General features: G+C 31.6%; 2 protein-coding genes across 4 annotated transcripts in view; one reads left to right on the forward strand and one right to left on the reverse strand.

The window, feature by feature from the left end:
- Positions 1-298: 298 nt before the first annotated feature.
- Positions 299-24,462, forward strand: LOC109808694 (phytyl ester synthase 2, chloroplastic). 3 transcript variants are annotated; one of them, XM_083072286.1, is made up of 14 exons: positions 300-688; positions 9,325-9,376; positions 9,715-9,770; positions 10,002-10,160; positions 10,820-10,924; positions 11,670-11,776; positions 12,123-12,244; positions 19,639-19,747; positions 19,908-20,038; positions 20,292-20,661; positions 22,345-22,458; positions 23,212-23,297; positions 23,838-23,947; positions 24,049-24,462. In XM_083072286.1, exons 1-14 carry the CDS (start codon positions 358-360, stop codon positions 24,237-24,239), a joined length of 2,043 nt encoding a protein of 680 aa, XP_082928412.1. In that variant the 5' UTR covers positions 300-357; the 3' UTR covers positions 24,240-24,462. The 3 variants fall into 3 exon arrangements, with proteins under 3 accessions (XP_082928413.1, XP_082928414.1, XP_082928412.1); XM_083072287.1 differs by lacking the exon at positions 10,002-10,160 and having other exon boundaries at positions 299-688; XM_083072288.1 differs by lacking the exons at positions 19,639-19,747; positions 19,908-20,038 and having other exon boundaries at positions 299-688.
- Positions 24,463-69,921: 45,459 nt separating this feature from the next.
- Positions 69,922-72,089, reverse strand: part of LOC109807640 (uncharacterized) — a 7,029-nt gene continuing 4,861 nt past the window's right edge. Inside the window, exons 5-6 of the mRNA XM_020370209.3 lie at positions 71,119-71,718; positions 69,922-70,204 (exon numbers count right to left, since the gene is read on the reverse strand). Coding sequence (XP_020225798.2) covers positions 70,151-70,204; positions 71,119-71,718 — 654 coding nt within the window. The 3' untranslated portion in view covers positions 69,922-70,150. The remainder of the gene's footprint in view (positions 70,205-71,118; positions 71,719-72,089) is intronic.

Here is a 72,089-nt window from a genome sequence, read left to right on the forward strand (position 1 = left end):
AGATATAATTGGTTGTCAATGTAAAAAAACTTTACACTAACATAACGGTATATAAGTGATTAACTCATAAAATATTAAAAAATAACTTTACCCGAGAAAAAAGCAAATATGTAGCAAGAACGTAGACATACCAATACGCAACAGAAACTGGATACACACATCTACCAGTTCCATCACCCATCACTATACAAAGCGTTGCTCATGTCGCATTTTCATTTTCTCACAGTTACGTGATATAAATATTTACTTAAAAAAATATTATTATTATATTAATTATATTATTATACATTTCCACAATAATCATTTCTGATTCACCTTTTATCTGCGTAACATTTGAATCTCCCGCCTCCAGGCTCCATGGCAGCCACCGGAACATGTCTCTTCCCCGCCGCGCTCTTCCGCCGCAAGCCGCCGTCGCAGAGCGAGAAAGCGAACTCCAACCGGTTCTCGACTACGACTCCGCGCCTTGCCATGGTGGCGGACCGGATTCCGGCGGCGGTGATGCGCGAAGACGTCGGAAGCGGTGCGATGGAGAAAGAGAAGGCGAAGCGACGTATGAACGGTTGGAAAGAATATTTGGAGCAATCAAAGGAGTTTATCAAAGCGGACGGTGGAACGCCGCGGTGGTTTTCGCCGTTGGAGTGCGCTTCGCGTATGGAAAATTCTCCGCTTCTGCTCTTTTTGCCTGGTTAGTATTCTTTTTTATAGTTTACTATTTGCTTGTTGGTTAAGATATTTTTAAAATTTTTTTTAATCCTTTTACAAGTTCTAGTTATTTACCGATTTCACGTACGGACGCCAATACAGATAAAATAAAAATATTGATCGAGTGTTATCATGTTCATTAATTTTAAAATTTTGATTTTGATAAAGAAAATATTATTATTTTTAATTTATTAAAATAAAAGAATATAATGGTTAACTAAATATAAATATTAAAGTAATTACTAAAAGAAGTATTTTATATATATATTAGTATAGATAATTAGTTCAATTATATTTTTAATTTTAAATTTTATTTATTAGATTTATTTTAATTTTTATTAATTAAAATATTTATTTTATCATTTATTTTTTTATATTTGAATAAATTTAAATTTTTCTAAAAAAATTAATTTTATAATTAAATTTTGAATAATTTTTAAATAATTTGAAACGTGAAACTTGCAATAATAAATTTAATTATATAAAAATTATAAAATTAAATTGACGTATGAATTTATGAAATAATAAAAATTATGTAAAAGATATATTTAATAAATAAATAAATATCATGAAATTATAGTTTTATATTTTAATTATCTTTTAGATTTATTTTTATATAATTTTTATTATGATTGTAATATTTTTTATTTGAACTTTAATTATATTTAATATTTTTTATATAAGTAAATTTAATGAAATAAATTTTAAATCTTGAATTAGTAAAAAAGAATTGAAAATCGTATCTTAAAATTAAAAATAATCATTATTTTATTAGAATGATTAAATTAATTCAAATTTTTAAAAAAATAAAAGATCATAATAAATATTTTAAAAGATAACCTTAAAAATATGACTTAATCTAAATTTGTGTTTACGAGAATCAGAGTCTGGTACTCTGGATTAACTACTAGTCTAATTTTGTTTTCGTTGATCACTTTTAAGAGCTCGTTTTGCCATGCAAGTATGGCACGTGACTGCGAATTTCCCAAAGAGGAGTGATATAAGTTTCTGAATAATGAAGGCAATTTTTTTAAAACATGAAAATTAATAATAATAATAATAATAATAATAATAATAATTTTAGAAAAGAATGAAATATAAAGGAAAATAAAAATATTTACTTGAATAGAGCACAAAATGCTAAATATGTTAGTTGGTAAAAGACAATTTTCCAACAAAATGATAAATTGGAATAACGGGATTTAAATATATAAAATAGGAGAACAAAATGAAAAGACCTTAAATATATATTTATAATTTTCTTAAACTGAAGCAGTACATTTTTATACGCTGAATTTAACCAGGAATCCCACGGTATATGGTGATATTTTTTTATTATACTCTTTTAAATATATTTTTATTTATTAGTAATTAAAAATTATAAAATTATTAATACAGTTAATTATAAATGCTTGATAAACAGAAATTACTTCATATAAACGCAGTGTTCTTAATTCGAACTCAGTTTTTTTTAATTCTTGTAAATAAAAAAGATAAAAATTTTATTTTATGTGTAAATTTTTAGTTGTCAGTTTTAAAATATTATATAAATTATGTGTAGAAAAAAATGAGAACTCATAGATTTTTTAAATTTTTAGTAAATTTTAATGAGGAGAGATTTGCTTACTCTAGACTTACTTCATTCAATAACTCATATTCTACATTAAATTTTAACAATCCAACTATTAAATTTAGAGTTCTTAATACATAGATCAAGTCTGCAAATTTTAGAAAATTTAAAAAGTCATTTGATATTTTATTTCATTAATATAAATTGATGGATAATCATAAAATTATTTTATACATTGATTTAAATTAATGAAACAAAGTATCAAATAATTTATAAATTTTTAAAAATTTATAAATTTGATTAATACATTAAGAACATTAAATTTAACAGTTAGATCGTTAAAATTTAATATAAAAACAAATTCTTCCTCAATTTTAATTATAATAATAATAACGATTTAAAAAATATATTAATAACATTTCACATGTCGTAGTATATGTCTTAAATCCATATTTAATTTCCTGAAGTTAAGTAAATTATTTCACACCTAACCGACTTTAGTGTTATCACAAATTACAACTAGATTAACCTTTTGTAACGACTCGCCTAGCCGTCACACAGTTCCAACACCACAACACCACACAGAAAAGAGCATGCATATATATATATATAAGCAGCTAAAATATATACACAAGGTCTAATCTGGGGCTTAAAATCAATATACAAAATATAGCCCAATTGCTACACTAAGTAGCTAAAACAACAAAATATCCAAACTACATCCATTGCATCTGTCAGCTACAGATCTACCTCTACACACCAACCTAACCCTGCTCTGCTCCCATACATAGTATGATCATTGTAGTTCAAACCACATGGAAACAACAAAGGGTAAGTTAGTGAAAAGAATCAACTTATACACATAATTACCAGAATTATATTCAGCTACAACTATCAGCATACAACTCATCTATCATGTACAACTCACATTATTCAACAAAACAGCAGTAAACACACAATGCGTCGTCACGCATATCAGCTCGGAGATCTTCTACAACAGCTCAGCCTTACGGCCTACAACAGCTCAACCTTACGGCCTACAACAACTCAGCCTTATCAACATTTCAGCTAAAATCAGCATATAACAGCATATAAGTGAACATCACATCCGCGTCCGGCGCACTCATGGTCGCGCCCGGCGTGGCCCAACCAGAGAGCATCAGGGCTCAAACACGCCCGGCACAATTCCAATTGCGCCCAGCATGCTAGGGGGCAGAGACCTTAGAAGGTCTCACACGCCCGATGTGCCAAACCCGCGCTCGGCATAGGGAAGGCAGAGACCTCCCTAAGGCCTTACGCCCGGCGCAATGCAAATTGCGCTCGGCGCCCCCTCTAGTAGAGACTCCCAAGGAGTCTCCACGCCTGGCGAGACGTAGTCATGCCCAGTGCCACACTAGAATCACAACAAAGTGGGTCACTGACTGATAACGCGCTCAGCGTGGTCCAACCACGCCCGGCGTGAGCCATCTAGGGGCATCCATCCTCCAGCTTGCCCGACGCACACCACTTGCGCCCGGTGGGCTCGACCAATGGAGCCCTCTGATGATCACCTGCCCGGCGCCAAGAACTGCGCCCGGCGTGATACCACGCAACATCTCTCCAAGTTCAAAAATTTCCATCAAAACCTGCACAAACAACCAGCAAATCCACATGCAAACCATCCAAAACTTCACATTTTCACCAAACAGCTCAAAAACACCATCTTTTTCAGCATGCAACCACAAACAAAGAAAATCCCCAAATTTTCATCACCACCCGAAACCCCGAAAACCCGTTTTCATCATTTTCAGCCAAAATCATCAAATCATCAAACCATTCATGAGTTACTAAACTCATTTTCGTATAGCCAGCATGAAATCCTAGCTTCCCTTACCTCGGTGAGACGATTCCGAGCTCTGGGGAGAAGAAAAAGCGTGAACGAGAGAAAACGGGATGACGAATGAAGAAGAAGAAGATGAGAAAGCTTGAGCCAACGAAGGAGGAGAAGAGAGAGCTCCGAACACTCAGCTAGAATTCCAAACACCTACTCAGCACCACCACCTAGAGACAACAAGGAATAGAGGAAAATGAACAATGGAGGCAAAGAGAGTGAATGAGGCAAAAAGGGAAGTGAGAGTGAAGGTGAGGAAGAAGATGCGGAAGGAATGAGGTCTCACACCTTCAGCCTGGTTAGAGCTTCGATATTTGAAAATCGAATAATTTACAATACATTTTGCTAACCAGTGTTCTCCTCTCATTAGATATGACATATACGCTTTTTTTATAAGCTAAACTAAAATAAAGTATAGAAATATATATATATATATATATATATATATATATATATATATAGAGAGAGAGAGAGAGAGAGAGAGAGAGAATTATAATAATACTGGTGTAATTTTTATTAAGTATTATACCACTCAATAACTTTATATCAAATGCGAATTTTGTAAATTCAACCGTTAGATTGAAAGTTCTTTACTTTTAGATTATATATACAAAATTTTATATTATATAATTTAAGATGATTTAATACTTCATTCTTATAAAACAAAATTGACATAATATATACATTTTAAAATATACTAAAATCTGAACACTTTGATTACCTTCCAGTTACTGTTCAATTTTAACAAAATTTGATATAAACATATAAAATGATATGAACTTTCAATCTAACGATTGGATTTACAAAATTCACATTTAATATAAAGTTATTGAATAGTGTAATACTTAGTAAAAGTTACATCAATGTTATTATAACATATATATATATATATATATATATATATGATATATGTACTTCTCTAAAGGTACACTAGTAATCTTCTCGTAATTCAAGGACCGAACGGGAGTTCCGAGTTGAGATACCAAGGGTGGAAGTACCTGCAAAAGGCACTTCGACGCTCAAGTCAAGGACAAACACAAATATCAATAATAATAAATGAACAGTAATTTTATCTCAAGATACAGACTATTTATATTGATATGAATGGGCCCAATTCTCAATAAGCCTTATGCTAGGATTGTCAAATTAGGTAATACGTCGATAATTGACTTAGTATCCATAATTAACCCTTCATCATTATTTAGTGGCGGTTAGTAGTTATCCTAAAAGATTATCTGTACCTTTTAACCCTTTCGGCCGCCGAGGGTGTTGAATGGTCTTCGGTTATCAAAGGTGTCGAATGAACTTCGATAGCCGAAGATGCCGAACGACCTTCAAGAGCTGACGGTGTCAAATGGAAGTGATGCATACCTCGACTGCCGAAGATGCCAAATTGTGAGCTGAGGTCTTTAATGCTGAGGGCGTTGAACAACTTTTGATGGCCGACAATGCCAAGTGAGTTTTTGAAATGTCGAGGAGTTTAGAATTACCTAGGTATTGGTGGCCGAATGGCCTACCCAGTACACATGCCCCTAGCCTTGGAGAAAGAAATCGAATCCAAGGGTAATTATGAGGAGAGAAAGGTGTCAGGTTCGTAACCGTTGCGTCAGTTTATTTGTCGAGGCCGTTGAAATGAAAAGTCACGCATTGTACACCATTAGATCATGTTGATCTAATAGTTGTGCTTTGAGGAGTTACATTTTTTCCCGCCATTTAAGTGTTATATATATGTATAAGTGGCGAAGTCCACCTTGCCATTTTGTTTGAGCCTGATTGAGTGATTTAGAGTAGTCGAGAGAGTGTTGTGAAGCCGATTGGTTTTCATGAATATTGTCAAGCAGTGTTCGCATTCCTATTAGTACGTACTACTTAAGCCAAAATGTTCGAGTATGCATCGGCCGATTAGTCTTTGGTAGGGTCATCCATATTGGGGTTGTCATTGTCGTCCAGTTCCTTTTCTTCGTCATCTGACATTTCATTGAACAGTCCAAGTGTGGAGATTGTCCCCCTATGTCGAGGTCGAAAGACCTCAAGGTAACGAAGGGGGCGATTCCGAAGAGGTATCTACTAGTGCCAACCCTGCAACTCGGTCTAAGTTAGGGCGAGTTTTGAGCCGAAAAAGGTATGAGCCATCTGAGGTGCCTAAATTTACCTAGGTGAACGGAGAAGTGTCCTCTTACTATTCTCGCTACCAAGACGTTCCAATGATTTCCAATTTGCTCGAGTACACCAAATGTCTGACGTTTGATGCCTCTGAAGATCCTTATCCGATTAGCGTTAAGGTGTGCTAAAATAATGCCTTTCTGAACCCAGATTATGTCTTCTTGGGCAAGCACGCATAGAATATGGACTCTTTTTATGTGTATGATTGTTTGTTTCGAGATCTGAAGGTGAAGTTGTGGTTTGATGACTTTACAATGGGGGTTTTGAGGGTCTTGAATGTGGCACCAACCCAATTACATCCTAACAGTTAGGCCCAAATGCAAGTCTTCAACCATCTTTGTTGATGCCTTAATATCATGCCTTCCCCTTGCCTATTCCTTCATTTCTATTATACTCGTTCGATTGATTTGGCTAAGTGGTTGTCATTGATTAGGGTATCCGAACGACAATTACTTGATAGTTTTACCTCATCTTACAAGAACTTCAAAGTCAGAGAGTAACCATTTGGCCAAACAATCGAAGGTTTTTTTGTGACGAGAATGACGAGATTTTATTTCTATTTTATTGAACGTGTGTATCTCGACCACACAACACCCTACTAAGAGAAGACTTGTCAGCCGAGGAGCAATCAAACCTTGATCTTCTTTTGAAACTTCCTCGACGCTTGTTGACGAGGCGTTTAATTAACTTGATTGAGTCGCTCCAATGTGTAAATCAAGATAAAAAAATTATAAATTAATCATATATGTATTTTAAGTAAAAAAAATCATATGTTATTATTAACCTCTTTTTGGATATTTTATATCTTTTTCTATTTTATTTTTACTTTTTCCAATTCTATTCATATTTTGAGATTCTCCTCTACCTCTAACATATTTTAAAGTGTAGAAGAGTGAAATTGAAAAGAAAAAAAAACAACTTCTTCCATCTCTACTCCTTCATGTTTCAATAGTTACACTATACATTTAAAGTGATCTTTGAGGTTAATGTATTTAAAATTTTTATTTTTATATTACTTTATTTGAATTATTTTTTTATTTTCAATGAGAAATTCAGTATTTTAATTTTTATTTACTCATTCTATTTTTATGTTTAGAAGAAACATTGTATGTTATGAACATTACATTAATTAAAATTATATTTTCAAGTTGAATTATTTTTTCAAGTGATTGATCAACAACTTCAAGAGTTAAACAATTGTTTCACTTAAGCAAATACTGAGTTGCTTCTTTGTGTAGCATGTTTAAATCTAAGAGATTCATTTTCTGCATTTGACAAGGAGAAGTTGATTCGTTTTGCTCAATTTTGTTCTTCTGAATTTTCTTCGGTTGAACTTTTGGCATTAGATAATCAACTTGAAAATTATTTCATATATGTATGTCTTGACAGTGCTTTTTCAAAATTAGAAGGGATTGGTGATCTTTCTATGAAGCTTGTGGAGACAAGAAAACATGTATATCCATTGGTGTATTTGCTTTTACAGCTAGCCTTGATACTACCAGTGGCAATCGCATCAGTTGAAAGAGTTTTTTTTGCTATGAATATCATCAAGAATTGGATACGAAATCGTATGAGAGATGAATGGTTAAATGATTGTTTAGTTATTTATATATAGAGAGAGGTTTTTGATAGTATTGAAAATGAACAAATCATTCAATGTTTTTAAACTATGAAAACTCGTAGAGAACAATAATGATATGTATTTATTTTTATAGAAATTTTATTTTATATTTTGACAAATTTATGTCTTTAAATATTGTCCCCACTACTTAAATTTTCTAGATCCGTTACTGATAATAATAATAATTTTTATTTTATTTTTATCTTTTAACCGGTGCACATACACTTATCAGTATTGTTTTAGAATATATATCATGAGATATGATTATTTTTTATTTTAAATTATTTATTACTTTAATTTTTTTTATTTATATTTTGAGTAATGATTGGTGGACAATATTACACTTCAAAAATTTGCTAACATCCATAGTTTTTTTTAATTTTTTTTATTACCATATTTATACTTATTGATTCAGAAAGTTCATCGATTATTTTTATACCAAATATATATATATATATATATATATATATTTTGAATTTAGTACTAAAGAGTTTGTAACGATTCATGCACTTGAATCAATTAATCCGACAAGACTTCCTTGATACAATTATATAAATATAATTATACAATCAAAGTCCTTTTATATGTGAATGAGAGAAATAAATATAAAATATGTAATTATATATACATGATTACAAATTTAAAAAGAAAAAAAGATAGATCACGTGATAACTTAAAAAAGTCACATGCCTTTTAAAAAAAAACTCACATTACATGGGTTTTTTTTTTGGTGAATACATTACACGGATTTTAATCTTAATAATTTATAATAACATTTATTATTTAATATTTATTTTTCTTACTCTAACATAAGTTGACTTTTCTAGCGGGATTGATACATCTAGTTAAATCTCATTCGATCAAACTAGTTGTAACTTAGGTTTACTTCTTATTTTTTTTTATATAGAAAATGTGCAATTTTTTCACTGTAGATTCTCGGCGCTGAGGTTAATGGTCATTTTTGTTCTTGCAAGGCGGCGTACATTCTTCTAATTTTAAACATTTTATAAAAAAAAATAATTTAAAAGAACTTTCTTATTTTATGACTCCTATATTACTCCGCCAAAAACATTTTATCAATGTTACTATGTTAGTAATAAGAACAATGAATAAAAGTTATTTTATTTTATTTGAATGATTGGATTAAAAATTAAATGCAAATAAATATTTTAAGATTAAATGTTGTTGTTGTTGTAGTACTTTACTTGAATGATAGGATTAAAAATTAATTGCAAATAAATATTTTAAGATTAAATTTTGTTGTTGTTGTTTGCTTTACTATTCCTGTCATGATTTATGATTCGTCCTAAGGTTATCTATTCTTCATGTCATGATTTCAAACATGGTTTGTTACTCATAAATTTGTCTGAATAATTGGCATTCCAAATTTTACAGGGATTGATGGCGTGGGACTTGGACTTATTTTACATCATCAGAAACTTGGAAGGCAAGTGCACTCACAATTTTTTTTTATAAGTATATCATTAGTATAAAATATCTATTGATTTTGACATGACTCCTCTATATTAAAAAATTTAACTAATTTTAGTATAATCTTTTTCTCTAATTCGATATTTTTTTACATAGAAAACTCGAATATAAAATCTTATTTAAAGAGATCAACTTCAATTCCATTCAAATTTATTGGTCACCAAATTGTCATTTTAGGAATGCATTTTTTAGGTGATGATATTAATGAAATGAATTTGAAGCCAAATTCGGTGTTGGTCTTGGGTTATTAACTTATGCGAGAAATGCTCTTTCTGTTCTTTTTTCTTAATGAAGGATTTTCGATATATGGTGCTTGCATATTCCAGTCGCAGATAGAACACCATTTACAGGTACTTTTTTTTTCCCCTGCATCTCATCTGCTCATCATACTATTTCGTGCTCATATTGAAATCTCAGCCACTAACCATTAGTCTAGTCTGTTGTTTTTGCTCTACTTTTTAAAAATGATTTAGAGCATGTTTATTGTGTTGAAAATGGGATCACATGTTTTTCTTCCTTGATGTCGTCTTTCAGTAGTGAGTTCCAACATTATTTATTGTACTGTATACTTCCTCTTGCAGACCTTGTGAAAATAGTTGAGACAACGGTCAAGTCAGAATATCAACGTTCACCAAACAGACCCATATATCTTGTTGGAGAATCTTTAGGAGCATGTCTTGCGCTGGCTGTGTCAGCACTTAACCCTGATATTGATCTTGTACTAATTTTGGCGAACCCAGGTAACCTTAGTAATGTAGATAAGATTTATTCTCTTGAATATTATTATAGTTCAAGAATCAAGGCCCACTAGAACCTTAAAAATGACTGAAAGAAAGAGTTTAACTTTAGAGAATCTCCAGTAGCCACGATGAACAACTAATTCACTGTTATATATGTACTCTGATCTGCACAATTTGGCAGTTAGTATTCTGACATATGAAAGCCGTAATGTTAAGAGTCATCCACACATGAGTGGATGCAAGACAATGTCCAAGAAGTAGATCAAACTTTGAATAGAAATTAAAATTTAGTATATATTCTTGGTTTGGCCTTGACTTAGGGTTTAAGTCTTGGGTCATGTTGGTGCTAACCCAAGCGTGTCATCCCAACAATGAAAGATTGGAGTTAGCTTAGTGATATTTTGATGGCAAGTATGATAATTAATGATACTGGAGTTTAGCCTGGACACCGATGTCTGATGTTGCTTACGAATACGGTGAGGATTAGTATTTTCTAAATAATGCCATTCATTGATATTTGACAATAGTGTAGCGAACATGAGTTCCTTAGCTAGAGCTTTGAATATTCCTATACAATATTCATGTTTGTTTCCTGTAACTGCTCTTCAATTAAAGATGGACAAAATACCTTATCTTACCTTCCCCACCCAATTTTGCAGCTACTTCGTTCAGCAGGTCAAACTTGCAACTTCTCACACCGTTATTAGATGCCTTGCCTGATCCACTCTCTCCTAGCCTGCCTAACATTCTCAAATTGACAGCAGGTTTGTGTATCTTGCTCTGAAGATTATGCCTTTTTCTTTTTTTCGGAACTATTCTAAAGATCCATGACAGATGTGTTTTGATCTAATTCCACCTTAAGAGATTATTTTGTCTTGAAATACTTTTGCATCATTATGCGAGCCTAAAAAAACTTTTTGTGCTTAGTTCAGTTTATTTAAAGAAAGTAAGATCTTACTGTAAAACATATTTGTACTAAAGTTTTGTCCTATCTTACTTTTTGCTGCTTCTTGAGAGAAATTTTGAAAAATAACTAAGCCATTATTTCCTCTGTAAAAAGCTTTGCTAAACATGCACTATATACAATATATTAAATCCTTTAAAAAAGGGAATACTCTTGAAACACTTAATCAGATGCTGGGGACCTATTGAAAGGCTCCATTTGTAGGAAGTTTATATTACAAGACAGTTGTCTCAGTTGTAGGTTGTTAATATTTACATGGTGACTAGTGAAACAAGATTTTCCTTTTGTTTTGTTGCTTTTTCTTATTTTTAACTAAATATTCATGAATTGTAGTTTTTTAGTTAATTAAAATATTAAATCGACAAGTACTTAACTTTCATGTCATGAGGAACTTATGATAAACTTCAAGATCCTTAAACACTAACTGTTATAAGGAAAACATCATTTATCATAAATTGGTCAAGGACCTATATACTGTCTTTATCTTTTTCCAAGTTGAATGATGCCCTTTTCCATTGAAGACTTCAACGTTTCTTGTACATTAGGTGAATCTCTGAGGACGGTGTTGGATAATGTGGTCCAAGGGCTTCCTTTGCAAAATATAGCTGGAGATCTAGCGAAGGATTTTACTACTTTTTCATTATCTCTGCCTGTAAGATTCAACTATTGGTTTTGTTCAAAAATTGAAGAAATTCCTATTAGAAGAGCAGTGCGTAACTTTTTCTTTATGCTTTGAAGATGGAAAGCATTTTGTATGAGAAGTAATGACAAAGCCTGGGGCATATTCCAGAAGAAATCTAAATTTAAAATTGGATAAATTATTTTCTTTGCTTTCTTTTAACCAAAACTTCATAAAAGTGGAATATATTGGACTTTGGAAGAACGTGGATTTACATAACTGAATGTTCTTTACTTTGGCTTCTTGGTGTTCAGTTTGAGTTTACCTTCATCTACTTTCAATAATGAAAATCTGTTGTTACTTGAACTCTGTCTCTCAGGTTCTTGCTGACATTTTACCAAAAGAAACACTTCTGTGGAAACTAAAGTTGCTTAAGTCAGCTTCTGCTTATGCCCATTCACGCCTTTATGCTATCAAAGCTCAGACTTTGATACTTTCCAGGTTCATTCTCTTTGAAATCGTACATCTTATATCTGTGACTGTCATAATACGGAATCATAAGTACTTTGTTAACTTTTCCTTCCTGCTGGTAGTGAAGTACATCTTAAAATTAGGCTTCAATGTAGGAATCTGTTGACTGAAGGATCTCATGATCTATTACCAGAATTTGATCAATTGCTATGAGTTAACATGGCCAACAAATAAAAGCTTAAATGGTAAAACTGATTTTTATCTGAAAAGAAGTTTACTTTATGATGAACTAAGTGGGATTTCACATTCCTGATTGCAATTCGATTTTATCTAATTTGTTACGCCAAGAATGAGATGATAAACACACACACGGGATTCACTCTCTGTTATATTCCTTTAAACAAGAAACAAGCAAGAAAATTAAGAGAACAAAGATAAGGAGAGAACACACAACACTTTTACGTGGTTCGACTTTGAGCAATGCACTCAACAGTCTACATCCACGGGGCAGCCACTGGGATTAAGTTTCTCTTAAGAAATAGATTAAAGTTTGTTCTCTCTGTCAGCGTTAGAAAACAGAGGCTGCACCTATGCCTTATATACTTATGAATAGAAGAACTATTCTACACATCAAATATCTAATATGGTTGAGAACCAATAGCCAACAATCTCCACCTTGGTTCAAAAACAGCAACAGAACAACAACAGAGAACAAACAGCAGCAGAACAGCTTCAAACATTCAATCACCATGCAGCTTAATCAAGTTTAGACAGTGATAAAACTTTGTGCTGGGAACCGTTTTCGTAATCATATCAGCAGGATTATGATCTGTTGATATCTTCTTCACTATCACAGCCCCCCTGTCAATGACTTCTCTGACAAAGTGCAGCTTGATGTCAATGTGTTTTGTCCTCTCATGGTGCAGAGAATTCTTGGACAAATGAATGGCACTCTGACTGTCACAGTGAACTGTGATCACCTTGTCTTGTAGCCTCAATTCTCTTGCAATGCCTTCAAGCCATATAGATTCCTTTACTGCCTCTGCAAGAGCTATGTACTCAGCCTCTGTGGTTGATAATGCTACTACCTTTTGAAGTGTAGCTTTCCAGCTTATTGCAGTACCAAAAACTGTAAATACAAAACCTGTAAGGGACTTTCTGGAATCAAGACAGCCAGCATAATCAGAGTCTACAAAACCTTCAATAGCCACTGCCTTTGTGCCATTTTTAGCTCCACCATAGACTAGAGCCCTTCCAATTGAACCCTTTATGTACCTCAATATCCATTTGACTGCCTGCCAGTGAGACTTGCCTGGATTTGCCATAAATCTACTCACAATGCTTATTGCATATGCTATATCAGGCCTAGTACAGACCATAGCATACATGAGAGATCCTACCACACTTGCATATGGAATGTTTTTCATGTAAACAACCTCTTCGTGAGTCTTTGGTGATTGGTTTGAGCTGAGTTTGAACTGATGTGACATAGGGGTGATTATAGGTTTAGAGTTAGACATTCCAAACTTCTCTAGAACCCTTTTGAGATAAGTTTCTTGAGACAGATGCAATAGATTCTTCCTCCTGTCTCTTTTGATTTCAATCCCCAGAATCTTCTTAGCAGGCCCCAAATCTTTCATTTCAAATTCCTTGCACAAGTCAGATTTTACTTTGATTAATTCATCCTTCTTGTTGCTTGCTATTAGGATATCATCAACGTAAAGCAAAAGAATAATCAGCACTGCATTATCAGGGAATTTAAAGTAGACACAATTATCATATTGACTTCTATTGAATCTAATCTTGGTCATAAATTCATCAAACCTCCTATTCCACTGCCTGGGGGATTGCTTTAATTCACAGAGTGATTTATTCAATTTGCAAACATGATCCTCTTTTCCCTTTTCTACAAAACCTTCAGGTTGCTGCATTAGGATTTCTTCATCTAGTTTCCCATATAGGAAGGCTGTTTTAACATCCATCTGTTCTAGCTCAAGGTCTAGAGTTGCCACCATAGACAATAAGATCCTTATGGACCTATGTTTCACAACAGGTGAGAACACTTCATTGAAGTCAACTCCCTCCTTTTGAGTGAATCCACGAGCTACAAGCCTGGCCTTGTATCTGGCTGGTTCAACACCTTGGATGCCTTCTTTCTTCTTGAACAACCACTTACAACTGACCACTCTAGACCCAATTGGCTTCTTAATCAGCTTCCATGTATGGTTGTCATGCATAGATTTCATCTCTTCTTTCATTGCATTCAGCCAACTCTGTTTCTCCTTACTAACAAGGACAGATTCTAGATCCATAGGGTCTCCCTCCAAAACCTCACTGGCAGTTATTAAAGCAAATGCAATCAAATCTGCATAGCCGTACCTTTCAGGTGGCTTGATTTGCCTCCTGGTTCTATCTCTAGCTAGTTGATAGCTTTGATCTTCTCTATGCTCAAATTCAGATTCATCCCCTTCTAAGGACGTAGCAATTTCTTGGGCTTTAAGAGTTTTCATCTCAGGCTCCACCTCAAAATCAAGATTTTCATGATCAATGACTTTATCCAGGTTAGTGTTTTCCATATCAGCGCCTTGATTTAGTTTGTAAGCCATTTCCGCTTCATTGAAAATAACATCACGACTCACAATGCATTTTCTAAATCCAGCTTCCAAACACCATAGCCTATAGCCTTTAACTCCTTCAGGGTAGCCTATAAAAATGCATTTAATTGCTCTAGGCTCCAACTTGTCTTGCTTAATGTGAGCATAGGCAACACAGCCAAACACTTTTAAGTGCTTAAGACTTGGTGTGTGACCAGACCAGACTTGTTCAGGTGTTTTTAGATTCAGGGCTGTTGAGGGGCACCTATTTATGAGATATGCAGCAGTCATGGTTGCCTCTGCCCAGAACACCTTTGGCAGGCCTGCACTAAGCAACATACACCTTACTCTCTCCAATATGGTTCTATTGAATCTTTCTACCAATCCATTTTGTTGCGGCGTACCAGCAACTGTTTTGTGTCTTGCAATTCCATTTTCTTTACAAAATTGATTAAAAGAATTTGAGCAAAACTCAAGACCATTGTCAGTTCTAAGACATTTGATTTTTCTGCCAGTTTGATTTTCAACCTGAATCTTCCGGCTCTTAAAGTTTTCAAGAGCTTCATCCTTGGTTTTCTGGATGATTATCCAAAGCTTCCTTGAGTAATCATCCACAATGCTCAAGAAGTATCAGGCACCAGAATGAGAAGCGGTTTTTGTTGGTCCCCATAAATCTGCATGAACATAATCCAAAATACCTTTTGTATTTTTCTGTCTAGTACTGAATTTTGTCCTACAGGATTTCCCATACACACAGTGTTCACAAAACTTCAGGTTCTCTACTTTGTCTCCACACAACAGGTCCTGTTTGGCTAGTTCAATTAATCCTTTCTCACTTACATGCCCCAATCTCTTATGCCATAATTCCGTCTTTGACAGGAGCTTTCTGGATGCAGTAGCAGCTGATCCAGTGATAACTTCACCATCAACAGAATACAAACCATTCTTCATGATTCCCCTCATAACAACAACAGAATTTTTTACAACATTAAGAATCCCCTCTTGGCCTTGGAACACATACCCCTTTTTATCAAATTCACCAAGAGAGATTAAATTTCTCTTAAGGTCAGGTACATATCGAACATCAGTGAGGACCCTTTCAATTCCATCATGAAACCTGAATCTAATGGATCCAATTCCCTTAATTTTGCAAGGCTTATTGTCTCCCAAGAGAACTAGACCATCTGCTTGATCAGAAAAATTCTCAAACCATGATCTATGTGGTGTCATATGCCATGAACACCCTGAATCCATTATCCACTCTAATTCTGAATTATCTTTAGACACAACCAGAGCTTCAGCTGATTCATAACCCTCATCTTGTACAGTAACAGCGTTTGCAGAATATTTTCCTCTTTCTTTATTTCCACCATTAACAAGCCTTTCAGGACATACCTTCCTTGTGTGCCCTCTTTCTTGCAATGATAACACCTGATTGTGAAGGTGGATTCTCCACCATCTTTCTGTTTTTCTGGCTTTGGTTTCTTCTTATCAGGTTTACTATATTTCTTGGAGGTCTTGCCCTTAGCTGTCAATCCTTGTTGGAATTCAAGAAGAATTAGAAGGCTTAAACTCATATATTTTATTCATACTTGTAACCTTTTAAATACATAATTGAAAGTTGATACAAATTCTGCTCATAAACATAAAATTAAATGACAAATATAAATACTCATAAAAGTGTAATAGCACCTATAATTCCTATAATTAAAAAATCATAACCGTAGGAATTCTAATAATGCTCCATTAATATGAAATAAACTCAAATAATAGATGCTGATTCAGATTCTCAACACTCCTCCTTGAATCAGTAGCTATTAACTCGAAGTTTCCCTCTCAAGTTCTCAAACTTTCCTTTTGGAAGTGCCTTTGTGAAGATGTCTGCCAATTGATCTTGTGTTATTCAATCTAACTCTTCCTGTCTTTGAATACCATTTATTGGAATTTGTCATATCAAATACATCTTGCTTAAAAATGTGACCAAATCTTTCATGCCAAACATTACTCTTATCAATTTTAGCAATAAAATCATGATCTTCAATCAAATCAAATTTCAAATAAAAATCGTTTTTGGTCATCTCAATCTTTGCAATCTCTAAACCATGTTCATTCATGATAAAACAATAATTCTCTTTAAAAGAGACTCCATAACCATTCCTTAGCATTTGTGGAACACTAAGAACATTTTGATCTAATTTTGGAATGTAGAGAACATCTTTAACAATTATCATACCTTTCTTGGTTGCAATAGAAATTGTACCTTTTCCATTGGCTTGTACAATTTCACCATTTCCCATCTTGACTTTTGGCTTAATTGATTTGTCAATGGAGGTAAAAAATGATAAATATTTAGTCATGTGACTAGTGCAACCACTGTCAATGAGCCAAGTATTCAATTCATGTGAATTGAATTCTTGAGATGCCATAAATAAATACTCATCTTCATCATCATTTTTTTCTTCAACCACATTTGCCTGTTTTTCTTCAGGCTGATTCTTCTTTAATCTGCAATACTTTTCATTGTGACCATTTTTATTGCAAAAATTACAGTGAAAAAGTGGTTTATCTTTAAACCAACAATCTTCTTTAGAATGGTTGGTTCTTTGACAATTAAAACAAGGCAAAAAATTTCCTTTTCTCGAAGAACCTTCATCTTTTCCTTTGTTCTTATTGAAAGTTCGTGACTTTCCAAAATTCCTTCCATTGTGCTTTGCTCGAAAGGCACCTTCAACAGCTTCATCACTTCTAATGGAGACTCTTTGCTCTTGTGCGTGAAGTTTGCTGGTCAATTCAGTAATTGTGAGAGTTTGCAAATCACAAGACTCTTCAATTGCAGAAATCTTGGCTTCAAATCTTTCAGGCACCGAAACCATGATTTTCTCGACAACCTTTTGATCTATAAATGATGTTTCACCAAGAAGTCGCATTTGGTTCACAACATCCATTAATCTGCCAGAATAATCTTTGACAGATTCATTATCCTTCATTTTCATCAATTCAAATTCTCTCTTCAATGTGAGAAGTCTAACAGATTTGACTCTGCTACTGCCTTCAAATTCATCTTGAATCTTGTCCCACACCTGTTTAGGTGTTTCCAAATTCATGATTTTAGTAAAAATATGATCTGCAAGTCCTGCATGTAGACAAGTGATGGCTTTATCTTTCTTCAGCTTCTCCTCCTCATAAGCTTTGATTTGTGCAATGGTTGGATTTTCTTTCAATGGTGGTGGATCAGCTTCAGAAATTACAACATTCCATAAGCCTTGAGATCTTAAAACAAATTTCATCTTGACGGCCCAAATATGATAATTTTCACCATTAAACATTGGAATTGCAGGTGAATTGGTGGAAGTAGACATCCTTGCACCAAAAATTGTTTAAACAATAAATCACTCAATTTTGTGTTTGCACTCAACCTCAATGTGTTTAGCGCTCAATAAACTTTTCCTCACAACCCGTAAGAAGCAAGCTCTTGATACCACTTGTTGGAATTCAAGAAGAATTAGAAGGCTTAAACTCATATATTTTATTCATACTTGTAACCTTTTAAATACATAATTCAAAGTTGATACAAATTCTGCTCATAAACATAAAATTAAATGACAAATATAAATACTCATAAAAGTGTAACAGCATCTATAATTCCTATAATTAAAAAATCATAACCGTAGGAATTCTAATAATGCTCCATTAATATGAAATAAACTCAAATAATAGATGCTGATTCAGATTCTCAACAATCCTTCACCATTTACTGTGGGTTTTTTCTCCTTCCTTTCATTCAACTCGTTTGAGTTAATGGCAGCTTGCACCTCATCAATTGATACCGAGTCTCTTCCAAATAACATGGTTTCTTTGAAGTGGGAATAGGCCCTAGGTAAAGAACACAACAATAACAAAGCTTGATCCTCATCGTATATGGTGACATCAATATTCTCAAGATCCAAAATCAACTTATTAAACTGGTCTAATTGTTCACCCACTGGTTTATCCTCATTCATCTTAAAAGAATACAAAGATTGCTTCAAGTAAAGTCTATTTACTAAAGATTTGGTCATATACAAACTTTCGAGTTTAGACCAAATCCCTGCAGCAGTCTTTTCCTTAGAGACTTGCCTAAGGACTTTATCACCAAGACTCAGGATAATAGCACTGTGGGCCTTTTCTTGCATTTTCTTCCTTTCCTCATCAACCGTAGCATTTTCGGCCTTGGCTTCACCAGCAAGAGCATCAACCAACCCTTGATGAACAAGGAGGGCTCTCATCTTTAATCGCCATAGACTAAAGTCGTTTTGACCAGTGAATTTTTCCACCTCATATTTGGCTGAACCCATAGCTTGACGATCCACGCTCACCGCACCACTTGTTACGCCAAGAATGAGATGATAAACACACACACGGGATTCACTCTCTGTTATATTCCTTTAAACAAGAAACAAGCAAGAAAATTAAGAGAACAAAGATAAGGAGAGAACACACAACACTTTTACGTGGTTCGACTTAGAGCAATGCACTCAACAGTCTACATCCACGGGGCAGCCATTGGGATTAAGTTTCTCTTAAGAAATTGATTACAAGTTTGTTCTCTCTGTCAGCGTTAGAAAACAGAGGCTGCACCTATGCCTTATATACTTATGAATAGAAGAACTATTCTACACATCAAATATCTAATATGGTTGAGAACCAATAGCCAACATAATTAGTGCATTAACTCAAATTGATTAATGAATTCCCAGGGTGGAGGGTAAATTAATCCCACCTAATTTCTCGTGTACACAGCATACTTTCAAGTGTATGAAGTGAAACTTATTTTGTCATTTGCCCTTCTAGTGGAAATGATCAGTTACTGCCTAGTCAACAGGAAGGAGAAAGACTACTTAAGTTACTGCCTAAATGTGAGCTTCGTAAATTTGATGACAGCGGCCATTTCCTATTCCTGGTATATATTTCCCCATTTCTACTTTTTCTGCATGCTTGCTTTTATTTATTAGGCATGCATCATGATCCTTTTCACCTGATAGAAGAAAAAATATCAAATATCAGTTAGAAGTTCAAACAAACACTGATATGGTGCCCGTGCCTCTGTCCATTGATGGTAGGAAGGCAGCATTGATTTGGTAACGATCATCAAGGGCACTTCATACTACCGTCGTGGCAAGTATCATGACTATGCATCAGATTTTTTACCGCCAACACCTGATGAAGCCAGAAAAATAATAGAATCATACAGGTAAAAACAACAGGATTAATTTGATCACATAAGCATCAGTTACAAACATTAGATTTCATAGTATATATTTTATAAAGGTAGTAGCTATTGCAAGGAGAGCTCAGCCTACTGGTTAGTGGTTACCATAAAGATTTGCTTATTCGATGTCTCAATAACTATATATCTGGCAATTTATCTCCAATTTTTCAATTAATTGATTGTTGTTAATCAAACTTATTATAACATTGAAACCTTTCAATTGTAATGCTTCCAGTTTGCTTAATCTTGTTACAAGTCCTGTAACGCTCTCGACATTGGAGGATGGGACGATGGTAAAAGGCCTTGCTGGAATTCCTTCAGATGGGCCTGTATTGTTTGTTGGGTACCACATGCTGATGGGATTAGAAAAAATTCACCTGTGCAGTCAAATATTTTTGGAAAGAAATATCCTTGTTAGAGCAATAGCACATCCCATGTTTTTTATGAGATCTAAAAATGGGAAATTTCCAGATATATCTTATTTTGACAGATACAGAAGTATGGGTGCTGTCCCTGTAACACCAATAAACCTCTTCAAGCTTTTCTCTTCCAAGTCTCATGTCTTATTATATCCTGGAGGGATACGCGAAGCTTTTCATAAGAAGGTAAATCCCAATAAGTAAACTTTTTCTACTACAAGTGAGTTTCCTCTTTTACATTGAACCATGAATTTACTCATTTGACTACTTCTAAGGTCTATAACTTGTGTATATCATCTTGGACATAAATGCAATAAATTGGGCTGTAAATTAATTTTCACTCGAGAAAAGAAAAAAGAGAAAAAGGAAATTGGATCAAATGTCATAGGTTGTAAATATGCTGGAGAACGAAATCATTACTTTCCCTGTACAACAACAACCAATCCATGTTTATAGATAATTGACCTTTAGATTATTCTTAATGGTTTCACACTGATTACTTCTTTCAGTTTTCCATTGCCTCTAGCTTTTATACTACACTCATCTTGATTTACACTCGCATAGTGGGGATTTTATATGACCTCTCCGCATGTGTACAGATCACCCAAAATAAGTTTCTACTTTCTACCATTAATTTATGATAGTTGGTCCTCAACTTTCTCTCCAATTTCATAAGCTTATCTTTTCTACTATGTTCACACATCTTATGCAATATTCCAGTCTTTTTACAGAGTTTATTCTTTTGTTAGCATTTCACCGTCCAACATTTTGTTCCATACTTGTAGCTGTTAGAGTTTAGACTAAAGAAAAGAGAACAAATTGAATTTTAATTAAATATAGAAACAATATGTTTTTTAGGCCAAAATTGAGTATAAACAAAGGGTTTCAGTGTTTCCCCCCAATACACACAAGATTTATCCCTAACAAAGAGTACTCCTTCAAAACACGGGGAATGACAATCCATCACCTTACTTCCTTTCATAAAACTACTACTGCCTAAATCAGATTTTGGCATATCAATAGCTGTGTGGTAAGTTTTCCTTTGAGCTTGAGCAGTACCTTTCTCTTATAGATAACACCTAAAGCACTTCCCCATTTCAACCATCTTATTCGAATTCTACTGTTTACATCTCTCCCTATTTCTCTGTCATTTTCTATGATGTGCCCAATATACTCAAACCTGTTGCTTGTCGTATGATATGGTCTCTCCAATTACTACTTCTAAGCAACAATTTATGCATTTCCTGCGAAACTTATATTCCATAATTCCATATTCTTTCTACTAAAACAAAAGCCATGTGCTTCTAATTATTACTTTTCCAATTATCATCATAAAATTACTAGAACTGGTTGACCGTGAGGTGATATTTAGTACATTTGAGTTAACATGATAGAATTGTAAGATTTTATAATTAAATGCTTGACATTCCATTTGCCATGTTGGCAGTTAGTGCACCATCTTCTTGTGTACTGTCTGCTACCTTTGGCGTATGGCAAATACAAAGTTCTAAGGTGGAAAATCCGAGTGTAGACATATATGATTCTGGGGAGTATCTTTAAGGTTTTAAAAATATGAGGCATAAAAATGAAAGCAAATGCATATTGTTTCATCCACATCTATTACTTGTTGGTTAACACTTTTTCATTTGAAATAATCGCTTTTTTTAAAAGCTCTTCCAGGAAGCTGCAAGTGGGGGGGGAAATGTGATTATTTTCATTTTTCAAAAGTAATCTAAATGAAACATGCATTTAGTATGAAAAATTTTAGGCTTGGTTATTTTTTTGGCTAAATTTGTCTGTCTCTTTCTCTGTATTTATGCTTTGAAATTTACCAAACTCGTTTAAAATTTGCACCATTGTAATACTCAGGGTGAAGAATACAAGTTATTCTGGCCTGAACAATCGGAGTTTGTCAGGATGGCAGCAAGATTTGGAGCCAAAATTGTACCTTTTGGTGCAGTTGGAGAAGATGACCTTGGTCAAGTAAGTTCTGGTCTTACCTGAACCAATCCTTTTCCTTTGGCAAAGCGTGATCAATTGTTTTTTTATTTTTATAAAAAGCATAATGCTACTAAACTTCTCGTATTTACAAAGTTTTCTCTATGATATTTAGGAATTAGGATTTAATTTTGGTTCACTGTGAGTGAAATGCAATTTAAGAATTAGGAGCAAGTGTTATCACATTATTAAAGGCTTTTTGGAGGTAGTTTTTAGCATAGTCAATTCAAGTTATTTACATAAAGTATAACACGTGATTGGAATTTAACATTGATATTAAGTCAAAAATAAGTTCTCTCTCTCTGCCTAATGCCCACGTGTAGGTCTGGGAAACCCTTTTGCATTTGCTAACGGATCCCACTTTCCAATGCATGAATTGGAAGCAACTAATTGTTGTTTTGAGATCAACGTCCGTTTTAATCCTTTCAAACGCCCACATAAACACACTATGCGTTTATGTGTTTGTTTTTGCGCGTGTTAGAGGGCTAAGTAACTGGAAAAGGCTTTGCAATTTGCGGGACAACATATGTTTCTGTAATTTTAATTATTCAATGGTCCTAATAATTAAATATTTAGAAACCGAGTTTTTCATATTTTCTACAGATGTAACAGGTTATCAGAACACTCTTATTCTCTTAATGCATGAATATTTCCATCTTTTAATTTCTTTTTCCCATGATCGTGGATGCCTTGGACCTGAATTTACCCTAACACATCATATCACATTGGTCTTTTTAGGTAGTTTTTGATTATGATGACTTGGTGAAGATTCCTTACTTCAGATCTGAAATAGAAAGCCTCACAAACGAGGCTACGCAGTTCAGGTATCTTCTTTTTATCTATTTATTATTATTATTATTTCATAGCAAATTTTTGAACGTCTTATATACACATCTTTAGTGTCCTTCTTTTCCATCTTCGGTATATGTAGACATATACTGTGTTAGAAATTTTACATCGATTAGTAATATGACCAAAATATAGTATATAAGTGGAGAGTAATTCTCACATTAGAAATCAGTTTTGTGAGATCGAGTTAGACTCATAATCTATCATTCTAAGATGGTATCAAAATTTACCGTAGCAATTATCGAATGTTGTTAGGCTTATTATGTCACTTGCTATTGGACTGTAAGTAAACCACCTCCAGTATCCAATTTTGCAAATCTCAAACTTCAGATTTAAGATGTTCAATCCTTGACGTGAAGAGAGTGTGTTGAAGATCCTACATCAACAAAGATATGACCAAAATATAGTATATAAGTAGAAAGTAATCCCCACTTTTACAAGTCAACCCATAATTCATATTCTAAGAACACAATATTATATTAAATTTTGATGTCCTTTATATATTGGAAATCTAGGAGTGATGTCGGTGGTGAGGTGGCAAATCAGCAAGTGCATTTGCCTGTGATTTTGCCTAAAGTTCCTGGCCGGTTCTACTTCTATTTTGGAAAACCATTGGAAACGGAAGGTATGTATGTCCAATGCATATTTACAGATAAGAATGTCCATGAAATATGGAGTGAAAAATTATTTTGCCTTCTTAAATTTAATGAGATATTGTTTTGACAGGAAGGAAACAAGAACTGAGAGACAGGGAGAAGTCTCGTGAGCTTTATTTACTAGTGAAATCTGAGGTTGAGAGATGTATTGCTTATTTAAAGGTGAAAAGAGAAAAGGACCCCTACAGAGGTATAGGGCCTCGGCTATTATACCAAGCTACACATGGTTTTGAGTCTGAAGTTCCAACATTTGAAATTTGATTGATTTTCATACAGAAAAGGTAATTTTCTAATTGGTTTAGAGAGGCCTTTGCAGTTTGCATTCGCTAGGTTAGAGTCACACTATGTACATTGCCAGTAGTTTCAGGCATTGTTTTCTGGCCAAAAGGCAAGAATAAGCATGATTTCTCAGAGAAACATTGTACATTTTTTCCAAGTTTAAATCAATAAGCGATAAATACAAATGTTAGGAAGTTAAATTCTACTTCGTGCAACCGAAAATATCAAAATTTGTCATAGACGTCTACAGTTGAAAGTATTTGTGAGAAGCTTTTGAAATTTTTGTTGCATGTCTGATGTCTTAGTAGCGTGCCCATGAGAATGTCAGTAATACTAATAGTTGTAAAATAGAAAAATATGGGGCAGAAGAACAATTGACGACCACCTTGGTCTCTAAAAAGTGAGACTTCGACATGTTAGTCAATGAAAGAATCAAAATTATAAATTAGTTCTTAATTATGCAATTTGTGGATCAAGTTTATACAATTGTCAAGTTTATAAGATGATAAGATGTCAAGTTAAGTGTCATGCCATGTTTCTACTAGTTCATTACATGGCATCTACATAAATAGAGACAAAAATGTTAGTAACAAATTCTTTTTCTTATTTTGTCCACATTGCATAGACTAAAGTGAAAAATTTAGGAACCAAACTGAAACTATTATGAAGCATTTAAGGATCAATGTGAAAAATTAATAATATATTTTTTAAAAATTTGTGTTCTTCTTTCTATTCTCTCTCTCCCTCATTCACCCCCCCCCCCCCCTTCTTCCTTTAGTTGGCCTTTGGACCATAATAAGGTTATTTTCAAAATATATTATCAAAGTGGAGTTGGTTTGAAACAATTTCACATTTTGAGATGGTCAGTATAGGGTAATGCTAGCTAACGTAACAATATTCTAACCATGTTTTATACATTTTTTTTACTCAAAAAATGTTGCAGCATGCCACGTAATGCTAACATGGAAATCCTACAATTTATAGTGATAATAATATTTTTGCCGTAAGCGACAATGAAGTGACATCTTTTTTTTTTTTCTTCTTTTTAATGGTGTCGATATAATCTACAACAACACTCAATTTTTTTATGGATGTCGTTGTAGTTGTAAGAAAGGTTAGGTATTTTGGTAATTTTATACAAAATACAGATATTTTTGAAAATATTCTCACAATGGGAGTGGAGCCCCTATGAGTCAACAATATTTTTGGAGATAATTGAATGCATGTGCTTTATCACATAATTTGCACTTATGATTAATTGGTTGCTTGGACACTGCAAATTGAATATAAAAAATAGAGAATGTATCTCAAATTGTAATTGAATATTAGTTTGATAACTATTCTACATTTGGCACAATATGTAAGCTTCCTCTTAGATATAAGAGGAATCTCTTATAACTTTAAATTTGCATCCATAGCTCTATGATAAATAATGAAAATTAAAATGTGTTAAAGATTGAATTTATTGGCATTAAAATATGTGATAGAAATGAATTAGAATAAAAACTTATGAGTCAATTATATTTCTAATGGTCAAAATGTTTTTTTTTTTTTTGTGTGTGCAATGAATACCAGAGAATCACAAGAATCTGTCGAGAAACAATAACTATCAATTTTCAATGACTCCTGCATTTTTTATTAGTATTAGTAACAAGTAAGCAACTCTTGATTTCAAATAATTTTAAAATTTGTACCTAATGATGCAAGTAAGGTGTTAATTAGACTTTTATTTTTTTTACCTCCATTTTACAATCTATATTTATCAAATATATCTACACCTCACTTGCTTTATTTCCAACACTTTAAATGGCGACATGGTCAATGAATCTATAAATATACTGGTCCTTTGCTCACTGCAAAGGTGAAGTAGATACCTTAAATATTGAAATAAATCAATGTTAGAATAAATACTTTGATATATTATATCAATAATTTCCATAATTGAAATTATACTTACAACAACTACATATAATTATACAATTAATGTACAGTGCAAATTGTTACCCACGAGAATATCAACAACACGGAATGTAAATGTAATAATATGAAATGTTATCAATTTTAAAATTATACTTAACCTCTCTCTCTCTATATATATTAATCAAACATAAAAAATTCTTCCCAAGTTGTTCGACTAGACAATTCAAGATTAAATACAATGATTTTACATTACTTGTGTAATCAATGTATTTGATCTCAAACAAGAAATTAAGGCTCATTCACTAATAAGTGTCAATTTTACTTGAAGAATTTAACTCTTTTGACACTTATTTAACTAGTTTTAAAAGAAAATCTAATTTTAATTGTAACGCCATGGAAATACCAAGTTATTTGGTAGATATACTCTCTCTCTCTCTATATATATGTATATATATATATATATATATATATATATATATATATGTATGCATGTATGTATATGTTGTTTATATGGATTTGGATTGGATTTTGGAGATGTGGATTTGAAATGTACCTACCTCTGTGCATGTTGTATGTTGATGTGGTTTTGATTAGTTGTTTAAGCATAGTAGTGATTTTGTAGTATGAGATGAGAGGTTAATGTTTTGAGAGGTTTATATAGGCATGTGTGTGTATGAATTTGGTGAATGATGCATTGCACACCATTATACTGAATTGGTACTAAGAGAGAAGAAGACTGATCACTTTCCTTCTCATCTTGGTTAAGTGAAGTATTATGGCATGCAACTCATTATTCCAAGCATATGTATCTGAAAGTGATGTTTGTTTGTTTGTGTGTTGATACATGTTGCATTTCATATGGTGGTGAGTTGTGAGTATTGCATGGAAAGGAATAGGATGGATAGGAGATTGAAGGATAGGAACATAAGATAAATCCGGTCTTTCTGAGTGAATTTGAGGTTGTTTTAGAGTTTAGGGAGTTGAAATACTTCAAGGAATATAATATTTGAGGTGAATAGGTGCTAAGGGTGAAATTTTGAAATTTTGGAAAATGGCTATATATAGGGACTTAGGACTGGAGGGTCTCATTTGTCAGACAGGGACAGTTCTAGAGAGAAAGAAGAGAGAGGGGCTCTGGTCCAGAGGGAAGCTGAGGACACATTTGGGAAGCTTATCAAGCCAAGATCAATCTTCACAACTAGAGTTTCAAGAGATTCAAGCTTTAAAGCCTTGAAAAGTGAGATTGAAGTTTGAATTGGGAATTTGAGGGTTTTGTTCAAATCTTGCATTTCTGAGGTAAGGGTAGTACTTATAAGACTTAATCTAGTATGTATGGAGTTGAAATATCACATTGATTCCATGTTTTACGCATGATTGAGGCTGGATTGAGCTGGAGAGGGTTTGGTTAGGGTTCTTCATGATTTCTTCATGATTTCCATGGATTAATGGTTAATACTTGATTTTATTACTTAAAATGTTATTTTTGGATATTGTTTATGCTTTATAATGGTTCGAACTCATGTAATTTGGATTGGATTCATGATTGGGAGGAATTTTCAAGGTTTTTTTGAGGGTTTCTGGTTGTAAATGCGTCGGGCGCAGTTCTTGGCGTCGAGCGTGAATTCATCAGAGACCATCATTGCCAAATCACGCTGGGCGCGAGGTTAGTTACGCCACGTGCAATTTGGTTACTGATATTGCGCCAGGCGCAATGACCTTTGTAAGTCTCTGTTTGAGTTTAGCGCCGGGCGTGATTATGTTGGTCTTTAAGTATTCATGAAAGTTGTAGCCTTGGATGTTATCTTTCCAATGGTGTTGGAATCAACCAAAAAGGAGGTCTAGAACTCCAGATATGACTATTTTAGTGAACAGGGGTCAAGCTGCCAGCATTGGTTATAGCTATTGCGGTTTTTAGAATTTTTAACAAAGTAGATGATGGAATTAGGACTTGATGTCTTCATAAGAGTTGTAGGAAATCTTCTTATATTTCATGAGATAATTATGAGCATGATAGGAGTAGTATAACTCTTAATATGCTATTTTATGTGAAGATTGTCATTTCACAAAGGGTAATTTGGTTAAGTTGATAGTTGTTTTGGGTGTTTAATTATTTATGTTGTTATATTGAGTAATTTGGCATGGTTATGGAAAATTTTGTATGTAATTATGGAATATGCTATGTGTGTTTGGTTTGGAAAGCTAATAGGACTTAGAGGAGTAAGGTTATAGTATGGATTGGGAGATCTCTTGGTGAGATCAGGATATAATCTTTGGAAAAATATGGAATTTGGGAGTCCCATGGTGAGGATTCCAATATGGAACTTTTTCAAAGATTATATAATAAACCACTTCAGATGTTAGGTGAATTTTGAAGTACTCCTCTAAGTATTCTATTTGCTACCAGTACGGGGGCAAGGCCGAGTCATACCGATGGATGAACACTACAAGAAAATGACGATTTTGCGACGGTTATATGGCCTACATTGCGACGGTTAGAACTGCCGCAAAGACAACATTGCGACGGTTTGGGAACCGTCGCAGAATTGTCCGTCACTAGGCAATTTTGCGACGGTTATCAGAACCGTTGCATAAACTGTCGCAAAATTGGAATTGCGACCCTTTCATCAACTGTCGCACCAACTGCCTCTAAATTAATATTACGACCCTTTTTTTACCCGTCGAAAATTATAATTTTTTTTAATTTTAATAAATTTATTAATGTAACAATCCTCATATTTAGCCTCTCAAGAGTTCTATTTCACGATATTTCACTGTTTAGCGTGTTTTATCCTTACTTATGCAATTTCTGAGAAATTTCCCAGAAGGTCACCCATTTCTTTACTACTCCAGGTCAAGCACGCTTAACTGTGAAGTTCTGATGAGTAAGCTACCGAAATGTATATGTATGTTGTCAGTATAACTTGTACAAATTAATTCATTTAAGTCATCCTCAAATAAAGCTGTCAAAACGGGCTACCCGGCCCGGCCCACCACGGGTTGGCTCACCTTTAAAAAAAAAAAAAAATTCATTTTTTTTCTTAATATTCAGCTAAAGCCCAAAAATTTAAAGTTATTTTAAAAATCTGAGATTCTTAATTAAGACATCCTTAAATGAATTATTCATCCCAAACATTAAATGATAATTTTAAATACAATCAAATCAAATCTAAATAATCTCAAATAGATAAATATAATCCAAAATTATCTTAAACTTCAAATACAATCCAAAATCACAAAAATTACAAATCACAATCCAACATTAAATTATTATTGTCTCATGTTGGACTGCTCCATGACCCAATAATTATTGTATTTTTTCAAAAAAAAAATTAATCACGGGTTGGTGGGCCAGCCCGGCTCACCACAGGTTCAACCCGGGTGAGCCGGGTTCAAATTTGACCCGTATTAAAATTTTTAAATTTTTTTTAACCCAACCCGGCTCGAACCCGTGGTGAGCCGGGTTGGCTCGCCGGGCCAAGCCCATTTTGACAGCTCTATCCTCAAATATACAATCTCATATTTGTACTATAATAATAATATATAATAATTTTATATTACGAATAATAATAATAATAATATATTTAGTTATTCTTTATTTATATGTCCTTACTTTTATAATTAACATTTACTTATTTCTATTTAAAATTATAATTTAAATTATTTAATTTTATAATTTATAATGATAATATAATTTATAAAATTATAAATATTTATTTATTACATACTTATAAATAAAATTTTAATATTTTAAATAAATTATTAATTAATTTAATATATTTATTTACCTTAAATAAAAAATATAAAATTAAAAAAAAATGTATTTATCCTTGTTTTATTTTCTAATTATCAACTATTAATAAAATACAAACTTAAAATATTATCTAATTATATATACTATTCTCATATCAAATTTAAAACCAGATATTAGTTATACAAAAATATTAAGATCATATAGTAAATTGTCAATAAGATTTTAGTTAAATAACTTAAAATAATTAATGTTTCAATTATATTGTTAATTAGCAAATAATTTATTCCAAAACTAATTAATTTTTTTATATTAATTATTAGTAAAATTTAATAACTTTTAAATTAACAATTAATTGGATCGATGAAATTCAACACACACGATGAGTTATTGAGCGAAATAACTTTACCAAGAGTTATTTTGTAAGTTATCTTAAATCAAACATATAAAATTCAAAAAATGTATTTACCCTTGTTTTATTTTTTTCATTATCAACCATTAATAAAATACTAACTTAAAATCTTATCTAATTATATCATAATATTTTCATATCAAATTTAAAACTAGTTCTTACATTTTCGACAAATATAAATTTTTCTGAAATATTCCATCAATAATATAACTTTTCCTACAAAAATTTTCTCATCGAAAATATAAATTTTTCGACAGATTTAATTTTGTTTTTATAAGAAATCATCTTCGATTAATATAACATTTTGTATATATGATTTAAGAGTAAAAGATTTTCAATTTAACGGTTGAATTTACAAAATTCACATTTAATATAAAGTTATTGAGCTGTGTAACACTTAATAAAATTTACACCGATGTAATTATAACCCCCCTCATATATATATATATATATATATATATATATATATATATATATATATATATATATATATATTAAATGTGACTTTTACTAAGTATTACACCGCTCAATAACTTTATATTAAATGTGAATTTGGTAAATCCAACTGTTAGATTGAAAGTTCATATCTCTCATAGATTATATATACAAAACTTTATATTAATCCAAGATGATTTAATACTTCATTTTTATAAATCAAAATTGATGTAATATATTCATTTCAAAATACACTAAAATATAAACACTTTGATTACCTTCCAGTTGTTGTTCAATTTTAACAAAATTTGATATACACTTATAAAGTGATATGAACTTTCAATTTAACGGTTGAATTTACAAAATTCACATTTAATATAAAGTTATTGAGCGGCATAATACTTAGTAAAAGTTACACCGGTATAATTATAACCCCCTATATTATATATATATATATATATATATATATATATATATATATATATATATATATATATATATATATATACAGGGACGGATGCATGTTTGGAATAGTGGGACACTTGCCCCCACTACTATTTGACATATACATAATTTTTTATCTAAAAAAATAATATATTTTAAAAAATAAAAATTATATTCTAATAAAATAAAAATATAGATTCAGAAAAAATATTTATTTATTTGATATCTGTCAAATTTTTGAAAGAAATTAATTCTCATGTGATAAAAAAAATTTCTTAATAATGAATTAATTTTTTAAAAAAGTTTAATTATAATATATATATGTATATATATATATATATATATATATATATGTCTTAGTATTCACATATATAATGTAATATATTAAAATAAATAATTTTTTGATAAAATAAAATTTGTACCATGCATGTTTATCTTTTGTGTTTTTTATTTATTGTATACGTTGATTGAAAAAATCAAAATAGTATTGTATATATTGATTAAAAAAATCAAAATAAGAAAAATCAGGAGATTTATGTTTCATTTAGAATTGTTATTATAAGATATATTTTAAAATAAATTATCATCTAAAAATATATATTAGATATTAAAAACATATTTATATCATAAATAAATTAAACTGGATTTTTATAAAATTTAACATATTTATTTTTATATTTTTAATAGTGTTAAAAAGATGGACATTTAAAATAAAATTTATAAAATTTAACATTGTAAATTATTCAATAATATGTGATCTGATAACTCAAAAATTAAGTTATAAAATGATAATTATATTTATTTATATACTCTAACACATCTTACATACAAGATAAATTCATAAGTTTGTTGAAAGATAAATTTATATTCTAGTCACGATTTTGAAATTATATAAAGAAAAAAAAAATTGTGTACCTCATGTTAAAGGAAGTATATATAAAATTGTTAATAAAATATAAGTTCATTAAGATAATATACATAATACTTCAAAAAAAAACTTTTAAATTTTAATAAAAAAAATTGTCTTGTAGATTGCGACGGTTTATAGTAAACCGTCGCAATGCTGAAAATTTTGCGACGGTTTATGACTAATTGTCGCAATGTTAAAAAAATTTGCGACGGTTTATGATTAACTGTCGCAATGTTAAACAAATTTTGCGACGGTTTACGATAAACCGTCGCAATGTTGAACAATTTTGCGACGATTTATGATAAACTGTCGCAATGTTAAACAAATTTTGTGACGGTTTATGATAAACTGTCGTAATGTTAAACAAATTTTGCGACGATTTACGATAAACCATCACAATGTTGAACAATTTTGCGACGGTTTTGAAAAACTGTCGTATGAAGGGTCGCAATATCAAAGCGACGACGGTTTCTAGATAACCGTCGCAATTTGTCCGTTGCAATCTATCATTTTCCTTGTAGTGGAAGTGGCCGCGATCACCAGGGTTATGTGACGACGTAACCCAATTGTATATTTTCATGAGGTTAGGTGTGTGACATGGGCAGGTGACATGTTCACAAATTCAACACTTGGTTTGGATGTGTTGAGGTCAACATTTGGTTTTGATATGTTGGATACTTCATGGGATTATACAGTGGTGTGACTTTGGTTAGAATGTGGAATATGTATGCATTTGTTATGGATTGTATACATTGGTTATGGATTCTTTATTATCATAGAATATGTATGCATTGGCATGGATGTGTATACATTGGACTTTGGATTGGTTTATATTTGGTATGGAAATGACTTGTTATAATGTTTTCATTCCCTTAGTATGGATACATACTATTGATGAATATCTAGTTTAATGATATTTCATTATGTTGTACTATGGTTGGTTTTATCCGTGCTAACCCTTATATTTCCATGATGTGGACTGTGATGATCTTACTATGTAGGAGAACAAATCAGGTGTGAGGCTTTGGGATAGCAAGGAGTCTTTTGGTAGTTGCTTTGAGAAGTGGTTAGGCTTAGAGCTTGACCAGCACCTAGGGTGTCTTATTTTGATGTCTTCATGACGTTGTATATTCATTATCTTTTTGGATGATTGTATAACCTTACGAATGATGACTCTTTTATAAAATTATGTTTTATATTATGGAAACAATGTATACGTTATTATATATTTACACTCTAGTGTAGCTGGCATTTGCTCTATTTTTTTTATTATATATTATTTTATTTTAGTTGTCATATTGGTTATTGATGTGATGACCTACGGTGGGTCGTTACATTAACCCCTAAAATATTGTAAGAATCAAAAATTTATGTAAATAGGTTAGTTTTTGAAGAATTGATAGAATTTGGACTCATGAACACTTATTTTTCATGCAAATTTTATGAAGTCCAAAGGCTTCCAAAAATCATGAATTTACTCAACCATTTAGGATTCGCTCAACGAATTAGAGGAAATTAGAAGAAGAGTCTCAGCTCAAATTTGGCTTATCCAGATCTAAAGGGCTTTGTGGGTTCAAACTATAGAGCAAGGGAGTTCTGCAATAAGAAAATCACCCAGTTGTTTGGAAATGGCTTGATAGACTTGGCCCAAATAAGCAAGAAAGTTCCATTTTAGAAAAGGCTCAATGGATTGGAAAGGGCTCAACAAATTGAGCTTTCTTCACCATTAAAAATTCAAAATTTGCTCAATTGTTTGGAAATGGCTAAGTAAAATTGTTCTGATATAAAGAGAGAGAGAAATAGAACAAAATGGGTCAAAGATATATATATATATATATATATATATATATATATAGAGAGAGAGAGAGAGAGAGAGAGAGAGAGAGAACAACTAAAGGAAGGACAAAGCTTCAAGACCTTTGAGGATGGAAAATCTTGTGTTCGTCTTTTCTTTTCTATGCTTTCATTGTAAATGGAGATTGCTCTTGCCACCATGAGTAGCTAATCTTTATACTTTTTGGGATTGACTTGCCCATGCCCAACGCCACTCAACCTATGCCCGACATTGATGAGGTGAGGAATCCCTAAGCATTCACACCTGACATGTCAAAGTTTCTCATCGGACCCCATTCTAAGTAAAGACAAATCTCTTTTCTCATGTTCGGGGCCATTCCATTAATGTTTGATGTCAGTTCATACAACGCCAATTCTCTCACCCACGTTCAACACCATTCAAACCATGTATGACACCATTTTAACCCAAGATAATTCTTTTTTCCTTACGCTCGATACCACCAATCCTACGCCTAACATGAGCAAGATAGAGAGCCTCTTATTGAAACCACGCTCAGTGTGACAACGAGATTTGCATTTGGAAAACTCTCGAATTTGCTCAACCTACCTGAAACTTAGCCAAATCCAAACATGCAACACAAGATAACATATATTTTCATCATCCACAACTCATTTTCAACAACAACTTCAACATGCAACCAACAAAATGATCAAAACATCAAATTCTCTCAACATGCTTCATAAGAAAAAAAACCCAACCTTAACTATTTAATCAAAATTCAACTAACATAGTCATAAGTTTATGGAAGTAAATCAACATACAACTCAGATAATTTAGCAAGAGATACAATCTAGCTTCCTTTACCTTAAAATCACATTGAAAAGGAGGAAGATTGAAGAAGGAAGGAAAGAACTCTTAACACTCTGCACAAATGCTCCAACACTCTGATTCTTGGCTCAAATGGCTTTGAATCACCCACTAGCTACTCAATTAAGAGTTTCTACAACTCCCATGACTAGAAAAACGAAGAAGAAGGGCTCAGAATTCCAAAGCCCCTCCCTTTAGAATCTTTTTAAAGTTCTTTGAGAAATGAGTTTATGAGGTTCAATTATAAATATATAAAAAATCGTATATACTTCTCCCTTTAGGGTTAAACTAGACCTCTAGCCAGAAAACCCTCTAAATGTCTAAAACTCACAAGGAATTATTTAATTCTAGAACTTCTCAACAACTTAACAACAAATCAACACAATACAACGTTTTATAAAATTAATAACAACTATTAAAAACGTATAATGTTAGACCTACCCCTTCCATAAGAATGTTTTTGTGGGAAAGTAAGATAAAAAAGATTCTTGAAAAATTATATTTTCTTGAATTTTTTTAAATAATTATCAAACATGAAAAATCAATTAGCTTATTGATATAAAATTAAAAATAAAAATTGTATATCAGACACTTTCTAGAGATAATCAAAAAGTAAATATATAACCTAAAAAAAATAGTGAGCTAGAGCCCAAAAGTAAGATCTTTATATGTGATAAAATTATTTTTCTAAATATTCAACATTCTTGTACCCATCAGTTAAACTTACAATTATCGGATAAATTGAAAGAATTTCATATTAATTAATTGATTCTTATGTTTAGAGGTATATATTTTTTTTTAAAAAAATAGATACATTATACTATAATTATTTATTTATTTAAAAATATTATTTTACCAAAGCGGGCTTTCTTCATGCCAATACTCTACGTGTGTTGAGCTTTTATTAAACCTAATCCAATTGTGTGAGTCTTATGTTTTTTTTTTTATTTTTTATACTAAATATTGAATAAATAAAAAATATTTAAAATATATTGGTTGTGTACAAATATTTTACAATGTCATCTATTCAAATTATCCAATTTGGTAAGATTGTTTATTTTAATGATAATTATTTTAAAAGTTATATATAAAATAATACTTTAATTTCTAATTTATTAATAATTCATAAAAATATTTACACTAGCGATACATGAACATTACTCACAAGTGTAACATGCAAAAGTGAATGAAGAAAAAGATAGATATAAAATTAATACACAATTCATCATGTCACATATGCGGGGATCATCTTCCTGTGATGTTATTATGAAAAGAAAAATGATGAGCTGTGAATTTGAATTTTTTTTCCGGAAATGTTTTACAAATACATCGCCACATATATGATCATGAATCTATTAGTATTGCTTTATTTTTATTTTTTTATTTTGAAAGAAGGTAAATAACTTGATGGCGTCATTTGTATCATTTTTTTTTTCTTGTTCCTTCGTACTGAATAACTTAACTATATAGTAAACAGGAATTTTAAATTTGAAATTTTCTCAATTCCATGTCTAATGATTTATTACCTTGAAGTTTATTAGTGTTCTTTTTGAAAGCAAGTGCATTATACATATTGTTTTCGTCTATTAATTATTTTAAAAAATGTATATTATTATATAATTAGTTATGAAATCAAAATCCCTCTTCCCCACGAATACATTATAATCTTGAATTAAACTTTTAGCAGCAATTACATAAATTTTTTGAGTTAAATCATCCTTTTGGTCCTTTTATTTTAATTTGTCGATATGAAATTTTGGTGTCTCTATTTTAAGAGATATTTAGGGGGGTGTATTGGTTTAGGATTTCGTAGGATTTTAAAAGACTTTTTTTGAGTAAAAAAGTCCATTGGTATTCAATCAGGATTTTATGTCACTTAAAAACAATCCAGTGGTATTCAATATGGATTTTTAGGATTTTTTAAAGAGTCCATTAAAATCCACTGGTATTCATTTGAGATTTTTTACAACTTAAAAACAATCCATTGGTATTCAAAAATTTAAGGATTTTAAAGGATTGTTGTGTGAGAGGGATTTTGAAAGACTTTCTAGTGTTATTTATAAATACCAGATTCATAAAACAATCCCATCCAAACCCATCGGATTTTGAAGGATTGTTTGAAATGATTTTTCAAGTGTTTTAAGAATTTTCAAGTGTTTTAAGAATTTTCAAGTGAGTTTTTCATCTTTTTTTTCTATGCTCCTGTCTTCTCCATTTTTTCTCTACTAATAATACTACACTATTGTTCATTGCTCATATATAATACTATTCTCATACCATTCTCCTATTTTGTGAAACTCTAATATGTAAATGATAGTGTCATTGACTTGTTTTATTTTTCTGTTCGTTCTCTTTAATTGACTTACTTTATTTTATTCTATGTAGTTGAATTTGTTCCTTTATATAACACAAAAAAATATTTGAAATTTTAACTTTTAAGTGGTAATTTTTTTTATGACACACGTTTAAGAAAAGAAAAAGGTGAAAGATGAAATTGATATCATAATCTCAACAATATATATATATATATATATATATATATAAGATGAATTTGTTAGGGTTTTTGTGAGTAGAATGAGATAAAAATGGATCTTAGTAGGGGGAAGAACCCTCTTAGCATAAAAATTGCGAATTCTCTCTTTCCCTTGAATTTGTTACTCTTATCCCTCCTCCTTTTATGACTCAACAATTATTTTATTTTTTTTACTATGAATTTTTCTTTTTTATTTTTATATTATGAAATTAAGATTTTTTATATTTTAAAAAAAGAAAATTAACATAAGACATTGCAATATCTAATTTTTTAGGGTTTAGGATTTATGCCTTCATTAACTTATTTTTTAAAAAAGAAAATATTGTTAAAATATTTGTTAGAATAATTTATATTTATAAATATCGTTAAAAATTATCATATATATATATATATATATATATATATATATATTCTCTATATCTAAATACTTCTGTTTATATAAAAAAAATTATATATCTAAATATTTTTTCAGTATCGAATATACTAATTTTTTTATATAAAAAATTATCTTATGTTTCTATATTTTCGTTTTTACATTTTTTTTATAATAACTGAGGTATTTGATCCATTTGGATAGCAAAAATATATTCGATCTTGTATGATGGTGTGCTTCTAAAAATAATAATATAATTTTATTGATTTTGTCTATTATCCGTAATTATTTATATAACTATTTTTTAACATATATTGTTTTAGTAATTCAAATGGGAGATTCACAAGGAAATAATAAAGAAAAATGAAAAGAGAAAGAAAACTATGAAGCTTGGATTAAGGATGATTCCGATGAATTGTTACAATTGATAGTGGATGCTATAAAAAGAGGATAGAATATTATAGAGAATTATTATTATTATTTATCTAGACATTATTTTTTTATTTATTATTTTTATCTTTGACTCTTTTTAAATTTGAATGTATAATTTTTTTTAAATCTTATCAAATGTCAAAACTCCACAAAATCCCACAGAATCCATTAAAATCCTAATTTAAAAGTCTTGCAGAATCCATTAAAATCCTGATTTTAAGTCTTGTAGAATCTTGCAAAATCTTAAAAGTCATGAAAATCCTGCAAAGTCTTTTAAAATCCGTAGGATTTTTTTTAACTAAAAAAGTCCTTTAAAATCCTAATCCAATACACCCCCCTTAGTCACCCTATTTTTTAAAATGCAAAATTTTGGTTCTATCAATTTGATGTCCGTTGATCGTTAAATTTTAACGTTGTTCGATGATTTATCACTATTTAAGGGATATGATATTTAATGATGTGATGTATAAGAATAAAAATTAAAAATAACATGTAATTTTTTTTTTGTATCTACTTTTACAAGTGATTAATATTTATTTTATTAATAAAAATTTTATTTATATATATTTTTTTATTTCTAAATGTCATGTTATTAAATGTTATATTTCTTAAGTATGAGTAAATGTTAAAACTTAATTATTAATAAATGTCAATTTGATGAAAAAATTAAAATTTCATATTTTTAAAATTAGAGGAATTAAATATCTTTATTTTAAAATAGAAGGACCAAAATTATATATTATATATTAAAAATAGAGATACTAAAGGTGTAATTTAGCTATGATCTTTTGAACAATTATTATCTAGAAAATTTAATATGTTATATTTTATTTTAAAATTACTAAACAATTTATGCTTATTTTCATTTTTCATACGTAAAAAGAATTACTCCTTTAAGACAAATTAATCGTGTTTGATCATCAAGCCGAGGTCACACAACATCACAAATGGACTAATTTAACATTCTCCTTTTATATAATAATTATCACATAATCTTATCGTATTTTTTTTACTATTATATTGATTTGAAGTATTCATTGACTTCATTGATAACTAATCTATATATAATATTAGAGTTCAAAATCTTACTTAAAGTCTTATACTACTTGAACAAACTACTTATTAATTGGTTAGTATATTTACTTAAATAATACAAAAAAAATTAAAAAGAATGATGGCATTGAGGGTGAGGTGATTGATATAGCAATAGCAAGATGGAAAGAAGTTGTGAATAAAGTAGAGCCCGATGAAAAGCTAGAGTGTGTCGTTTTGAAATGGTTTGAGAACATGGTCATGTAGGTATATATAGCTTCATAATTTGGCTACAACAATGAGTCCATGTCGACAAGGTACCTCCCTTAGCGATAATAATTGCACACCAAGGTCTCATCACACTCTCTTTTTGAGTAGGAATCCACTTTGATTGCTTCATCTCATGCATTTCACTTCCCCTTTCAGCTAATCAACAAAACACACAAAACCCCCCCACTGACCAATTTTTGTGCCAAAAGGGAAATTACGAGAAAGAGAATATAAAGCCCTAGCAATGAGTAACACAGCCAACGAGGACACACTCCACTCCTTAACTCACTCCATCCCTTCAAAAATCAATCACAAAAATAATGATGGACGTAGCAACCTAGTAACATTTCATTGTCATTGCCCAAGAGATTGATGTTTCATGAAATTAGAATCATACCCATTCCGTACTTCCACCATAACATACAACAAATCAAAATCGCTTTTAATCATTCACCTTATATTATATTAAACATATCAAATAAGAGTTAGGAAATAATTAATTAAACAGCACATATATATAATTGGTACTATATATAAATAAAGAAGGATATCAAGAGTGAGAGAGGTGGTGAAACATTAATATAGCATGAGATTGTGGAGTGAACCTAGGTAGCACTTGATAATTTGATAATTACTAAACTAAAATTCCTTTCTCATAAACCCTAACAAAAAAAGACAGAGAAAGAGACCTTTGTACTTCCGCAGGAAATTAAAACGTTTTGCAACTTTTTTTGTTTTTTTTTTTTATAGAAACAAAGGACGTTAACGAAGAAGCGAGTTCACAAGCGAAGGGTGAGGTCGAGGTTGACGTGTTCAGAAGCATCAACATTGTGAGAGGAAGCAGAAGGGGAAGGGGAAGGGGAAGGGGAAGGAGCGTGGAATGGAAGAGGGAGCGTGGCGGTCACGTGCGTGGTTTGGAACTGCAAGGGCTCCACGTCGAGCCAGTAGGGGGGGGTGGTGGAAGAAAAGCCCGGTGGGGGGTGAAGCGGGCTCCAGGGGCTCGGGCCTGGGCTTGGGGTCGGTGGGCTTGAGGGGGAGAGGCCCATTATTATTGTGGAAAGGGACGTTGATGTTGACGGTGGTTCTCCTGGCGGCGGCGCGCTCCAGCTTGTGGGCGTTTTGGTGGCCGCCGAGGGCTTGGGAGGTGTAGAACTTGCGGTGGCAGAAGTGGCATTGGAAGGTGCGCGTCGTGGTGGCCGGTGGCGCTGCTCTCTTTGCACCGCTTGAGGGCTGCTGCTTCAGGAACTCGTAGATCGTTGCAGGGTCTGCCATATTGCAATGTGTTAGTGAGTGAGTGAGTGAGTGAGTACTCAACAGTGTGAGTAGAGAAGGGTTTATATAGTGGAGAGGGTTGGATTGAGTTGGCTTATGGCTATGGGTTTATTCTTCTTCTAACTTTTTCTTTCTATGCTCTTCACATCAAATGACCCATTTGCCTACCCTCTCTCTCACCTCAAACTAATTTAATATAAGACAAAAACATAATAATTAATTAACCCTAGTCTAACATCTCAATTCTCAATGCATGCATGCATCAACACTTATTACTATATCAATTTATACAATCGTTAGTTAGCTTTTATAATAATTACTTTACAAGTTGTAATTAGGATAATTTTTGGTTAGATGATGGTGTATAAGATATGAAAGTTTAATTTATAATTAATAAAAAAAAAGTCCTTTTTTTGGCTATTTTTTTTCTTGGTGTAGGTTCAGTACATGCGTGGTTGTTGTAACAATGAACCATGGTGCATATTGGGATAATATTGATCCATGCTTTTTGGGAGACAAGAAATTGAAACAATGACCGCGGAGAAATGGCTTTTGTAACTAGGTTGTAGCGTTATGGGAAATGGAAAAATGAAAAAGGGTTTTGAGATTGCAAAGTATGGCACATAATAGAGCTTAATTAAAGTGAAGTTAATTGTGTTTATAAGTTGTGGGTGAGGCAAAAGGGGGCAGAGTGGGAATAAGGAAGTGTTGGTAAGAGGAATCAAAGGACGTGAGGCGAGTGAAATGCAGAAAAGGACAAGGAGAGAGGGAGCAGTGGGTGGGTGTGTGTGTGGAGGGAGGCATGAGAGTGCAGTTAGTAGCAGTGGATGAGAGAGTTTGCGTCTTATTCTGACACCGCACACACACACACTCGCACACACCGCGCAACTCGCTTTTTTCTCAACATGTCACCCTCTCATTATTCGACACACCAATACGGTTAGGCCATGAGGTACGTCGTTACTCTCCTCCTAGGGCCACGTATGAGAGAGAGACACAATGAAATGACAAGGGTGAGGATGGTGCAATGCAACCAAGGTCTAAGGGAAATCAATTAATAAAATGTTACAATTTTTACTCTCTCTTGCTATGCTATGCTATGCTAGGGTATAGGAAAGGAATATTGTTTAATGTATGGGGGAAACGGTGATGGGATGGCCATGACATTTGATTAGATGATCAAAGTGATTGAGGTCTTGTGTTGCAGTAAAAATTGTTCAATCAATCTTCTTTCACTGGTTTTCTTGGTTAATTAAAGTTGTGAGTCCCAAGCCAAGAAGTGGATACTGGGTTATGCCATTCTCTCTGCCGCATGCCTCTGGCTTTCCCTAATGGGTTTGTTCTATGATGTTAAGCCTCCAAATTGCACCCTCTCTCTTTGATGCCAAACATAATAACGGCATCATGCAGTTTGTTTGTGGTCATGTGAAAATTTGGCCGTCAACACTCACCTTTTCTTTAACCACGAGAAAGACAGATAAGACACACACATCTATGCATTTCTGCCTATATATGTCTCTTGCGTCTTCGGATGTACTTTACATATAATAAATCAAGCTACTTTAAATTTTATTTTACTTTTTTTTTATTATGATTAAATTTTATTTAACTAATAACTATATTCTAGTCAAGTTTTTATTTCCTTTTGGTCACTCGTTCTACTTTTTATACAATATATATCTTTTTTTTTAGGTTATAAGTGTTTGTTTAATTAATATAACTCATTCTATAATTAAAATAGGATAACTTTATTTAATTACCAAATAAAATAAAATAAAACAGGACACCTTTTTTTTTTTTTTTTTTACAATTTTCTTGTAAAGTCTCTTTTATGTTCTCAAGATTTTAGTTACGACATTGGTTATTATTTAATTATTAATTAAAGTTTGTGTATAAAGGAAAAGATGCATGACAAATAAGTTATGCAAGAGGAGTTTTCTTCTTATCATTCAGAAAAATAAATAAATAAATAAATAAAAACACCTCTTGCATTAAGTAAGAGTTTGTCACAATGATATATGCATAACATAATCATATACCGGCAAATAGCATATATGTATATGATACAAATATTTAATTTTACAATTATAAGGAGATATTGGAGATAACATAATTTATTAAGTAATGAGGATTGAGTCATGTGATGACATAATAGAAACTAAACAACCAAATTTTCTTTTTGGTGTACATCAAAAATTAAAACAATAATAATATTTCATACTTTAATAAGTGCAATACATTAAATAAAAGATTATAAAATATATACAGGATAAAATATTTATTTATATCATTAAAATTTATAAAAAATAAATAATTTTTTTTTAATTTCTTAAATGTGTCTTGTTTTTTAAGACAATCTTGTTCGAACATCACACATAACATCTTTTCGATAGAAGTATTTAAACTTGTTTAATAAATATATTAAATTGTAATAAAAATAATGTTAGATTTACTATGAGAAAACATCCTTTTTAAATGTTATTATATATATATATATATGTGTGTATATGTATGTATATTATAGGCTCGTGGTATTCTTTTTTGGATTTTGACATGATTTTAATGGTTATGCAATCACATAGTATTACTTAAGTGTTTCTATTTGTAATTTTATTTTGGTAAAGATAGAAAAGATTATAAAAATGGTTGTAATAAGGATTGAATCTAGCTAGGTCCCTATATTTAACTACCCCAACTTCTCCCCACCCAATCTATTTGTAATTTAGATAAATTTACATTGCAAAAATAAAAATAAAAAAACCACGAAAGAAGTTTAATACTAATCGCGTGAAAACAGGAAATAAAATACATGTAGCTTGCAATTATAGAAGTTATGCTTAATTTATCTTTAGTTGTATGCAAATGAAATTTCAACGAAAATTGCCATTTTTATACATGTAATACAAATTTATATAAAAAAAACTGAATGATCATATTATTACTATACATGAAAAAAAATACTTATCAAGAGATATTAATTATTTAAATAAATTTTATTACTTCAAAAAATTAATCTTTAATTTTCTGGCTGAGGAATGCACTGATTCACCCACAGAAAAAAAGTAGGTTAAATACCTCTTTTCGTCCTTCATAATATTTTTTTGTTTCAATTTAGTTTCACTTTAATTTTTGGTCTCAATTTAGTCCCCAATAACTTAAATTATTGCAATTTGGGACTTCCGTCCAAATGATTTAAACGAAGTTAACTGTTGGCCACGTGGCATCCACGTGGATGCCACATAGATGTGTACGTAGACGCCAAAATTTTTGAAAAAACTGGGAACCAAAACGGCCCGTTCTGAAACTAGAACGAGTCGTTTTAGTTTCAGAACGGGCTGTTCTGGTTCTAGAATACCAAACACGGATGGTCACTAATTATAGTTTACGGTTGTGAATCGTAAAAAAGACCCAAGGTACAAAAGATTTCAAACACTGAATTTGGTAATATTATAAATGAAAATTGATAACTTCAATTGCTAAACAGTTGGGCTATACAGTGTATCATTAAGGACAATGCAGTGTATCAGTAAAGACAATGGTAGCAGGTTTTATTTCATTGTTAGTCAAACTGGAGTGAACCACTTACTACTAAATTGACACTATACAGTCAAGGATGAAACAAAACGGTGTTTTTCCTTGAAGTCATTGACGATGTACCCCAACAATAATAACATGTTCTTGAGGAGGTACAACCTGAATTTTTATGGTTTAGGGTTTCCCTTCAGCATTACCTAGATGATTTCCTTTCTCAGTAATTTTTTTGAACTTTTTTAGTATATGTTATGTTCTGAATTTTTGTTTTCAGTTTCTGAACTATGTTTCTATCTTTGAATTTATGATATGCTATGAATTTTTATTTTCAATTTTTGAATCACGTTGCGGCATTTTGGTCAACGGCCGTTCTGAATCCAGAACGGCCCGTTCTAAAACCAGAACGGCCCGTTCTGGTTTAAGAACGGCCCGTTCTGATGCACTAATGGTGTGTGAAATTTGCATTTGGAACGGCCCGTTCCATTTGCAAAATTAACACAACAATCCACCAATGATGACAATAAAGAGCAAAAGCAACATGAGAAAAAGGCAAACTTCGTAAATGTTGAAAAAAGTCGAATCATTTAGAAAAATAGCAAAAAAGGCAAGCTTCAAACATGAAAAAGTCGAAGCTAAACAAAAATGAAATTCAGAAAAAACTCTATCACAAGTAGAAGCCTGGAGAGGCACTACAATACTCACCTTGACAAGAACAACACCAAACTCTTACCAACCATCCCACAATGAAGATGCCTGGAGAGGCATCATAATACTCATATGGCAGGGGCAACACCAGAATCCATGTCAACCATCTACTCCTTTGCCTGCCATCACAAGGGCACCACCTACTAGCAATCCTCGTCTTCATCAGACGTCCTCCCCAAAGAAAAGGGGCAATCACATCATCATCACCAGCAGACGGCCTGAAGAGGCTATAAAAATACTACGGCCTTGAGAGGCTATGAAAATACTACGGTCTGGAGAGGCTATAAAAATACTACGGCCTGGAGAGGCTATGAAAATACTACGGCCTGCAAAGGCTATGAAAATACTACAACCTGGAGGCTACGAAAATACTACAACAACAAAGAGGGTTACCTACCTTTAGAAGAGGCCAGCTGAAGCCCTAAATATCAGTCCAGCCTGGAGAGGCTGAGCTCAGAATATACTCCCTCTGTAACGAGCTACAAATAAAGGAACATACTATCATGAAGCAAGCAGAAGCAATAGGATGCATCGACATCAAAGCCAGAAGCCTAGATGGTACAAGTTTACCATCCTTATCACCCGACGGAGCATATAAACCAACACTCAGCCGCTCTTAGGGACGAGGATACAAGCAAACACCATCTACCCGAAGGAAATGGTGTGGGGGCATCTACACTATTGAAGTAAAGGAGAAGATTCAGACACAACAAGCGACATGGGGCATTCACATATATCTTGAAGCCTAGATGTTTCGGTTTACCATCATTGACACCCAACAGAGCATACAACCCAACACTCAGTTGCTCCAAGGGGCAAGGATATAGGGAACACCGTATACCCGAAGGAAACAACGTGAAGGTATCTATTGTTAAAACAAGAGTGAAGATCTGAGTTTTCACCTCACTATCACAAGAGAAACAATGGAGCTTCTACTCGAAGACTGAAGATCAGGTGTACAGTTTGTCAACCTTGTTACCCAATAGAGTACGCAACCAATGCTCAACTGCTCTAAAGGGTGAGGATACGAGCAAATACACCTATCCAAGGGAAACAACGCAGAAGCACCAAAGAGATAAAGAGAAGACCCGGACGAAATGTCTACATCTTTACTTGCCTTTAGAAAAGCAACACATTACTATTCCAAAGGACAAGTAAAGAGGGGCAGCTGTAGACACTCAATTTCGTCCGGGGGCATACAAACAAGGAAATGGACCTCTGTTATGAAGGGAAGGAGCTCCCGAAGCATGCAAACAACAGGATAGGACATTAGAAGGCCTAAAGCCCAAATAAATTCGTTTTAGTGGCCCGGAACGGGCTGTTCCAAAATCAGAATGGGCCGTTCCAAGCCACAAAAAAGGCCTAAAAACCTAGACTGGAACGGGCTGTCCCAAAATCGGAACGGGCCGTTCCAAGCCACAAAAAAGGCCTAAAAACCTAGTCTGGAACGGGCCGTTCCAAAACCAGAACGGATCGTTTCAAACCAGGTAAAAGGCCTAAAAATCTTAGGCTAGAACGGGCTGTTCCTAATCCAGAACGGGCCGTTCCAAACTGTTAAAAAAGCCTAAAAACTTAGTTTGGAACGGGCCATTCTAGCAAGGCATTTTTGTGTTAAATCTCAACTCCAGAACGGGCCGTTCTAGGGTAAGAATTTTACACATAACGTTCGGATCCAGAACAGGCCGTTCCGGATTTGGAACGGGCCGTTCTGGCACCCTTTTGATGTCTATAAATAGATAGCTAGAGCACAGTTCTCAAGGCTCCAAATTTCGTCCAGACTCCTTAGAGCTCGAAATTTCTCTCTTTTTCTCTCTCTCTCTCTCTTTTGTATTTCTTGAGATTTTGTGAGGCATATTGTAGTGTGAAAGGTTTCCACAAAGCACCTAAAATCTCCCTATTTTGAAGATTCAATAAAGCTCATTCAAGAGGTATTTCAGTTAATCTCTTTCTCGCTTTTTTTTATTTCTTTTCTATAATAAATATTTTTATAATAAAAACAATCATGTAGACATTTTAGGGTTAATTGTATAATTTAAATTTTAAGCATGTAAATAGTTATTAATAAAGGGGATCTAATATTTAATTTATTAATTCTTATCACGTTAACTTCATCATAGGGTACCGATTAAGGGCGCTGTAAGGGTGCTTAATACATTCCCTACACGTAACCGACCCCCGAACCCAATTCTGGTTATCAAGGCCATTATTGGATTCTTTTTTAAAAAACCTTTTCTTTTTCCAATGTTTTGAGTAAAACATTGGTGGCAACTCCATGAACCTATTTTTAAAACCATTAATTAAGGATTAGTCTGGTGTCCGGACATTCCTTAATTGATGAAATTTTCAAAAGGATGTCTAAACCAAAGGTTGCAAGATCAGAAATTTTTGGGTTGCGACACTCCCATACACAATATGATCATTGCAGTCCAAACCACTTGGAAACATGCAAAGGTAAGCTAGTGAAAAAGAAATCAACATATAGTTATATATATAAGCAGCCTTCAACTTAAGAGCACCATCATAAACACACAACTCAATCACAGCTTCACAACACAACAACACATATACAACTCATATAATCACAGTTTCACAACACAACAACACATATATAACTCATATCAACATCAATTAAACACATCAACAACTTATGCGTCGTTACGCATTTCAACTCGGAGATCTCCTACAACATGGGTGAGCAGTTTAAGTGGCTAGTTCCTACCGAACCGACAACAAAGAACCTTTTTGGGCTTGCTAGGTAAACATCAAATTTGGATGCCAATCCACAGCACGATAACGATTTCTCAGACTTTGCCACTTAAACAAGGAAGTATAGTACTATGTCAGGATAGAATAGCTGGGTTTAGGCCTACCACGGCATTAATAGCTAAGCCATCTATGGGATTAGCCTACCAACTATATCCTCCAAATACTACAACCCTCCGATACTTGGTTAGGAACTAAGTTCTCGACTTCGTGCTTTACTCAAATTGGCCACTTGTAATTGGTATAGCTCGACCTGGCCCCTATACCGTGGTCGCTTTGTACACGTGTGCCTTGACTTTGCCCACACACGGGACCAACTAAGTTCTAGAGGAGAACAGCACAACGTCCACTCCAAGGGACAACTTCCAAAGGAGGGTTTTCAACAAATTGGGCTCTCTAAGCACCACAGCTATCTCAATCCACACAATGAGATGAGAAACTTCGAAAACATATCCCCTAGTCCTAGTGATCAACAACTCATCATCACAGCTTAATCAGCTTACAACTCAATAGCACAGCTCAGTTCAACAACTTAAACTACATGATCAACTCAACAGCATGGCTCAGCTCAACAACTTAAAAAACATGATCAATTTAACAGCTTAACGGCTCAACTCATAATCTACAACTCAATCATCATAAAATAACATCTTTCAACACATATAGTGCCAAAATCGAGCTCGACGCAACTCAGGCAGAGACCTCACCAAGGTCTCATGCCCGACGCGCTCATTCTACGCCCGGCGCCACCCCAGGCAGAGACCCCCAAGGAGTCTCTACGCCCAGCACCATCTTAGTAACTCAAAATTTTGAGCCACTATCTGATATCACGCCTGGCGCGGTTCTCCCCACACCTGGTGTGATTCATCCAGAGACTTCCATTCCCAACCTCACTCGGCACATCCAACCTTGTGCCCGGCGTGTTTGGACAATAGAGTTCCCTGATGAACACACGCCCGACGTTAAGAACTACGCCCGACACAAATTCAAACAATAACCCTTATAACTTCAAAATTTCAAACAAAAACCTGCAAATCAGCCAGCTCATACACATGCAATCCATGAAATGAACTACATTTACATCATACGACTCAAAAACAAGCTCTATTTCAACATGCAACTATCAAATGCATCAAAATCACCACTTTTCCCAATTTTCCTAAAACCCCGAAAATGAGAATTTCTTCAAAATCAACCAACGATTTCCAACGTTCTTACTCCCAATGAGTTCCAGAATTCCTATACAACCAACAAGTTTACAATCTAACTTCCCTTACCTTGAAAAAGAAGAATTCCGAGCTCCGGGGAAGAGAAAGAAAAGAAGAAGAAGGAGAAGGTCCGCACTTCCGACTAGCTCCTCACGTCTCTACTCAGCACCTTCAACCACAACAATCACCACAAGGAAGCTTAAGAATTTTGAAACCAAAGAATAGGAAGTGAGGAGAAAAATGAGAGTGTTGAGGGGAAGGATGAAGAAGAAGCGGGTCTTACAATTTTATAATTTAAAAGAATGATATTTACAAGTTAGATAAATACATTATATATTGAACAATTATAATTTAATGTTAGTCAAATAGCGTCGTATAACTTAAGAGAGGGGGGTGAATTAAGTTATCCAATTTTTCTTCCTTTATAAATTTTTAGAAATGCTTTCTCATGAATTCAATTTCTTAGACAAATTGTATGTAAAGATTAACAATGCAAAACTACTCAAACACAATTAAATAACAAGTAATTAAAAGTGTAGGGAAAAAAGAATTGCAAACTCGTTTTATACTGGTTCGGCCAATCCTGCCTACATCCAGTTCTCAAGTCTCCAATTTGAGATTTCCACTATTCTTGTAACTCTTACAAGACTTGAATCCTCCAACACCTTGAAACTCTCTTTCCTTGTGTTGAGATTCAAAAACCAACAAGGAGAAAAACCCTTTCTCCTTTATAGATCAACTAATCAAGTGGGTATTACAGAATGACTCTCTTTGAAGAGTAGATATTACACTTTCTAAGATCTTGATGAACTCTTTAGAGATTTTTGCAAATGACTTTGGCCAAGTAGTTTTTGTAAATTGATTTTCACATTGGAGTTCATAACCTTCTTTTGAAAAATTATAGGTATTTATAGACAGTTATTTCTTAGATTGTTTCTTTTTATGAAGAGTTGTAACTCTTTATAATTTTTTAGAAAAGATACTCTAGTAATCAAACAAGACTTGGTAAAGGATTACAACGGTTTTAAGTTCAAAAATTTGAAACGTTGTATCTTTTAAATTCAAATTTTTGAAGTTCTCTCTTCTAGTAATTGATTACAAGGTCTGATAATCGATTACCAGAGCACGTTTTAACATTTGAACCTTGAACAAAGAAGTTTTCTTTCTCTGATAATCGATTACATGAACTGATAATCAATTACTAGGCATATATTACTAAATTAGCTTATGAAAACTTAAGATAAAACTTCTATTTTCCAGTTTAAAATATTTTTGTTTAATCTTTTTGAATACTCTTTTTTGCTTTCTTTTCAAAAATATTAAATTTAGGTTTTCTTGAAATCCTTATTTTAATGGCCAAGTGAAATTTTGCAATTTCTAAAAGTTCATTTTACATACTAAGCTAAGTAGTCAAGACTTATCTAGTTCTTATTTGTGATCTTGCTTCCTGATCAACTTACTTTAACTTGACCTTTATTTTCTTTAATGCTTTGACATCATCAAAACTTTGTGTATATTTTCTTCCACATTGTCCCCCTTTTTGATGATGACAATGAATTGTAAAGGGAAAGAAAATAAAATAATATATTTTTATGATCACTCCGCCTTAGTCTCCCCCTTAGTAAAAAGATTTGTATTTAAATAGAAATTTGTAGTGATCAAGTTATATTGTTCTTAATATAAAAGCCAATTTTTGATCATAGAAACCAAGCTTAAAAAAATGGTATATTTAAAAATGGTTGTTTCTTTTTCCTTGTTCTTCTTTTCTCTTTTCCCTTTCTCTCCCCCTTTGGCAACATCAAAAAGAATAATCCAATATAAATATAGAAAGAGAGAGAAATAACAAAAGTAGTAAATATAGAGTCAAGAGTTAATGTGAGAGGAGTCTAGAATTCCCAATTCTTGTCTAATTGAAAAGAAGTTTTCTTTTGGTAAATGCTTTGTAAAGATGTCGGCTAATTGATTCTTTGATTCAACAAATTCTAGAACAAAATCCCCTTTTTGAACATGATCCCTAAGAAAATGATGTCTAATCTCAATATGTTTGGTTCTATAATGTAGTACTGGATTCTTAGAGAGATTGATAGCACAAGTATTATTACACTTAATTGGAATATGATCTAATGATAGACCAAAATCAGATAGTTGTTGTTTCATCCAAAGAATTTGAGCACAAAAACTTCCGGCAGCAATATATTATGCTTTAGTAGTAGATAGGGCAACACTATTTTGCTTTTTACTATGCCAAGATACTAAAGCAGATCCAATAAAGTGACATGTTCCATTAGTACTTTTTCTATCAATTTTACACCCAGTGAAATCAGAATCAGAGTACCCTACTAGATTGAAAGGCATGTTTTTAGGATACCATAGTCCTAGATTTGTAGTTCCTAACAGATATCTCATAATTCTTTTAACTGCACTTAAATGAGATTCATTTGGATTAGATTGATATCTTGCACATAGACATACACTGAACATAATATCAGGTCTACTTGCAGTTAAATATAAAAGAGATCCAATCATACCTCTATATTTCTTTATGTGTATGGATTTTCCATCTTCATCTTTGTCTAGGTAGCAAGCAGTGCTCATTGGTGTTGCCATTGGTTTGGCATTCTCCATTCCAAATCTTTTGAGCAAATCCTTACAATATTTGCTTTGATTTAAAAAAAATTTAGTTTTGGTTTGCCTTACTTGTAATCCAAGGAAAAACTTTAATTCTCCCATCATGGACATTTCAAATTCACTTTGCATATCATTTGAAAATTCCTTGCACAAGTAGTCATTAGTAGCTCCAAAAATAATATCATCAACATAGATTTGTACTAAAAGAATGTCATTCATTTTTATTTTGATAAATAGTGTTGTATCAACCTTTCCCCTTGTAAATTCTTTTTCCAAAAGAAATTTACTTAATCTTTCATACCATGCCCTAGGAGCTTGTTTTAATCCATATAGAGCCTTTTTCAACTTAAAGACATGGTTTGGAAATTCTGAGTTTTCAAATTCTGGGGGTTGTTCAACATAAACTTCTTGAATAAAACCATTTAGAAAAGCACTTTTAACATCCATTTGGTATAGTTTAAAGTTCATTATTGATGCATAGGCAAGTAACATTCTAATGGCTTCTAGTCTGGCTACAGGTGCATATGTTTCTTCATAATCTATGCCTTCTTCTTGATTATATCCTTTAGCAACTAGTCTTGCTTTATTTCTTATGACTATACCATGTTCATCAAGTTTGTTTCTATAAATCCATTTTGTTCCTATAATTTTATGATTAATAGGTCTATTAACCAATTCCCATACTTGATTTCTTTCAAATTGATTTAATTCTTCTTGCATAGCATTAATCCAATGTTCATCATTTAAACTTCATCAATGTTTTTAACTTCTATCTCAGAAACAAAAGACAAATTATTACATGCTTCTTTTAGAGAGTGTCTAGTAGTTACCCTTTTTGATATATCTCCAATGATATTTTCAAGAGGATGATTTCTTGAGATTCTCCACTCTCTTTGAGGTTTCATGTTTGTTTGATCTTCTTGAATTGTTGAATCCTCATTTTCTTCATCTTTCTTGTCCTTTTGAGTTTGCTCATTAATATGATTATCTTCAAAGCTCTCTACAATTTCATCAATAATATCTTTTCTTGGACAAACAAGGTTAGTTTCATCAAATACAACAGGTATTGATTCCTCAATAGTCATGGTTCTTTTGTTGTATATTCTGTATGATTTTCTATTTAGAAAGTATCCAAGAAATATTCCCTCATCAGATTTAGCATCAAATTTTTCTAAGTTATCTTTTCCAATATTAAGTACAAAGCATTTGCATCCAAAAATATGAAGATGTGAAATATTAGGTTTTCTTCCATTGAATAACTCATAAGGAGTTTTCTTAAGAATAGGTATAATCAAAGCTCTATTCATAGTATAACATGCAGTGTTAACAACTTCTGTCTAAAAGTATTTAGGGAGTTTTGAATCATTTAGCATTGTTCTTGCTAATTCTTCTAATGATCTATTCTTTCTTTCTACTACTCCATTTTGTTGAGGAGTTCTAGGAGCAGAAAAGTTATGTTCAATTCCATTTTCTTCACAAAATAAATCAAAATCTTTATTTTCAAACTCTTTTCCATGATCACTTCTAATGGAGACAATCTTAAGGTTTTTCTTATTTTGAATTAGTTTAGCAAATTTTCTAAAGACACCAAATGTATCACTTTTATGAGCAAGAAATAAGGTCCAAGTATATCTAGAGAAGTCATCCACTAAGACAAGACCATAGTAACTTCCACCAAAGTTCATAGTTCTAGAAGGTCCAAACAAGTCCATATGTAAAAGTTCTAAGAGTCTAGAGGTTGTGACTATATTCTTTGGCTTAAAAGAAACTTTTACTTGTTTTCCCTTTTGGCATGCATCACATAATTTATTTTTCTCAAATTTAATTTTTGGTAATCCTATTACTAAATCTTTTGAGATTAATTTATTTAAGTGTTCCATGTTTATGTGAGCTATTCTTTTATGTCATAGCCATGATTCATCATCTTTACTCATGAGGCATTGAGAATGATTAGAATTATTTTCTATTCTTATTTTATATACATTGTTAACTCTAAATCCAACTATCTTAACATTTTTATCATTTTTGTGTTCAATTAGACATTTTTGTGAGTCAAATGATACAGAAAAACCTTTATTACAAAGTTGGATAACACTTTATAAACTATGTTTAAGATCTTCCACAAGTAAGACATTTTCTATGGAGGTTGAGAAATTTGTACCAATTCTTCCAATGCCAAGTATTTTTCCTCGGTTGTTGTCTCCATAGGTTACATGTCCACTTCTCTTAGGAGTGAGGTCAATGAATTTTGAAGCATCTCCTGTTATGTGCTTGGAACATCCACTATCAATGTACCAAGTTTGATTTTTGGAATCCTTCAAGACAAAGAAAGGGTTGATTTAGCTACCCAAGTTTTCTTTGGGTCCTTAATGTCAGTATTAACAGAAGAACCTTTAGGAATCCAAACCATATTCTTGAGATTGCTAAAATTCTTTCTAATATAGCATGTTGATGAATTATGACCTTTCTTACTACAATAAAAACATGTTGTGAATGAAAAACTAGTAACTTGTGAGGGTATGAAGAAATTTTTGTATTTCTTTTGTAGATTTTGAGGATTATATCCTAATCCTGCCTTATCGAATACACAACTTTGTTTTCCTAATATTATGTCTAAGTTATTTCTTCCACTAGTAAAATTTGCAAGAGTGTTTCTTAGGTTACTAATTTCTTCTTTAAATTTATTGCAAGTTGAACATGGACAATTTGTTTTATTAGTATCTAACTTATTTTTAGTCTCTTGATTTTCATTTTTAGAATTAATTATCTTAATTTTAGTTTTAAGATTATCTAATTCATTATTTAATTCCAAAATCTCATTTTCTAAGTTTGAAATTGTTTTCTTATACAATGATACTAATTTTGCAAGTTTAAATGATTCTTTATGTAAATCATTGAATGCATCTTGAAGTTCATCAAATGAGATTAAGATATCATTGTTAGAAGATGTTACCTCTTCTTTGCTTTCGTAATCTTTGGCCATGAGTCCCAAATTTACAACTTCATTATCTGAATCACTTGTAGAGTCCATATCATTTTCTTCCAAGTGATATATACTTTCTTTCTTTTCTTATCCTTGAAGTTTTTGTTGTTTGACTTCTCCATCTTCCTTTTGTAGATTAGACATTCTAATTTTAAGTGACCCGGTTGATTGCATTCATAGCATCTTGGAGTTGAAGAAGATTCTTCTCCTTTCTTCTTTATGTTGAAGTTGAAATTTCTTCTATTTCCTTTAGTTCTTAGGAATTTGTTGAATCTTTTTACAAAGAGACTGAAATCTTCATCATCATCATCTTTCTCAATGTTGTCATCTTTTCCATTTTCTTCATGAGAGGATGAAGATGCTTTAAGTGCTATACTTTTCTTCTTTTTGTCACTATCTTCATTTTGACTTAGTTTCATCAATTCCATTTCATGCTCTTGATGTTTTCCAAACAGAGATGCAAGAGACATGGTAGACAGATCTTTTGATTCAACAATTGCAGTTACTTTTGGTTTCCATTCCCTACTCAAATATCTCAAAACTTTGTTAATAAGATCTTTGTTAGGAAACATTTTTCCTAGAGATGCAAGATGATTAATTATATGTGTAAATATCTTTTGCATGTCTTGTATGCTTTCATTTTGATTCATTCTAAATAATTCATATTCATGAGTGAGAGTGTTTCTCCTAGATCTTTTAACATCATTAGTGCCTTCACGTGTTACTTTTAATGTATCCCACATTTCTTTTGCACTTGTACAATTTGAAATTCTAAAATATTCATTTATGCCTAATGCATAAGTAATTATATTTTTGGCTTTCAAATTATATTGAACTTTTCTTTTGTCATCATCACTCCATTGATCTTTGGGTAAAATTTTAATTTCATTTCCTACTACAATAGTGGGAATGAAAGGACCATTTTCAATAGAATCCCATATGTTTAAATCTATGGCTTCTATAAAAATTTGCATCCTAGATTTCCAATAATGATATCCTTCACCGTTGAATATAGGAGGTATATTAATAGAGTTTCCTTTGGGAAATAAAATTTTTTGATGAGGCCATTTCAATTCTTGAAGTTTTTAAGCCTTATACAAGAAGCTTGCTCTTGATACCACTTGTTAGTCAAATAGCCTCGTATAAATTAAGAGGGGAGGGTGAATTAAGTTATCCAATTTTTCTTCCTTTATAAATTTTTAGAAAAGATACTCTAGTAATCGATTACAAGACTTGGTAAAAGAAACAACTATTATTAAATATACCATTTTTTTCTCTTGGTTTCTATGATCAAAAATTGGCTTTTATATTAAGAACAATATAACTTGATCACTACAAATTTCTATTTAAATACAAATCCTTTTACTAAGGGGGAGACTAAGGGGGAGTGATCATAGAATATATTATTTTATTTTCTTTCCCTTTACAGTTCATTGTCATCATCAAAAAGGGGGAGAATGTGGAAGAAAATATGCACAAAGTTTTGATGATACCAAAGCATTGAAGAAAATAAAGGTCAAGTTAAAGCAAGATCTCAAGAAGCAAGATCTCAAGTAATAATTAGATAAGTCTTGACTACTTAGCTTAGTATGTAAAATGATTTTTTAGAACTTGCAAAATTTCACTTGGCCATTAAAATAAGGATTTCAAGAAAATCCAAAATTTAATCTTTTTGAATATAAGAATAAGTTGTTTGAAAAGAAAGCAAAAAAAAGTATTAAAAAAGATTAAACAAAAATATTTTAAATTGGAAAATAGAAGTTTTCTATATCTTAAGTTTTCATAAGCTAATTTAGTAATATCTGCTTGGTAATCGATTACCAGTTCATGTAATTTATTACCAGAGAAAGAAAACTTCTTTGTTCAAGGTTCAAATGTTAAAATATGCTATGGTAATCGATTACTAGACCTTGTAATCGATTATTAGAAGTGAGAACTTCAAAAGTTTGAATTTAAAATACAATGTTTCAAATTTTTTGAACTTAAAACTGTTGTAATCAATTACCAAGTCTTGTAATTGATTACCAGAGTATTTTTTCTGAAAAATTATAAAAGAGTTAAAATTGGATAACTTAATTCACCCCCCCCCCCCTCTTAAGTTATACAAGACTATTTGACTAACAAGTGGTATCCAGAAAAGGTTTCTTGTATAAGGCTTAAAAACTTCAAGAATTGAAATGGCTCCCATCAGTGACGAATTCAAGGGGGCAGACACCCCAAGTCTTTGAAAAATAAATAATAAAATATAATATATTATTCTAAATATATAATTATATTGAAAATTAGTTTCAAAATTAAAATATATTTTATAAATTTTTGATGATTTTATAATTTAAAAGAATGATATTTACATGTTAAATAAATACATTATATATTGAACAATTATAATTTAATATTATTTAAATTTATCAATAAAAAAAATCTGCTTCTCTTAAGTAGTGTTCTAGATGTCTTTTTTCATCATTTGTCTTTTGATCTTTCATGTAGCTTTGTAATCAGATTTTGTTTGGCTTTGCACCAATATTTTAAAGTTTCGTCTTAGATTAATCTGACTCGGTAGAAAGGTAAATATAATCTAACTAAGGATTATTTCCGTTAAGAATCAAACTTGGACATTGTTTGAACAATTTAACTTTGGATATAACACATTAACTACATGTGTTCAATTCCTTAATTAGTTTTGTAATGTTTAAGAATCACTACTAGAATTTATCTTATTACATGCGATTTTTCCTGCGAATTTTTCATAAAAATTCGCAAAAAACGTTGTTCCTACAAATTTTTCTGCGAAATTTTATCTGCAAGTAATACCTTCGTGGATAATATATTTTTGCGAATTTTAAAATTCGCAAGAAAGTTTCCTGCAAAAAAAAAAATTCGCAGGAAAGTTTCCTGCGAATTTTTTTGCAAGAAATTCTGCAGGAATATTTTTTACGAAAGAAATTAAAGAAATTACTATAAATTATATCAATAATTCTTCAACTTTCAAATACTCACAATAAATTCATCTGAAGCATTTGTTTTCATGCCTCCAACATGTAATACATAATCTTTTAAATTCTAAGATTGTAGATTATAAGCCTAACACTCAACCATACAAATCAACTTGTAAGGTAAGTGTTGTCCCAACTTATATACTCTTTAATTATTTTATTTTTAAATGATGTGGGGCTTGAAGTTTTTTTAAAAATATTAAACTTATAAATTTAATATTTTTTTATTTTTTCCTATGATTTAAAATTTGCAGAAAAATTCGCAGGAAAAGTTACCTGCAAAATTTTTCTACCATTTAGTAAACATTACTTGCGAATTTATTTTTACAAAAAAATCTGCAAGAAACAAAATAAAATTCTTACAATATTTTCTGCAAATTTATACCATGGAAAAAAATTTCTATGATTATTAAAATTGTAGTAAAATTTGTAAGAAATATCTATAAATTATTTTCGCAAATAAATTGGCAAAAAATTTCTGCGAATATTTTTTTGCAAGAAAATTCACAGAAAAATGACAATTTTCTAATAGTGAATATTCATAATCATATACAAGGATTTTTTTTCATCTTTCATTTTTTTGCACTAACAAGTACCATAAACCATTAAGAAATATTATCAATCAAACAACATTTTGCGTGAGTTTAGAAAACTCTCAAATCAATTTTAATCGATTAAAGTCCTTCACAATCTATTAAAATTGGTTGTGGTGAGACATGTAGTTTTCATCCATTTCGATCGATTATATATTTTTTAATTGAGTAACAATTATTCTCAAGGACATTTTTTTAATATTTGTGGTAATCCATTTTACAAAAATAAATTAGTAATTTAAGTTATATTATAATTTCTTTTCCTTTTTTTCATAATCAAATAACTTCATAATAGTATTTCACATTTATTTTTTTCATATATTCTTTTAAACTAATTGAAATTTTATTTTACTTATGTCTGATTTTTACTTTTATTTTTTTTAATCTTTTCTCTACCTTATTTCTTTCATGACTACTCTCGGAGCCTTAGTTTTTATGTCTGTCTTCTTACTCCATTTCACTCTAAAAGGGTGACGTTTCCTTTCTTATTCAAGCACACTAACTTTGTGTAAATTCAAGTTCCCAATTTTTTTCATAATTTCTAGTATTTCTATTTTCTACTATCTTATATTCACTAATGCAAAAATTATATTTTTTGACACACTTTGTCGGGTGTCATCTACACAATATAGAAAGTGTGCGAAATAACATACTTGTAAATATCTCAAAACATTCTATAATGGGTTTTAACTTACTAGTTATAAAATGTTTCTTTCTATGACACGTAAGTCAATACCAGTTAGCCTTTGATGCTAACCTTTTTATGATGAGTGTTGACTTATGTGAGACCCGAAACCCTTTTACTCCTTTTTTCCTTCTTAACTCTCATTTTTCTAAAGCTTTTTCACTGTTGATTTATTTCTCAAGGATGAAGTGGTGTTGAGCTTAGGCTGTCAAGAAAGATTTTTTTCATCCATTTCTCTTTTTCTTCTTCTTTGGATAACACAAAGTCAGATTTTCTTCCTTTCCGAGGTCAGGGAAGCTAGAAACTTTGTTGATTTAATGTTGAGTGTAGCAATGAGTTGTATGTGGTTTGATGTGTTGGCTGAATGGGGATGAATTTGAGTGGTTTTGAGTTAGAAGATTGAGGCTTTGAGTTGCTTGAAGAATGAGATGATTCTTTGAAATCTCGATGCATGCATGTTGAAATTTTTGGATTTTCTAGGTTGTATGAACAAAATGAGTAGAAATTATGAAGGTAGATCATGTTTAGGGGTAAAATTGATGGATTATAGGTGAAAAATGAAGGTGGAAAGCCATGAAAGTGCAGAAAGCTCTACACTCAGCGCTGGAGCGTTGAACTAGTGTTGCAGCTGTGAGAGAAAATAGGGAGGCCGAGATCCAATGCTGCAACTCTAGGTTGGATGCTACAACTCTAGGAGAAACTGATCTGGCAGAGATTCAATGTTGTAGCTCCAAGTTGGGCGTTGCAGCTCCAAGAGAAAATGAAACTAGCAGAAAGCCAAAGTTGGAGCACTGAATTGATCGTTGCAGCATCAAGGGTAGATGACCGAATTTGGTCTTGGGATATGCATGAAAGTTGTAGCCTTGGATGTTAGCTTTCCAATGGCACTAGAATCACCCAAAAAGGAGGTCTAGAACTCCACTTATGACTTTCGTTAGTGAGAAAAGGTCAAGCTATCAAGATTTAGTCTAGCTGTTGTGGTTTTTACATTTTTTTATAAGGTAAATGATAGAATTAGGACTTGATGTCTTCATGAGAGTTGTAGAAAATCTTCTTATCTTTCATATGAGATAAGGATGAGAATGGTAGAATTAGTATAATTTCATATATGTTGCTTTATGTGAAGGTTTCCATTTCATAATAAGTGATTTGGTGAAGTTAAAAATTGTTTTGGGTGCTTAGGTTGATTTATGTTGTTTATGTGTATAAGTTGACATGATAAATAAGTTGTAAATATGTAGTATGAGTTGTACCATGTGATGAAAATGTTGTGTGTTGATATAAATGATAAAATGTTGAATAATGATGACTATTGTAGTATGATGAGAAAACATAGTTATGAGTTCAGAGTTGCATGTTGAACCCTAGTTGTGTAAATGTGTAGAGATGGTATCTAAGTTGTTGAGATGACTATGATGTTTGATTTGTGAGTTGAATGAGATGATGAGATGATAACTGCATTTTTGTGTTGTGATGATGAGTTGTTGATCACTATAACTAGGGGAGATGTTTTCGAAGTTGCTCATCCCATTGTGTGGATTGAGATAGTTGTGGTGCTCTAAGAGCCCAATTTGTTGAAAAACCCTCCTCGAGAAGTTATCCCTTGAAGTGGATGATGTGTTGTTCTCCTCTAGGACTTAGTTAGTCCCGTGTATGGGTAAGGTCGAGGCACACATGTATAAAACAACCACGGCATAATGGTCAGGTCAAGCTATACCGATTACAAGCGGTCAATTCAAGTAAAGTACAAAGTCGGGAACTTAGTTCCTAACCAAGTATCAGAGGGTTGTAGTATTTGGAGGATAGTCAGTAGGTTAATCCCATAGGTGTCTTAGTTCAGCTAGCTAATGTCATGGTAGGTCTAAACCTAGTTGTCCTATCCTGACATATTATTATACTTCCTTGTTTAGGTGGCAAAGTTTGAGAAACCGTTATCATGTTGTGAATTTTTATCCAAATTTTTTGTTTACCTAGTAAGCCTAAAAAGGTTCTGTGTTGTCGGTTCGGTAGGACCTAACCACTTAAACTACTCACCTTGTGTTGTAGGAGATCTCTAAGTTGAAATGCGTGATGACACATATGTGTTGATGAGTTGATATTGTGATGATATGAGTTGTATGTGTTGATGTGTTATGAAGGTATTGTTTATATATTGTATGTTTAACTAGTTGATGATGATGATAGTGATGTTAAGTTGCTTTCCTATATATGTGTTGTTTATTTTCACTAGTTTACCCTTGCATGTTTCCATGTGATTTGGACTGCAATAATCATACGATGTATGGGAGAAGGGCAATGATAGACGGGTATTAGTTGATGGAGGCCACTTACTACTAGGAGCTAGAGAGTTATATTTTGTTGACTACCCCTAGTGGTAGAGTTTATTTTGTAGACCGTTGTATATATTGTGGCATGTTAGGCCACCTTTGGTGCACAATGGAGTGTGTGTGTAAATATATATATATATATATATATATATATATATATATATATATATATATATATATATATTCATGTTATACTATTTTAGTATACATTTCTAGTTGTTTAATTCTGTTTTTCCATAGGGGTCGTTACAATACTTGTCACAGAAAGAAACATTCTATGACAAATAAGTCGTCACCTGCCATAAAATGTCCTCTTATTAGGTCACTGAAAGGATGTGAATTCATTTACATTATCTATTATTTACCTTTTTTCTTTCTCTCCAATGATTGAAGTGATTTCCAATGACCTCGTTCAATAAACATTTTCGGCAACCTTTGTGACCTCATTCATTTTATGTCATCCAGGCACTCCGTCGTTGTAGCGTTTTTTCTTGTGTCATTCATTTTTAATTTTTTATGCAATCTTGGTTTGTTCTTCTAGGTTCTTTAGTCCAATGGGGTTCTTCAGTTCTCCTTTGCGTGCGTTCTGAGGTTCATTCTCTTATCTTTTTTGTACATTGGTGTTATTTGATTGAGAACCTTGTACTACCAAGTGTTGTTGAGATGTTACCCTTTTTTGATTTATTTTATGTATGATTTTTCTTGTGTTGTCGAGATGTTGTTGGTATTGTTGGTGTTGTTACCAAGTGTTTGTAAATCTCATAAGAAAGTTGGGGTGCTGCTTTATTTTCTTGTTTTAGGGTGGGTTCAATGCATATTTTGGTACTTGGGTGTTGGTTTAGTTTGCTAGTTGGTGGTGGTTAGAGGTTTGGGAACTTATTTAGTGTAGTTTATTTGAGTACTTGAAAACAACCCTATATTTAGACTTTATTATACTTAGTAATTTTATTTTCAATAAATTAGAAGAATAGAAAAATGTTAATTGGGCAATACTAGGTGTATTAAAATAATTAAAATATAAAAAATTGTGAGACAATATCAAAATAATTAAATTGTATACAATGTTGAAAATTTAAATTACAAATTTGAATTCATTAAGTTAGCAATAATTAAATAAGTATTTTAATTATTACTAATTTAATTTTTGTTACGTTGTAATGGTTAATTACATGTGTATATTATATTTTTTATTTTATGTATGATTTAACTAGGCATAGTTATATGCGTAGTCATCTCAAAGTGTTCTATTATAGTAATTAGGAATATTGGTCGATTGTGAGTGAACTTTAGTTTCTCGTTTGAGATTGAATACAATGGTTACACAATTAATGTATAATCATTGTATTGAATCTCAGCCATGATGTCCATAAACCATTGATTTTCAACAAATTTAAAAGGCAACTCATCCAAGATAATCATCAGGACATGCTAATTGGGTTTTCTGTTGACTAAACTCAACAAGTCTAAAACTAATTGTAGAATCATCCTCAATTTGTTTCCAAAAAAAAAGTGTTTTTTTTTTTGAAATTTCAACCTCATTAAATAAAAAAGGTAGGTAAATAGTGTTATTTAAAGAGCGCTTAAATGAATAAGCACTCTAAACTAAGACACGAAACAATAAGAGTACACTTGCTTAAATAACACCATATATAGAAAGATTATTTATAGAGAGAATTTAAATAAAAGGTATTTTCTTTGGTCAATTTATAATTTTAAGTACAAAATATAAAAATATTATAATACTCATTTAAAAGGTTCTTTTAGTGTAAACCAATAGAGAGCACTTGGATAGTCAAGTGCCATGTATTGGATTTTGAATAAAATGCGCTTAAATTATAAAAAAAAAAACACTCTCTTTTTTTATTTACATTTTTAAAATTAAAAAAATAAAACTATTGTAATGCTAAATTAAAGATAGAGAGTTCTTGTTTGGCCAAACGCCTTCTATTGGTAAAAATAAAACCTTGCGCCATCCATTCAATCTTATAGTATGCACACTCACTATTCACGTTTGTTGTTGCTTCCTTTTCTCTTCATGTTGCACACCCACGGTTAGAAAAAATGGTTCTATCCAAGAGGGAGGGTGAATTAGATATTTTAAAAATTTGTTTGCAAGATCTTTAATTAATTTTGTAAAACTCATTGTAATAATTGATTAAAGATCTTTAATATTGAGACTAATTTCTAAATGTAAGAATAGATTATATTTTGATTCATATATGCTATGCAAGATTCAAATATAAGAGGATTAATACATCCAATCAATGTTAGCAAAAATTCAAATAATGAGCGTAGGGATAGAGAGAAATGACACAAGAATTTATACTGGTTTAGCCAGTACCATTATGACCTACATCCAATCTCCAATCAACATGATTGAGATTTTTCACAATCTTTAGATTCAAAGTATTACAATCGCACACACATGCAATAAACTCGTAGAATCCTAAAGATAAACTTATTTCATGAACCCCCAAGAAATGTCCCTTGTAGTCACTCACTACAAAACCTTTAATGTTGAGAAACCTACTCAAAAACAATGATAAATAGAGTTTTAGAATGAATTTACCTAGATACAAAATCAATCAAAGAGGTGAATCAAATTTAGAGTATTTTAGCCTTTCTCTCTAGTTGGATGAAGATGATTCTTGAATCCCTTCTTGAAATTAACCACAAAGGATCAAATGATTCTTTCACAAAGAAAACAAAGAATTTTAAAGACTTTTTTTCACAAGAGATTTCACAAAGTTGCAAGTATCTCAATTGTTTTTGTTATGAGTTTGAATACTGATATTTATAGAACTTTTTGGTTGAAATAACTAATTATTTTCATAGATAATCAATTATTTTGTTCTTGGTGAATCTAGAAATTAGTCAAGAATATTTTGATTGATTATTTATTTGAATAATCGGTTATTACAAAGTGTTGACTCTGAAATAATTGATTATTGCACAGAGATAATCAATTATTAATGAGTTTCTCAAAATAAGAAAATGCAATGTAAATAATCAATTATTACAAGTGGATAATCGATTATTTTAAGTGACAGATTCAAATTCTCAATTTTCAAGTTTAAAACCAGTTTAAAAATCATTTTATCATCAATCACCATCTTACAAGAAATATATGACTAAGTTACTCATAATGCACAAAGCAAACATGCCTAACAAAGCATAAACACACATCAAAGAAGAGTTATGGTTTCAAAGTTTAAGTCAAGCAATATCAAGTGGACAATAATTAAGGTAGATTACAATTGTTTATTTGAAAACCAATTGATGATGTTAATATTAATTATATTGATATTTGTGTTTTTGGTTTTGTAGTGCTTGAAACAACCCAATGGCAATGACTTCGAGTATTACATTTTTCGATATATGCACAAAATTATCACATTGTGAAGGAAGGGCAATTCAAAAATATGTATATTATCTTGATTGTATATAATTCCTTTATAGTAGAATTTTAGTAGGCTAATTTTAATTTCATTTTTGTAGTACTTCCCTAGTTGCAGTTGGAAATGATATTCTAATGATCAAATCACTAATGTTAGGAAAGATTGATGTTTGTATGTCATTAATAAATGTTTATTATAGGTCTGTATGTTGTACTTGTATACTGCATTATGAAACTATGTCACTACTCATGTTGATTTTAATCTCTAAGCTTCCTTTTATGTTATATCTAGTTGATAACGAGTAAATTTTCTTTTTATGGTAGCATCAATTGGTCAAGGAATATTCTAAGACTATGGAGCACTTTGGAAGAAAAAAAAGGGAAAGTAACTTTTTTTTAAATTAAGGAAAATTTTAAGGACTAATCAATTTTTAATTGGAAGAAGAAATAACGAGGATCAATGATTCTACTCTCCCATAGTTGAATATATTCAATTTGTTGTGATACAATCAAAATCTCACATCGTTTGAATAAAATGAAGAAAATAAGTTTATAAAGAACAAATGTCTTTATGAATATAAAATCTTTTGAATGATGACCAAAAGCAAATTTATGAGGACTTAGGCACAAAGTAAACAATATTAGACTAATGTGGACATATGTGAGAACTCTTAGTGCACAACAAGTAGTATTAGAGTCGATCATTCAATCAAGTGACCAACTTAGATGAGTATGATTGAATTGGCAAGTAGGTCCATGAATGGAGAGTCTTCCGATTAACGTGAAACGGTGGAGCGACAATGTAAGTATCTAGAGTAGGAATGAACATTATTGGTTACTATTGAATACTCATGGATTGAAGAAATGACTTCTGTTTAAAGGAGAATTATGGAGACACAATCAAAGTCTCACACTCTTATGACAAGAGGGGGAACACGGATTTATAAAGGCACAAATGTCTCCATTGGAATAAAGAATTTTGGGTGATGACCAAAAACAAAAGCATGAGGGTTTAAGCCTAAACTAGACAATATCATACCAATATAGTGACATATGTGTGTTGAAAACCTCGATGCACTACAAGTGGTATCAAAGTCAATAGTTCAATGAGGTGACTAGTTTAGGCAAGTATGATAAAATTGACAAGCAAATTTGGAGATAGGATCCCTTGTATTGATAGTTTTTCTCATGGTAGATCCATGTATGTAAAGTCTTCTTGGTGACATGAAGAGTTAGGAGATGTGTCCTGCTATTATGAGATAATATAGTGGAACGACGATGCAAGTACCTAGAAAATGAGTAAGTTCTATGGGCCTCCATTAGATACTCATCGACTGAAAAAAATTAGTTTTGCTACAGGGGATTAAACCTTAATTCTTTATTTGAAGGGGGAATTCTTATAATACAATCAAAGTTTCACATTATTAGAACAAGATGTGGAACATTAGTTTATAAAGACGCATATATCTTCATTAATATGAGACCTTTTGGATGATAACTAAAAGTAAATCCACCAATACTTACACCTAAACTAGACAATATCACATTAATGTACATACATGTGTTTGTGGGAGCTTCTAGTGCACAACACAATTGTTACATGATTTATCCAACTTTGAATAATATTATAGCTAAAAAAGAAAAAAGAAATGTTATGTAATTATTCAAGTTAAATGACAATATAAAATTATTTTACATTATTAATCAATCACAAATTATAATATATGCCTTTTAATTAATTTTGTAAACATTAATAAATTTATTTTACATGACGAATTATGATCGAATGACATGAAGAAAAAAAAACATTAAAATTACATAAACTATTTTATCTCACACACAATGTGACATTTTTAAAAAAATTGACATTATTAACATTAAGAAGCTATTTATAATTGTGGATGAAAACTTAATTTATTATATTAAACAATTTTATTTTATTCAAAAAAATTTATCTTTATTTAATTTTTTTTTCTAAATTGAAAACATAAGAAAATTTTCTACCATTTAATATATTAAAAATGTAATGGGAATAGTGAAAGGTTAATAAACATTGTAATTAGATCTCATTTTCCGTACGATATATAATTACTCTTTAAATTTGACCAATTGAAAACCTAAAATTTTGAAATGTATAATCCCATATATATATAAAGACCTTGCACTTCTAAATTTCGATTACTTCACCAACATATATGAAATTTCAACGATACTCTCTATCATGTCTAAAACAAAGTAAATTCTTCTTCAGTATTCTAAATTTATTTAGTGAATTATATATTTTACTTAAATGTAGCACTTATGATGATTAAGGATATATGAACTTAATCACAAAATAATACACGGAAAGTTCTAATGAAATATTATATTGACATGTCATACTAGATGAATCATTACGTGAATATCATAAACTCTTCTTATAATGACAATGATGTGGCGGTTCTTTGACCATATGTCCTTACCATTAATAACAATCGTGTTACCATACACGTGGTAGGTGTATGACCGTACCTAAATAACATTAATATAGGATATTGATATCACCCAATATCACACTACAATAAAATTTAGTATTACCGATAATTACTTAATAATAATAAATTAATTATTTCTATTTTATTATTTAATAAAAATATTTATGACTATTATATAATAAGCACTAAAAATATATTTATATCACATTAAAATTTACTATTAGCGACAATTATTTTATAGAAAAAACTTAAGTCTCACATCGACTAGAAATAAAATAATTAAAGAGTATATAAGTGAATAATAACTCTCACCTTACAAGTATGTTTTATAAGGTTGAGTTAGGCTTATAACTTACTATTTTAAGTTGGTATTTAGGAGATAAGATAATTAAAAAAATTAAAGAATATATACTTAGAAGATAACTTTCATCTTCTAAGTCTCACATCAATTAGAAATAAGGTAATTAAAAAGTATTTGTACTCATCTTACAAGTCCTACATTGACTAGAAATAATATAATTGAAGTATTATAAATCTTTTCTTAAACTTTTAGCGACAATTTTAAATATCAGTAACAAATGACATAAAAAGTTATACACTTTTTCCAATCATTACGATTTACGAGAGTCTTTACCAGCATATAAAATAATTGTCGGTAAATATTTTAGCAATATACTGAAAAACTGAGCTTGATGGCTCGTGGCAATTTCAAAGTGCTTTGTCTTCACATCCTCAAAATCCTAAGCAACTATTTAGCAAATTTAACATATATTACATAGTTAAAATATATATATATATATATATATATATATATATATATATATATATATATATATATAAATTGCAGCGGAATATTGACTAGTTTAACAAAATGGGTAATTTTCTTTTTTGTTTGACACCAAACTAATTTTCTTTTAAAAAAACTTGAAATGGATATATTTTAAAAAATCTATAAATGAATAAGTCTTATTTGTAAAATATGCTTTCAAAAAAAAAAAAAATTATGCTTCAAAACATAATATTTTTTATAAATTGAAAGTCGGGTTACTAATCGCGGTTCTTTAAGGTGAAGTTGTGTTTTTATAACACTACTTTGATCGTCATTTTGTAGGTTTAAGTATAATTTTTGCGTAAAATTATAAATAAATAAATAAGGTCTTGTTTTGAATCATAAGCTATTTAATTAATATATATATATATATATATATATATATATATATAAAAGTCATGTTTTACACATAACATGCTCATTTGTGAATTTTTTTAATACAAAAGAAGATTATTCATTCACATGACAAATCTTCCATTATATATCTCCAGATAAATATTAATTAGGTATCACCTTTTAATGTTTATAAAAAAATAAATAAATATCATTTCAATAAGTCATGTCATAATTTGATAAAGGATTTTTTCTTTTTACCTTTTACATATTTTTCTAACTTCAACCACTAACGATTATAGTAATTTTTTTTATTAAAAATGAGAAACAAGACTCATTTTTAGAATAATTATTGTTCTTTATAATTAATTTATCATGGGTGTTTAATTTATTATTCATTTTTTTGAAAAAAAAAAGTATACATAGTTGTTAGCAAGGAATTTATGCATATGCTCGAAGATAGTTTCAAGAAAAGATTCAATAACTAGGAAAGTAATTACGGATTGTTCAAACAAGATATACACGTGACATAAAACGAACCGATCATTAGAAAGAGGACTTTATGTGAATCGATTGTTGTGCTAATATTAACATCCTCGAAAACAAATTTTGACTATCAAATAAAGAGTTATAAAATGACCCACAAGGTATCACCCACGGAAAATAGAAGTTAGATATCATTTGGGACCTACATAGTAACTACCTCTTGAAATAATCTCTAAAGGATGCAAAGAGAATTATTCAATACGTCGTAAGGAGGTTACGAGAAGTTAAAAACGATTTTTAAGAGGTTACCCACGTCACATAAGGCAAAGCGGTTGCATATCCACGTCGAACTAACACAAAATAACTGTCTTTCCCTACCTTCTATAAATAAAAGAAGCAAGTTTGTTCAAAAGGTTAGAAATTCAATACTTACACGCTCATATGCATCTATTGCCTACGTTCATGACTCTTGTGCACAAGATCACTGAATATGATTTATTGGCCACCCTTTTTCTTTTCTTTTCTTAGAGTAGTTCTAGCCTAGTTAGTATAGTATTGCAATTTTGTTGCTTCTTAGAATCCTTATGTACTGTAATTCAACAATTATTGGAAGTAAACAAATCATGATTCTTGTTATCAATATATATATTATTCACTCGATTCGCTTAAATATTTTTATGCATAAACCTCGTTTCATGATAATCATCGAAGAACATTTAGAAATGTTTAGATGCTAACTCACATAAAATTAAAAACTTAATATATAAACTTAAATTGAAAACTTTGCTAGTTCAAGGAAAAAGAATCCATAAACAAGTTTCACCGCAAACAATAGTATACATTTTTTAACAAGTTAAAAATTTATTAATCATTAACTAACAATATATTCTTAATACATTCTTTCCAAAGCTCTTAAATATTGTTAAAATCAAATTTGGCTCGTGTGAAATTATAGGTGCATTTAAGACAATAAAATGCGCAATTACAATTATTGAAATAGAAGTTCAAATATTAATCGTAGTAAGCAACTAGTCAATTTTAAGCAAAATATAAAGAATGATTGCTCATACATGCATCGCATCAATTTTAAACAACTTAAAATCATGTGACACATCAAAATAATATTTTATTAACTCATGCAATTATTAAAGAAATGTTCCTAAACTGCTCCTTGTATTAAAGATAAACCAAACCCGTGACCGTGAGAATCACCTACCAATAAATATTTAACGAAACCGTAGGTACCAAAGCAACTTAAAATGCTGCTTTGGGTCTAGAGAATAGGGTAATCAAGTTCCACCATGCATTATAATATCCACTTTTCATAGTAATTGCTTAATTAGGTCAGCAATTTGAAATAGTTAACCCATTAAATTATTGAAATTGTTCAAGAATTTACATGAGAAGGGTTAGTGCTATTTTTCCAGAGGACATGACTCAAGTGAAGACAAGCTTGTGATTATATACAAGAGGGTCAGCAAAAGCAGCATGCTTTTTGGAGGTAAACTAGAATTTTCAGTTGATGTCAAAGTATCTTGGATCTTCAGGGAAATGGTATTCCACGTTCAACTGCGAAATAAGACATATCATCAGACCATGTCAGCAACTATGCAGACCAAGAAATGCAAACCAATAGATTCAAATTGTACAACACACAAACCAAGACATCAATCTTATTCTGCCTGCACCTGCAGGAAGCAGAGCCAACAAGTAACAACATTCTGTTCAACCTTATAGATAAAAGTGAAACGATTAGACATCTTTAATGAATTTATCATCCTAGCATGGGTTCAACATCATGGGACCAGCATCCACATTAGTATGAATCCTAGGAAACATGACCACTCACATTAATAAACAAGAATGGTTATCGTTGATCAGCAAAAGAATTAACTTATGACTCTAATGCACACTACCCTGGTTTCAGCTTTGGGTCATGTATAGACAAATAACTTAACTAAACATCTGTTCAGTAAGAGCTTATCACCAAGGAGCTTAGGTCACCAGCTCTCAATTCAATAAAGATTATTTTGATAGGTTCTTACAAAAGTGACTAGTGAATAAAGCACTTTTATAAAGCTTAAACAAACTCTTTCTTGGTGAAATTTCTAAGTGTCTGGGGTGAGCATCAAACAACACCGAACAACTACAAGGATGGAGAAATTACTTTGTCATGGAGAAATTGTCACTAAATTTAAAGATATCAAAGAACCAAAATAAGAATAATAGTTAACAAAAATGAACCAGAAAAAAGTAAATTGATAATTTTTCACATATGCAATCTGAAACCATTGTTTTTGGCATATGTAGTACAAGAGCATATTCGGATACCAGCCTATAAGGGCTTTTAAGAGCTTCTCTTTTGAAAAAAACTTTTTATTTTCAATAGAGAAGTCCTAAAAAACTTTTCTAGACTGGACCTAAACAGACTTTAACACTGAAATGATATGCAATCAAGTGGCAAAACCACAACATAGGCATACCTTGCCCTCATCAGCATCAGAATGACGTTGAGGGAACACGACCCGCAAATCATTACATAAGTAGAATCTTCGCTCCCCTTCCATGTCCAATCCAGATTTTTCTTGAAGAGAATTATATTTGCATTTTTGAGCTGATCTACTGGTCTTCTTAGGAAAAGGGCAAACAAAGCGCAGGTGAAGGGCATATCGAAGTGGACCACCACTACTAGAATTGTCCTTCACCTTTGAACAGGAGTTTAGTGATTTCCCTGATTCATCACATGTTTTATCCCAACACTCCTTTCTTTCATTCCTCTCACATTTATCAGTAATACATTCATAATCAGTCTTTGCTGGGAAAGGGACTCCAAGATTTTTCATGTTCAAAGATTGCTTAGAAGAATCCTCTTTGTTTATTAAATTCAACAAGCTAGAGCCCTTGCCATTTCCTTGATTTGTAGATTTTGTGTTATTTACAACATTAGCTGCATCTGTATGTATCACTTCCCCACCACATGAGATGTCATGATTCTTTTGCATTCCACTGTTTATACCCATTGATCTCTGTTTCAACTGAGGAGAAGTGGAAGATTCAAGGGTGACTTTCTGGCGCATGAATGTCTATTTGGATAAATAACAAGAAATCAGAAATTGATAAAGAATAAGTAAATAACATTCAATTTTAAACCGTAACTCAGAGAAATCACAAATTCAGAAATATAAATAAATGCAAGTTTATCAGAGGACAAAACTAAGTGCATTTATAATCATTGGCCCTCCATTTATAAATATATCACATTGGTCCTTCAGTGCCAACTTTAAGCCATCAAATTGATTCCAAGAAGGACAAAACTAAGTGTATTTATAATCGTTGAGGACCAATTTGATGTTTCAGACAAATAGAGGATCAATATGATGTCATGTATACCTTTGGACAAATGGTCAATTACTCTTAAAAGAAATTTAATGTGATTTTGTATTTAGTTCAATAA

Source organism: Cajanus cajan, chromosome 4, assembly GCF_000230855.2.
Source record: "Cajanus cajan strain Asha chromosome 4, NIPB_CcT2T_4, whole genome shotgun sequence".
Taxonomy (NCBI): Eukaryota; Viridiplantae; Streptophyta; class Magnoliopsida; order Fabales; family Fabaceae; genus Cajanus; species Cajanus cajan.

Bases quoted from the DNA above. Each gene is read 5' to 3' on its own strand.
- LOC109808694 (XM_083072286.1), top strand. From the start codon at position 358: ATGGCAGCCACCGGAACATGTCTCTTCCCCGCCGCGCTCTTCCGCCGC. The intron at 20,039-20,291 runs GTAAAAACAACA...TAATGCTTCCAG, and splicing joins AAAATAATAGAATCATACAG to TTTGCTTAATCTTGTTACAA. The intron at 22,459-23,211 runs GTAAGTTCTGGT...TGGTCTTTTTAG, and splicing joins GAGAAGATGACCTTGGTCAA to GTAGTTTTTGATTATGATGA.